Below are 72,089 nucleotides of genomic sequence, written 5' to 3'. Positions count from 1 at the left end.
CGTCTTACCCCTCCTGTTCCTCTTCGTTGTCATTGGTTTAGCTATCACTGTGAGTATCGATATCTACCCTCTGGAGACTGTTGTCTCGCTACTGACTACAGCAAAACTCAGCTTCCGCAAGTTTGCGCTCAGTGGCGTGACGTCACACATTTTGAATACGCGTGCGAAATTGGCCATTGTCGACTGCCGTCGTCCGCTGTTGCTGTCATATTGCAGTGGTAGGCTCGTACAGAACTTCTTCAGCACCGGAATCCAAGTATTATTCAAGTTCACGCCCTTCTCAGCCCTATTGAAATTCCTGGGGTGTTTTGCAATCTCTATGGCCTCTCTGTATAGCCTTTCATGGCAGCCGCTTGTGTTTGCCAGTACTTGAGTCCTATCAAAATGATTGTGGTGGTCTCCTGATCGTAAGTCATGTTCCACAAAAGCTGATTTGTCAGTCTGCCCTCTCCTACAATTTCCCTTGGCCTCTTCGAGTTACTTTTTGACAGTTCTTTTTGTAGTACCCACGTACACATCACCACAACTACACGTAATCCTATAAATTCCTGCTTTTTCCAGCGCTTGCTGAGCATCCTAGGCCGATTTATGTGATTTTGTATCTTTCGTGTTGGTATGTTGATTACCGAGATGTTCCGATTACTCAGGATTTTTCCTATGCGGTCAGTCACGTCCTTAACGAATGGCAGGAAAACATTACATTTCCCCGGCGTTTCAGCATCGTTATAGTTTTTACGCTGTGGTCTTCACACTCTTTTCACCTCACTGAACATGTAACCATTCCTGAGCGATGCGTTGGTGAGATGTTTAATTCTGCGTAAAGCAGTTGTGTTTCGCAGGTTTTCCTTGCTCTATCCGCCAACTTTTTTATGATGCCTCGCATTTGTTGTGTTTGTTGTGGGCGGTGGTTCGAATCCCGGTGTAGGTAACGGTCTGTGTGGGTGCGTTTTGGGTAAACCGTGTGGCCCAAGCTACCACCTTATTTCTTGAAAACTAGTACCTCAAGAAAATATAATCTTCCGCCTGTCTACTTCTCCTTGGTAAACTGAATTTTCGGATTGCTTTTGCTGCACATAGTGGGCAAAATATGAATTACGACGACTTTATTACTGCCAGCATTCGTGTAGCATGCGGGAGAAAACATATCACCGAATGGAAAAGCTGCGCATAGTCCTTAACGTCTTCCCGCTATTCCAGCGTTTGATGTTCCTCCACTTGGTTACGCTGGGGACGCAAGAGACATTTATGACGACGAGTTTGTGATTAGTGACTACCCAGATCTGTGAAAGACGATTTGACATTTCTGCATACGGAAGAAATCAATATATCTTTCCGTGTCGGCGAAAATAAATGAAATTTTTCATTTCTAGAAACAGCTAGGAAAAGAAAGATTCTATATATGTTGAATTTTGCATTGTTATTATTATCACTATTATTGCAGTGTTCCTAGATTGGTTGTATCTATTCTTCAAGTAATTTTAATTTTGTAAGCAATGCCAGCGTCTGTAGAACAAACAATCAATTATTCAGTTTCAGAGCTAACATATTCAGTCTTCGCTAAACAGCATATGTAATCTCGTGGAAGCTCTACTACCGAAGAACTGAATTCCTGAGGCCAGGTGCCGCGTCGTCTCTTCCGCTCCGTTGATAAACAAGAGGAGGAATGGAAAGAATACCGGATAGAGCTCGAGCAGAACTTCACCGTCTACAAAGTCGTAAGATACTCACCACATTCTTTCTTTTTTTCTTGGCTAGTAGTGTCAGTATTTTTGTTGTACGGAAAAATTGTTCCCCCAAAAAGGACCCGAAACCTGCCCTATTAGAAAGTTTTTAGCAAACTTGATGAATTTTTTAAAGAGCGGATCGTGTAGTAGCTGCTAATTTTAAATTTTCTCTCTCGCGTCGTCGAGCTCAAGGGCCTGACTCGGAACAGTAAATTCAACAGCACTTGTTGAATTTCCTATCAAGAGGAAACGCTATGCAGTGCAATTATTTAGAACCTTGCAGACAACAGAATATGGGGTGCTATCCTACAGCACCAAAATCCTTGTCTCAATGATATACCTAAATTAATCGACAAGAAGGTAGTATAAGAATTGGCGGAAATAGACTTACATGGTACTATAGTCACAGAGATTCGTTCTAAATGCTCTCCACACCGTGTGGCTTTTGTTCACAACAGCTCAAGCCAAGCGAGTTCTTATGGCATGAGGCGCGTCACCAATTAAACTGATAAATTCACGGACTCTGAATTCTTGTGTCAAGTGTTATGTCATTCATGATCACAATCACAGTTTTGATCACAAACACTGTCCAAAATTAGGACAAATGTAGGAAGTTGTATCTGCAGAAGAAGCACAAAGCAAACTCTATTAAATTCCATCTACAATGGTGTCCAAAATTAAGGCAAAAAACCGTTATTTCCCTGTCCGGTGGCTAATTCGCGATATAATCAAACAAACTGTCAACCAGATGTGCGTACGAGATTGTTCCGCACAATGGAATTCCGATCAACGGACAACCATGCCAACGATGACGTCAGGACATTATGAAATGAGGAAGTGTTTTCCGGGTAGTCCCACATCCACAATCGCTATGTACAGTCACAGACGGTGTAGTATGGCACAGTAAATATGCTTACCATACTCTCCACGGTGGAGGACCATACAAAGAACGGAAGCAGGTCAGTCGCATACTCATGTGGCCCGATTGCTTAGTGTGATTCGTTCTGTTCTTTGTCGGATGTGGCGACAATTTATAAAGACCGAAAATGTATCCCGACGACCAGGGCAGGGCCGACCTAGTGTGACTTCGGAAGAGACGACCGTCATTCGGATGTAAGGGCACGACAGTACCGCCTTAGTACTACGGCAAACGGTGTGCATAAGGCTTCGGCAGAGTGGCCTTTATTGCCAGAGACCTGCTGTGTCTACCTCTGCTTCGTCTTCACGGAAGCGACCATCTAGAGAGGAGTCATCAACATGCCACCTGGACGGTTGAACACTGGGCCAATGTTGTTTCACAGATGTGTCCCGGTTTGGTCTGGTGAGTGATTCTCGATGGATTCGCATTGGGGGGGAACGTGGAACACTATTTCGGGACCAAAACATTGTGAAAAGAGACCAGAATCGAGGAGGATCTCTAGCAGTGTGGGCAGAGATTATATATTACCGTTATAACTCCTTTTCATGAAATCGTACTGGTGAATCGTCTAGGTTTAACAGCCGTCAGGTATCGTGAAGAGATCTTAGACCTGATCTGCGGTTGTTGCGAGGTGCTGTGGGCTCAGACATTGTATTGATGGGCGATAATGTTCGCTCACATATAGCACGGGTGGTTGAGGTTTTACAGGAAACGGAAGATATTGCACGCATGACGTGGCCTGCTTGCCCTCCCGATTTGAATTCCATAGAGCATGTCTGGGATGCACTAGGGAGGTGGCTATCTTCACGTCTGCATCAACCCCTGCTCTCCAAGACTGCAACCAGCTATGTAGCCAGAATGGGCGTTATTCCCTTAACGTGAGACTGATGACATCATTCGCAACATGCCCCGTCATTGTGAGGCCTGTATTACTGCCACATGCGGTCACACCCCATACTGAGAACATTAAGTAGTTGTAAATATGTATGTGCAAATCCGTTAAGCTGGAAAAAAGGAAGAGCGTTTTTGTCTATCGTTATGCATATTGCAGTTGTTTATGTTCTGAATTCTTTGCTTTATTTCTACTTTATTGACACCCGTTTATACTTTTTTGTGACAAAATAAAAACAAATTTGCAAAATACCCGTCTTTCTCTAATTTTGAACACCAGTGTAGGTTTGCGCAAATGGAGGGTACTATTATCTTACATTCTGAGTCTTTACCCCTCATTCCACCTTTCTTGCGGTTTCTTCAGTTTTAAAAGTGGGAATTTAAGGAGATGGGACCTAGATAAACTGATTAAACCAGAGGTTGTACAGTGTTTCAGGGAGAGCTTAAGGGAACAATTGGCAGGAATGGGGGAAAGAAATACGGTAGAAGAAGTATGCGTAGCTCTGAGGGATGAAATAGTGAAGGCAGCAGAGGATCAAATAGGTAAAAACACGAGGGCTAGTAGAAACCCTTGGGTAATAGAAGAAATATTGCATTTAATTGATGAAAGGAGAAAATATAAAAATGCAGCAAATGAAGCAGGCAAAAAGGAATACAAACGTCTCGAAAATGAGATCGACAGGACGTACAAAATGGCTAAGCACGGATGGCTAGAGGACAAATGTTAGGATGTAGAGGCTTATCTCACTGGGGTAAGATAGATACTGCCTACAGGAAAATTAAAGAGACCTTTGGAGAAAAGAGAACGACTTGCATGAATATCAAGAGCTCAGATGGAAAACCAGTTCTAAGTAAAGAAGGGAAAGCAGAAAGGTGGAAGGAGTATATAGAGGGGCTATACAAGGGCGATGTACTTGAGGGCAATATTATGGAAATGGAAGAGGATGTAGATGAATGTGAAATGGGAGATCTGATACTGCGTGAAGAGTGTGACAGAGCACTGAAAGACCTAAGTCAAAACAAGGCCCCCGGAGAAGACAACATTCCATTAGAACTACTGACAGCCTTGGGAGAGCCAGTCCTGACAAAACTCTACCATCTGGTAAGCAAGATGTATGAGACAGGCGAAATACCGTCAGACTTCAAGAAGAATATAATAATTCCAACCCCAAAGAAGGCAGGTGTTGACAGATGTGAAAATTACCGAACTATCAGTTTAATAAGTCACAGCTGCAAAATACTAACGCGAATTCTTTACAGACGAATGGAAAAACTGTTGTAAGCCGACCTCGGGGAAGATCAGTTTCGATTCCGTAGAAATGTTGCAACTCGAGAGGCAATACTGACTCTACAACTTTACTTAGAAGAAAGTTATGGAAAGGCAATCCTACATTTCTAGCATTTGTAGACTTAGAGAAAGCTTTTGATAATGTTGTCTGGAATATTCTCTTTTAAATTCTAAAGGTGGCAGGGGTAAAATACAAGGAGCGAAAGGCTATTTATAATTTGTACAGAAACCCGATGGCATTTATAAGAGTCGAGGGGCATGAAAGGGAAGCAATGGTTGGGAAGGGAGTCAGACAGGGTTGTAGACTATCCCCGATGCTATTCAATCTGTATATTGAGCAAGCCATATTGGAGACAAAAGAAAAGTCCGTAGTAGGTATTAAAATCCATGGAGAAGAAATAAAAACTCTGAGGTTCGCCGATGACATTGTAATTCTGTCAGAGACAGCAATGGACTTGGCGGAGCAGTGGAAGGGAATGGACAGTGTCTTGAAAGGAGGGTATAAGATGAACATCAACAAAAGCAAAACGAGGATAATGGAATGTACTTGAATGACGTCGGGTGATGCCCAGGGAATTAGATTAGGAAATGAGACACTTAAAGTAGTAAAGGAGTTTTGCTATTTGGGGAGCAAAATAACTGATGATGATCGAAGTAGAGAGGATGTGAAACGTAGACTGGCAATGGCAAGGAAAGCGTTTCTGAAGAAGAAAAATTTATTAACATCGAGTATAGATTTAAAAGTCAGGAAGTCGTTTCTGAAAGTATTTGTATGGAGTGTAACCATGTATGGAAGTGAAACGTGGACGATATATACTTTAGACAAAAAGAGAATAGAAGCTTTCCAAATGTGGTGCTACAGAAGAATGCTGAAGATTATATGGGTAGATCACATAACTAATGAGGAGGTATTGAATAGAATTGGGGGAAGAGAAGCTTGTGGCACAACTTTACTAGAAGAAGGGATCGGTTGGTAGGACATGTTCTGAGACATCGAGGAATCACCAATTTAGTATTGGAGGGCAGCGTGGAGGGTAAAAATCGTAGAGGGAGACCAAGAGATGAATACACTAAGCAGATTCAGAAGGATGTAGGCTGCAGTAGGTACTGGGAGATGAAGAAGCTTTCACAGGATAGAGTAGCATGGAGAGCTGCATCAAACCAGTCTCAAGACTGAAGACCACAACAACAACCCCCTCATCCTGGCTATACTCACATGAACTGTAAAGAAATCCGTAAAACGCAAAACTTGTGTAATTCAGATCAGTTTTTCTCACATGGACAAACAACAGAGGCTCTGTGCCTCACAAAAAGATTAAAGCAGTCTTACAAAAGTGAGAACTGGCAAGTACACTCAGACAACAATCCGCAAACTATTCTTATCATTACCGCTTTGCTATCAATCTGTACCATTTCTGACAGATGCTGGTGCTTCAGTCACTCTGATTAATGAAACTGCTTACGAGCTACAGGGACACTCTCACAATAAAAAAATTACTTTTCGCCTTACAGCCTACAACGGCGACAGTTTCTCTGTTCTTGGAAAGTGAAATTTGTCGGCGAATAGGCGAAATATCGAAGTGTGACAGTACCAGTGCTATTCACAGTAGTTCGATCACCATCGAGTACCAACATCTTTGGCAAGGATACATTTGGTTGGTTAGCATTAGATATTTAGGACAAAGTGCATTCTGTTGGTACTCAAATATCGAATGCTAAAATTCAGCAGTTGTGTGAAAAATATGTAGATTCATTCAATGGTACATTGGTATATGCAAAGAGTTTTCAAGTGTACATTATGCTCAAAGACAATGTTCAACCTAACTTTCACAGCGCACTGCCGTGGCCTCACGCCATTCACAATGAAGTACCTTCTGAACTCAGCAGAACATACTGGTCTCTTGAATCCTATTTTTGCTAGTACAAAAATCGAATGGAAAAATTATCCTTTGTACTGACATTAACGCTGAGTGGTTATGGTTCTTTTCCGCTTACACGTTTTGAAGACCTAATGGATCACCTAGAAGGTGGACGATTCTTTCTAAAATTGGTTTAGCCAGTGCTTCTAAGCCTCCCTTGGATGCGGAAACAAAGTAATTTATGGAGGTCAACAAACACGTCGACTTGTATCAGTACCAGTGCCTTCCCTTCGGAAGCACATCCGCTCCTAAGTTATTTAGCGCTTTCTTGAACAAGTGATGTTGAAAGTTCCGTCATGTTAAAATTATATGGATGTCACCATTGCTTCCGAAAAAAATACCGGAACAGCAAATCAAATACCTGGAACATCTTTTCCAGGTATTAACCAATGCAGGGCTTGAGTGTAATTTACAGGAGTGGTTCTTTGGGACCTCTTAAAAACGTAGAATACAGGCAGTTCTGGCCAAACTGACCTACCATATGAAATTTATTCCGAGAGAGAGCTGCACAAATTGCTACTCCTTGTATGATCTTCAGCGTAAGGTGGGGGGGGGGGGGAGGGGGGGAGGAGTGTTGTACCGACGGTACCTTCGTCTACTGCCCTCGGCACATCACGCACTGACCTCATCTACGTTGTCAGCTGCTAGACTGGAGAATGCGAACATACATTTCAGAAGTTTAAAGATGCATTGCTTAGTCACCCATGCCTTAACTCGATCGGTATCACTATCTCCTCAATCTATCTGCGAAACCAAACGTTTTGTTTGCACTTTCACGCTCAGATTTCCAAAACTCGTGCTTCGCACACGAGGGAAACTGCTTTGTAGTTGTTCCTGAAGGCCTATCGTACTCTGCCTTTTCCTGATACCTCACCGGCAGAGTTATTACATGGTCGTCGTAACTGCTCTGCATCAATTTCAACCTCAATAGCCTAGTTCAGACACGAACTTCGCAACGAAGTTCTTCACGAAGGACAAAGTTTTCTATCGTCTTTTTAACAAGCATCAAAACTGTAAATCAGCCATCGAAACTCAGGCGACTGGTAGGGCTCATTATACCATTTGAGGCAAATCAGATACCAATCGACAACACCATAATTACCTTTTGGTGATTTTTTGATCCTGCGAAAAACGTTCACATTTCAGAAACGCTACCTGCACCACAGACTGCTGCCCCGAGGAGATGTTGCTGGTGCATGACGTTTAGATCCTTGGGTCGTCAGACGACTCTACCACGGGACTCGGCCACTGCCTGCCCACGCAGCCGCCGCCACATCCACAGCCACTGGAACAGCATCCACCGCAACTTCCAGCGACGCAAGAGAAAGATCTAGAGTGTGCATGAACTCCCAAGCCCTCTGCTTTCACTGCAGCACCGATTGTCGACCAGATTCTTGCCGCTGCATTGACGTCCTCCAGATTTTTTGAACGTTATTTGGGACGTATTCAGTTTCATCAGCAGCACGATAACACAAAACTAACCCCGTTCGTCGTCCGTACCCCCGTTATGTAAAGAGAGTTAGCAATGCTTTCGTTTTTTGAGGGGGGGGAGGGGGGGAGGAGTGCTGTACCGACGGTACCTTCGTCTACTGCCCTCGGCACATCACGCACTGACCTCATCTACGCTGTCAGCTGCTAGAGAGGTCTCGTCAGACTCCATCAGGTGGCGTCACACATGCAGCCAGAAAACGCCGAAATAACGTCACCCTACGGTCCGAAATTGTGATTGGTCTACTTGTCTCTATAAGCCGACAGACTCAGAGCTTGGCTTTATGCTATGCTAAGATTATCTTCATATTATCATATCGAACGGACAACAGTGCTATGAGAAATTTCCGCCCCGAAAAGGACTGCTGCGATTGCCAGTTACTATTGTAAATCCAATACTAGTGGAATAGAGGGAGATACAGCAGAGAGACTACAGAATACAATGTTATGTATGCTTTCTAGCATATATATTGTAAATAAATACATTTATATTTTAGTCCTTCTACCGTGTTTGATGAATTCTGAAAGGTTAATTCATCTCGTTACACTGGAGGAACGACAGTGAGTAAACTGTGGGCACTTTCATTTTTCTAGGTAACATCAGTCATGTTCACAAGTAGTAGGACCAAGAGAGAACGAGGTCAGTCTGCAATGTTGGCAGATTCCCCCTCCCACAACCCCTCTGATGTAGCTCAATTGACTTACATATAATATGATGGAAAATTAGAAGAAATATTGGGAAATTGAAAATAGACAAACAGTGCCACATATTTTTCCCACCACTCTAATATCACTGTGGAAGTAGCCCAGTAAACGTGAGTGTCAAATGGTCGCAATTTTAAAACTACTATGAAAAATAGTCTTAATGATGCGCAGTTTAAATAACCAAGGTGTTGACCTGGAGACATGAGGACAGCCTGTAAGACATCAGAATCGTATATAGGTCATCTGGCATTATGAGGACACTCTGCATGGTTGTCAGGCCATTTACGTCGAAGGTGGTGGACCAAGGGATACACATCATTTTCCGATATCGTAGGTCGTGAGTTTACGATCATATCCTAATGGTAAAATGGTGGGAAATTCAGAAATCCTTGGATTCCACCACTCCTGTGATACTACAGCTCAGAGTCTACTTGTCGCAAGTGTAAGTCCACTTGTGTTAGGCTCATATTTAACGTGTAAACAATTTTCTCCACCTTTCTAACATTGTAAAGTGACACTCTAACCTTAACGTTTGCGACAGAACAAGGACAGCAACAACTGCATCTTTGTTTAAACAAAAAACGTAAGGTAGAGCTCTCTTCTGTGATCAGAGGGTCAATGTGGCCAGTCTTCTCTGGTAACGTATTCATAAACGCGAGCACCATCCGCCACTGCAGATGGCTGCCGTAATGTCTCCAGATAACTCAGCACACCAACTGACTCGCATGTTGTGCTGCGGAAATGGAAGCTAAAAATAGTACCATCTCGAAGAAACCTCGGCAACATTATGAAACTTTCCAGCATATATGGCTGACAAGCCGGAGCCTGCCTGTGCTGACATGTCTGTACCTACATTTTGGAAATGTTGACTAAAGTATGTTGTTTATTATGGCTCTACTGTCATCCCCACAGCCCCTCTGGTGACAGAAGCCAAGAGACGTAAGTTAAAAAAGCGGAGAAATTTGAAATGGTTAAAAGCATACCTATGAAAGTTTTGCTACTATAATGTCAAAATCCAGTCTGCGGTTACACAAGGGTAACTGAACCAGCGATCCTTTATTACAACAGGTCAGTTCTTCGCATGCCTAAAAAAGATGGATCCATACACTGGTTCTTGACTCACAGCAAATCAATACAATAACAGAAACCGGGACGGACTCATCAGAGACACGCGTTTTCACGATAAAGGACGCTCACATCAGTGAAACTCCAAACAAGCTATTGGAACATCGAGTTCCACCCACCATGACGAAAACACATGGTTTTTCTCTGGTTTGGTCACAGTTATCAGTTCCTAAAACTGCTTTCAGGGTGACTATGTCATCTTCATCCTTCGTATGAGGGTTCAATACCGTAATCCCAGAGAGTTTAATAAAAAACGTTACGCTTTACGTAGATTTTGTATTGATAGGGAAAATTCGTGGGAAGTGCATAATGAGGCCCTTGACTAATTATTAGAGTACTCAAGAAGTGAAATTTTTGGGGCATGTAGGCCTCAGTGCCGAGAAATTACAAGCCATTCCACATTATGCGGTATCCGCCTCAAGACATGGAGGTCACACATTTATTGAATTAACTAAGTCCATAAGAGATTTATCAAGAACACCATAAAGCACCCCAACCTTGATCTAACTAACTGTCAAAGATGTAAACTTGTACTGGAATGAAGAGACGCAAAGAGAGTTTAAAGCACTGAAGTAGGCACTAATAAACTGACCGGTCTTAGTCCACCCGGGGTAGGAACTGAAAGAGTTATTCAGCACCAGGAGGAATACCGATGTGGCGTAGTTGGAGCCTCTCGCAAATGTCTAAGGATTTACTAAGTAGTGGTATTTTCTGTTTGGTACATCTACTAACGTATATTGCAGTCTTAAGGCTCTGCAATGCAATGAAGTTTATACTTCGGCTCTGACCCACTGGTGAGAGTAGGACTAAAATGAGGAACTGCCAACAACTTATCTAAAAGCTGTCTTGATTTGTTTGCATACCATTTGGGAACCACAATGGTGTAACTGCAACGAATGTGCCCATTAATACGATAAAGACCCCGTACTTAACGAAGTGAAGAAAAAATGAAACGATGGAAACCAAGCGAATATTCAGCATTTGTCTATTGTTAAAAACGGAGTTTTCATCTGAAAACTAAGTCAGGTAGATGATAATTGCATGCTGTGTAACCTAAAGGAATTAACAAACAATTAGAAGTGGAACACACACTTGAGTTGGATACACTTTAATACGTGGAAGTGCTACAGCAAAATGTGAGAATCTGCATATTCAGTGAGATGGAAAAGAGATATAGAAGGTTTCTGCGTCCTGAAATTCCTGCCAAGAGACAAAACTGCCAATTGTTTCAATCAACAGTTAATTTTTTCCGATTGTGGTGGTGAGATTGTGCGAAAATGCTACAGCCGGCTTGTCTGGACCTTTACCTTGAACACAACATGGATTTCGGCACGTGTTGATGGACTTCCAATTTGGCGACTTTTGTCCCTTTGAGTAGTGGCATACCAAGGCCTTGGACCACGGCGCTTAAGGATAAATTCCTAACAGAAATAGAGAAAGTGGAAAAGGTCTTTTTCAACAGTAGTGCTGTGCTGTTAAATTCTGGTCTCATAGATGACTGAATATATTGCTGTGGAGGAAGATTAAGGCCGTCTGTTCATCTCGGTATCATATGGCTACCAATGTAGCACAAAGAGTTATGAACTTCTAAGAAAGCTATTCTGACTCTGTTGCTAAAGACAACGTGGAGTCTGGAATATCTTCCTCAAAGGTATTCAAAATAAGATCAATGAACTGCCTCACGATGCTGTGGGGTGGGTCCCATTCTTTATAGGAAAAAAAAGTGATCAGCTGATAAGATTAGAGAATCAATTCAATCTCACTGTGTGGAGAAACTGGCATTCAAGATTGTAAGATTGGTAATAGAGAAAAATATTGTTGCTCACAAAAGCAGAAAGATCATCAAAGGAGTGTCATGTCAGATGGATCTTAAGGGTAGACAGAAGATGTTAGTCAAATCACACGAATTGTTGAAGAGACAGAAGCTTCCTTGCAGTATGTTCTTTAATGTGTTTTGCCGCTCATTTCGAGAATGAAGGATATTACATCCAAAAGTCGTCGAAGTGGAAATATCAAATATGAAAAGGTTGCAAGTGGCTCTACATCTATCGAAGCTCCAAGAGTTTTAGAGAGGGATGTGAGTGGGAATTTGGCAGACAAAGGGTGAGAAAACTTGCCAGGATATTATAATAACAAAGTATGTTCTTTTGCTATGATGAGGAGCAGGATTTCCAATAGGAATTACTTGACATTTTGTGTTGTCATGTGAGGTGAGCTGTGCAGATTTAATTTCCTCCTGGAGTTCTTGTTGGTGAAATAGAGTTGGCCAAGTCACATGTGAAGATTCTTGACTGAAACCATCAGCAGAAATTCTGTAGGGTTGCTATATTATAATAGGTTTTTCATTAAAATGGCTGCTACGGAAGTTGCGTTGTGCATATGAGCTACCAGATGCACAAGTTGTGTGGAGACCATGTATGGATTGCCAGATGCGGAATTTGCGCTTTGCTTATGTATTTATTAGCAGATGCAGAAGTTGAGGTGTGCTGCAGAACTGGCCTGAGAGAGCAGGGAGATCAATGAATCGTAGGGAACTAGGCTGCATTACAATCTGTGGTGAAGTTACTTTTTTTCAGAAAGGAATGGTTCGTTCAGAGTTTTTAAGGAGTATGTCATGGAGAAACTACAAATCTGTGATGCATGATGGCCAAAGATGCCAGAGGTTAGATCGAACAACAGAGAAAGAAAAAGAGAGAGGTATGGACACAAAATGAGATCATCTTGCCCCATCAGAAGATATTTATTAAAGAAGTACTTAAATGAAGGATCGGTCAGGTAAGATATGTATTTTGACACAATGTTTTAAGGCAATCTGAAGTGAAATTCTTATTATAATGTTTTATTCTAACTGTGAAAACTCTACTGATTGTTTTTGTAATATTTCGAATCGTGTTTCCTTTGATTAAGTGTAATGAAAAAGTGAATTCATTTGCCTGACTTTTCTTTGATCGAGATGATGATTTTTTTTTTTTTTAGGGTGGCCAACAGAAAAGGTAAAAGGTCTACTGCCATCTCTGCAAAAGGGTTAGTTTTTACTAGAATGAGGTCTCGCAGGATGTGGATACAGCGATGTTTGCACACGTCTGGTTAAGGTTAATCATTAATACGTGCTGATCTGGAGACTGATTGGGTCGAAAGTTGAACGAGGGGTAGCGTTTTGAAGGGCGCAGAGGGAAAACTGCCAAGGCAAGACCCAAGGGAAAAAACCTCTTCGACTTGGGTCGGGTTGTAAGAGCAGCACCGGGTTTCTTGCTGCCTGCGACAGGTCACGGAAGAGTGGGCTTTGTTAGTAGTGGGTATCATGCTGAACCTTTGACGTTGTGCGGTGCTCTTACTCGGAGACTGCCGCTCGGTGCCGGTGTTGATTTCTCGGTCAGCGTCAGCATACTTGTAAAAGTTAGGTTCATAAACGTTTTGTGTCCGGAAAGGTCATATATCAGATTCACAATGTAGGGCGACGTTGGCGATTATTTTGTGCGTCGGTCTCCCTGGTCGGCTTTAATAGCAGCTGGCATATCCAGTAAACGTTACTGATATCCAGGGGCTTGCCGACGTTTGTCGCTTGTGGGTTTTTGTTAGCGTGCTATAGTTGGAAATGCCCTACCTAGTAATGTATAGCCAACTATGGAAAGCTAACATACATCCACAAGAGAGAAATATAAATGAAATATCCTCTGGGTGCAGACTTGTTGTCGAGGTTGTAAAGGTGCTTATGCATGACTTGATTTCCTATGGAGCAGGATGGAGGACACTTGATGAGGAAGAGGAGAGTTACAATCACAAGGAGTGAGTATTGAAATAGTAGTTGAAGTGGATAGGTTTTCTCTTTGTGTATAGTAGTTAACATGTGGAAGAGTAGTGAAGCTGGCAGGGGATAACACGATACAGTGTAACTTAAATGTTTGTGGTAACATAGTTTTTACTTATTATGTTGGGCGATTAATATCTGTTTGGCGGGTATCATACCATCTAATACTGGAATTGGGAGGTTTGTGAATCCATTTCCTGACCCTATCATAGGATGTCTTATTTTCCTAAACCTCCATGAGATTATCCTACGAAAAATTTTTTTTTATCCAGAATCGGTTTTGAGGTATCTCAAATATGTTGTACATTTTCTCTAGGTAGCAAACTGTACATCTCATACAAGTGATGGAACATTATAAGGCTCTGCCAAATGCGCTTCCAAATTTTGTGTACCCTTTAGTGTTTTTATACTATGACGTGACAATCCTAATGTAAAATTCGATTTCATTTCATTTGTTCTTGTTGTATATCTTGTATTTCACTCTACGTTTTGTGTGTGACTGGGGTTATGTCAAAGGACTCTCGTGTCAGGCACGCCTTGAAAGTCACTCTTGTTACTGTTATGAGGCTTTGTAGGTCGAATTCGAAAGATACGGTCTGACTTACGGCTTAGTTGAAATCATTGTTCTCAGATGACCTTGTTTCCATTCCCCTTCCGGCCACACGGTGGAGGTTGCTGCTACTACTGATGTACACGCGAGGAGGTCCTTCCTCGGCCCTAGCTGCTTGAGGCTCCATGTAAAAAGTACCAGCATAGCGATTGCCGAGGCGAACGGTGGTTCAAAACATGATAATCCGTCTCCTCACTCGGCCATATGTAAACACGCTGACAGAGCAGCGACGAGATGGTCTACCCGAGGTTATGTGGCCAGCGGTTGTATGAACAGTTGGAGCTGATCGACTTCCTGATGTCATTTGAACAGTTGCGTGGGGGCATGAGCTATTGTCAAAAGTTCCGAACAAGTTCATCGCAGAGAAGGACTCGAAAACCGCTTAGTCAACGGGACTTACTGTGAGAGGGAAAAAAGAGAGACATGCCAGTTAGCTATCTGCGGAGAGATGGAAAACGGAAGGGCAAATTGTTCTTGGTATATATACATATACGGTGCAGCGTTATCTTAACAACAAAATGCTTCAATGCCGTTACGGTCGCCGTTACGCAAATGCTGCAGTAACCGCAACCTACGGAGCTTTATGCACACACGTCGTTTCCAAACACAACGGACCGTTCTTTGAGGAGGCTGAAGTATCCGGCCTTCCCGTCTTGTAGACTTCAGAGTCATATTTCCGGACTAATCGACGTTTCCTCTATCGGGTGAAGGAAACCGCCATACTGTAAAAATTTAGAGGTCGCTAAATGCTGGTGCCGTAGTCGAACATGAAAGAGATTCAACGGAACTGTATGTGTTTTGTGCTTTTTCTGTTCACACAGTTTATGGACCTTTCTGTGGCAGGAATGTCATACCTGGACATGCCTCATGCGTGAAGAGTGAGCTCATGACGACCATTTTCTGCCTACAGTCAGCTTGTGCGCCACACTTGAGTGTTAATGATTCTTAGATGAACTCAGTCACAAGAGTAGATGATACTGAGTCAAACTGGAGCTCATATTATGTGACCGTAAGGAAACGTATTCAGATAATGTCATCCCTGCTGACTCAACTCATCCAAAAGCTCATAAACTGGCGTTTTTTCATTCTGCCATTCACCGAATGGTAACTACTCCTTTATCACCTGCTGATCAACAAAAGGAATTGAATGTCATCAAAGCGATTGCGGCTAGTAATGGGTACAATCAGAATATGATCGATTACTTGTTCAATAAGAAAATTTCCCAAAACTGTTCGACTTGGAGCAACAACCTCCCCACTGATAACAAAGAAGCTAAAAAATTTATTTTCATTCCTTTCTTGGGTAATATATCGTATAGGATTAAACGTCTGCTAAAGAAAAAATACAACTGTAACGTCTCCTTCCTTACAGATAACAGTTTAAAAAGAAATCTTGTACATTCAGTAGAGATTGCCAGCGATTGGTTTTCCAATTCAGGTGTTTACAAACAAACCTGCAATAACTGCCCGTCATATTATGTTAGTCAAACAGGTAGAGCTGTGAAAACAAGATATAAAGAACACCTATTAGGTAAAAAAGGAGCGCATATACACAGCTCAACTTATGCTGAACACCTCTAGATAGCCGGCCATACGCCTAAACAGTTAGAAGACACGGTTATCCTACACAGACAAATCAATGGGCGTAGACTAGATCTGTGGGAAGAGTTACAAATTTTTAAACATCTAGAGCTCAAAGACGGTAATATACTGAACGACCAGTTGAACCTTGCTTGAAGACAATTTTTCGAAGGCTTTAAACCTGTACTGTTTATGGTATAACATTAATGCTGGTAACCTCAGTGGTCTATTTTCTCAGGAAGCTATGATGCACTTTCAAATCTTTAAGTTCACTACCCTTTATGTAATGTGGTTTTCTGACGATGTATGGCTGCCACTACATCGGCCCTTATGTGATTTTGTCTGGCTCTAAAAGGTTGGTTCCCTGCGAATGTGTATTAACTGGATTGTGGACCAGGGTTCGTAATTCTGTCTTAAGAGCCATTATTATCAATTTTAAAGTTCTGACATATATACCGTGTGTGGGCTTCACTAATATAGTAATGTAATTTTTATATTCTCGTTGTATATGCCACTGTACGTAACTCTCTCTGCGTAAGCGCCACCTGCCTTTTTGATGTATAACTACATTAATTGTACCAAGGCTCCCATAATGTTATAACGGGAGTGTTAAACGCTTCCCTTCTTTTTATTGTTACTTTATCTAAGGAAGTTATTAATACTGATAATTTACACGTTGCTTTTGTACGCCAATCGGCACATGGTTCGCGCCATGAGCGCCACCTGCCCTGGCCGCAGAGTAACTACGATGACCGATTACACTCAGTCGGTTGTGAGCTCTGCAACATCCATGTACTGATTTATATTTACGTGACAAACCCTATTTTTGGGGCTGTATTTTAATTTTGACAAATGGATCTATGCAGACATTTGTAAAAACGGCGATGATACATCAGTCCATACTAATGTAAAATTGTAAGTACCAGTCGTCGTTCTCATATTTTTGTAATGCAAGAGCTCTCTAATTTGTGTTAAAATCTATTCTCGACTTAAGTTTCATACGTTGGATCCCCTCATTCGAAGGCGTCAGATTGCAAAGCCTGGGCTACTCTCAGGTTGGAATCTCCGTCTTGGAAGATTGTGTCCGTCTGTCTGTCTGCCCATCTGCCCGCCGCTTACTGCTGTAGCTGTTCGTTCGTTCGTCCGTCCGTCCGTCCGCCTGCCTGCTCGCTGTCCGTCTCCGCTGCTGCCTGCTGTCCGTCCGTCCGTCTGTTCGCCGTCACCGCCGTCGCCGCCAGCCGGTGCTCGTCGCCGCCAGCCGGTGCTCGTCGCCGCCGCCGCCGCCGCCGCCGCCTGGTCGCAGCCGCCGCCGCCTGGTCGCCGCCGCCGCCGCCTGGTCGCCGCCGCCATCGCCGTCCGACCCTGGTCTTCGGCCGTCCTCGTCTACCTCCGTCTTTGTCTTCGTCTGTCCCCGGTTTGTGTCCTTCCCTTTTCGTTCTGTGCGTTATTGTTTCACCCTGTCGTCATGTCCGCCCCCACCACCACCGCCACCATTACCACCACCGCCATAGTTTACACTTCCCCTTCCGCCGCCTCCACCACTATAACGTGGTGTGCCCAGTCCCACCTCCCTCCTTCCATCCCACCTCTTCTCACTCTCCCTTCGCCCTCACTCTTTGTCGCCCCCTCTCCAGCTTCTTCCTCCCGCTCCTCTCGATCTGATCCATTCCCCCCAGTCCCCCAGCCTGTCACTGCAGCTCCGGCTAGGGTGGTGGCCCGTCGGGCCACTGTCCATGCCCAGCTCTCCTCGTCGCCTTCGCCATCACCGCCGCCACCGTCATCGTCGCCGTCGTCTTTGCCGTCACCGTCACCGTCACCGTCACAATCACCATCTCCGGCACCAACTCCAGCCCCGGGACCTGCCACTCCCCGCCACATTCCTGTTGTTCCCATCCCCCACACCTCCTCCGCCGCCGTCAAGCGCCCCAGTGGCACCCCTGCCTCGTCTGCTCCCAAATAGGCCCCGCCTCGTCCCCCTTCCCCCACCCCTGATGCCATGGATGTCTCCCCGCCCGTCCCTGCCCCCTCCTCCTCCACATCTACCCCCTCCTCCTACCGCTACCTCCTCTCCCGTCCGGATCCCTCCCTCCTTGAAGCCCGGAACCTCACCCTCTTCCTTCGCCAGAATTGTACTGGTGCCCCCATCTCCCTTTTCACTCCTTGCCGTGATTCGGTACTCATCTCCTCCCCCAGCCCTACCCTCCACACAGACCTCCTTTCCCACATCCCTGTCACCCGCTTTGGCCCTCATGCCTCTCTCACCCCTGCTCCCTCGCCACCACCCTCCCGCCAACCCCAACCTCCGCGTCGACCGCCGACCCTCACCGCCGTGATCACTCGGCTCAGTCCAGTGATCACAGAGGAGGAGGTGTTGACGGAGCTTCAGGCCCATCCCCATCTGGAGGTGTGTGCGGTTCGCTGGATCCATAAAGCTGCTGGCCCCACCCGCCTTATGCGGGTTTTTTCTGAGCACGCCCCCTCCATAGACCATCTCCTGAAGGAGGGTGCCCTCCTTTTTCACCAGCGTTATAAGGTTGACCCCTCCCATTCCCCTCCTCAATCCCTGCGCTGCCAGGGGTGTCTGTGCTATAACGCGCACCCCACAGCTTAATGCCGCGAGGGCCCCACCAGCCCGCATTGTAGGCAAGCGCACCTCCTCAGGCAGTGCCCTAACCTCCAATCCCCTCCTTCCTGCAATACCTGCAATCTCCCCCATCCCACCTACTCCCAAAAGTGTAAACCCCGACCCCCTCCGACCACTCCTGAACTCACCGTACCTGTCCGTCCCCTGGATGCCCCCAACCCTCCTGGAAATTCCCTTCGTCCCCCTCCCCCGCCGCTGAGGACATCATCAGGTTCATCACCATCGTCCTTCACAATGTTCACCCCTTTCAGCGCCCCCACACCCTCCAGCAGATCTCCCTTGCCGCCCGTTCCATATTCCAACTCAAGATGTACGCCACCTACTCCAACAACCAGGCCCATTTCACCTTCTCCTGTCTTGACACCCTCATCTAAATCCCTGTCATGGCGCGACAGCAATGTATCCTTTTCAACAATATCCGCTCCCTCTCCGCCAACAAGAACCTCTTCCTGCACACCCTTGCGACCCGCCGTGTGGATGCCTTCCTCCTCAATGAAACCTTCCTCCAACCCCACCACTCCATCCACACCTCACCCTATCTCCTCCACCGCTCCGATAACCCCCTCCCAATTGCGCGTGGCGGAGTTGCCATTGGTCACCACCGCCAGATCCCCGTTTGGCTCCAACCTCTCCTTCCTGACCCCACCGAACACCTGATCCTTAGTCTCTTCTTCCCCGGCCTTACCGTTACCTGCGCCACCATCTATGTCCGCCCTAACGCCCCTATTCCCTTCGACTTCCTCTCCCACATTAACTGTACCTTCTCCTCCTACATGATCGCCGCCGACCTCAACATCCATAGTCGTTCCGCCGCCCAGTTACGGCGGTGGCATCGGTTCCTCTCCTCCCTTCAAGGCGACCTCATCCCCATCCCCCAGCACACCCGTCCCGAATCCAACTCCACTCCTGATGTTATCCTCTCCTCCCCCAACCTCCTTGGCCGCATAACGGTGGATGTCCTGGAGCCTATTGGTAGCGACCATCTCCCTGTCCTCCTCACCATTTCAGACGGTCGTCGCCCTCACCCCGACCCTCGTACTGACCCTCCCCCTAAGTATGTCCTCGACTATTCCCGTGCCGACTGGAATGCCTACCGGGATACCCTTTCCACCCAGGTCGATAGCCACCCTTTCACCTACCACCACCCTGACGATGTCACCCATGCTGCCTCCTTTCTCCAGCAGACCTGGTCTGAGGCCATGACGGCCCACGTCCCTACTGTCGCCATCCACCCCTACCGTCCTACATTACCCCCACAGGCCATACTCCTCCTCCGTGAATCCCGTCGCTCTACCGTGCCTTCCTCCGCACGTGTGACCCGGACACACTACGATGCCACCGGCAACTCCAGCAACACATTCGTAATTTGCTCGCGGCTAGAAACGCCGGGACTGGCGACAGACATGCACCCATTTAAATGCTACCCTACCAATCAACTCATCCTAGTTCTGGTCGGCCTTCCGTTGCCTTACCGGAACTAAACCCTCCCCTTATTCTCCTCTTCTCCATGATGATCACCCTTTCCCTGACACCCTTAGTAAGGCCAATCACTTTGCCTCCTACCTCTCTGATGTATTTTCCATCCCCAATGATCCCCAGTTCGATTACTCCCTCTTCCAGGATGTCCGCGATCGAACTGGCACATCCGTCCCTCCTCTCGCTCCTGGTTTCCAGTACTTGGACAACATTGCACACACGGAACTCAATGTCCCTATCACTACACAGGATCTCATTGCTACACTCCGCACAAAACGCAACACTGCTCCTGGTCACGATCGTGTCACCTACCGTCACATTCGTGAAGCTCCTGGTTCTTTCCTCTCCACTCTGGCCGGGCTCTACAATGTAGTCCTGTCCACCGGTTACTACCATGACCTGTGGAAAACCTCCCGTATCCCCATGTTCCTTAAACCTGGCAAACCGCCGTCCGCCATCTCCTCCTACCCTCCCATCAGCCTTACCTCGGTCTTATGGAAGGTCCTGGAATCTATTCTCACCCGACGCATCCACCAACATCTCCGCCAGCACCGCCTCCTTCCCGTTACCCAGTGTGGCTCTCGGCCGTCCTTCTCTTCCGACGATCTTCTCCTTCACCTCACTCATCTCCTTTCCGAACAGCTTAATTCCCGTCGCTCCGCAATCTTCCTCTCCCTGGACCTCGAACGTGCATATGACCGCGTATGGCATTCCGGTCTCCTCTTCAAGCTCCAAACCTTCGCCCTTCCCATTAACTACGTCCGTCTGATCGGCTCCTTTCTCTCCCGCCGTCCTTCCTATGTCACCATCCATAACACAGATTCCTACACCTTTTTCCCCTCTGCCGGTGTGCCCCAAGGCTCCGTCCTCTCCCCCCTACTGTACCTTTTGTACACGGCGGACATGCCGCCGCCGTCAGCCCCTGTCCACCTTCTCCAGTTTGCCGATGACACCGCCTTCCTTGCCCTTGCCCCCACCCTACAGCGCTCCCAACACCTTCTCCAATCCCATCTTGACCGGTTCACCGCTTGGTGCAACCAGTGGTTGCTCAAGGTCAATCCCTCCAAAACCCAGGCGATCATTGTAGGCAAAACCACCCCTTCCTTCCGCCTCCTTGATTTCTATCTCACCATCTATGGCCGTCCTATCGCCCTCACTCCCACCCTTAAGTACCTTGGCGTCACCCTCGACCGTCGCATCTCCTGGACTCCCCATCTCCGGACAATGCAAGCCAAGGCACGCTCCCGCCTCAGTCTCCTCAAGCTCCTCTCTGGCCGTACGTGGGGTCTGGACCCCTCCAGCATTCTCCACACCTATAAGTCCCTCATCCGCCCTATCCTTTGTTATGCCCATCTGGCTTGGATCTCCGCCCCCCCCCTACCTTTTATAAATCCCTCCAAATCCTTGAACGTCATGCTCTCCGCCTCACCTATCGCATCCGTCTCCCCTCCCCCATGCGGATCCTGTACAATCTCATCCCCTTCCCCCACCTCCTCCTTTTCCTTGAAAGGATACAGATCCTGTACAACTCCCGCAAACGCGATCCACCTCAACCGCTCGTGTCCCCGATCCTATCCCCCCCCCGCCCGCTGCCCCGCCTGTATTCCCACATCCCACCTGGTCTCCATCTCTCCATCCTTCTTACCCTCTCCCAAGGTGGCTTCCGCCAGCTCCCCCTCCCTGATGATGTCCTCGTCCCCTCCATCTACCCCTCCTATCAACTTTGACCCTGCCCCACCCCCCACTTCCGGTGTCCTTTCCTTTCGACACCCTCCCTCCCTTCTCTTCTCTTCCCTTCTTTTCCCTTTTCCCCCGCCCCCTCCCTCCACCCCTCTTCCCCCGGGCTTCCCCTCCCCCTTCCTCCCTCCCCACCTCTCTCCCATGCCCGTGGCATCTCTGTTCTCCACTCTCGCTCTCCCACTCCCCTTCCTCCTCCTCCTCTCTTGGCAGGTCCCCGGACTTGTACACGCTCAGTGGACTTTCGCGCGCCGGCGATCGTCGCCATCTGTGTGTCGTGTGTGCGCCTCGATTTGTGTTTAGTGTTCTGTCACCGTCACGCATCAACTGTTCACGTGTGCCTTCGCCGTCATCCGTGTTCTGTGCGCCATGTCACCAAGTGTTTCCTGTTTTTTCGAGTCCAGCGTGAACAGCTTCACGTTTATTGTTTTTTAAATCTCCTTTTTTTGCCCGCCGTTTTTACTGTAGTGTCTGTATCACCTATATGTCTTGTTATTGTTCCACTTAAGGCTGAAGAGCAGCGTACTATGCTGCTGCCAGCCCGCCTGTATCAGGTGATGAAAATTACAATAAAGGAAAAAAAATAAGTTTCATACCTTTCTAATGTAAGCTATGATGTTCATTGTCCTTAGGTCACCTTCTGAAGAAGACAAATTTAAATTTTTTGGAACCTAGGTAAAGAATTCTTTATCCATTGCAACTGGTCGGCTGTTTATAATTTTATTATGTGGAACCGTTGCTGTTGTGCAGCTATGTTTAAAATACTGATAGTTTAATTATTTTCTTTGCGTGTTTTTGGTACTTGCATTGATTAATTCATAAATTTCGGGCGTATTATAGTATCTGAGAGTTGGGCATCTCATTTTAGTACCTGAATAGTGTAAATTCGCGTAGTCGTCTGTCTTCTGTTTTTGTTTTGAACGGCCAGTGTTGGTTGGTCACAGCCAGTGTGTTCCCTGCCGCCGTTAGATGAGCAGCTGCCAGCAGAAAGTCGTATACTCCTAGCTCAGTTATTTGTTACATAGTTTAATTCTTCATTTCTTTGCGTGTTTTTGGTACTTGCATTGTATATTTTATAACTTTCGGGCGTATTATAGTATTTGAGATCTGTAGCATCGCATTTTAGTACCTAAATAGTGTAAAATCGCGTAGTCTCCTTCCGCCGCCGAGCAATGTATCAGCAGTGCGCAAGTAGCAGCATTACTGCGTATACTAGGCAATCTTGTATTTTAATAACCGTTTAAATTTTGTGTCGATCTGTTTGTGCTCTCTGTACATTAGTTCAGACGTTCTTTGCACAACAGTTATTAGCATGGAAAGGGACCTCAACTGCTGTGTTCGGATGCAGTCTGAGTTGGCATCCCTTCGCTCCCAGCTTCAGGCAGTGTTGGCTTCGGTCACACAGTTTGAGGCTGTTGCCCATGGGCATCACTGTGGGGTTCCGGATGGGGGTTTGTCGGGGACGGCCAGCTAGTCCCAAGCATCCCCCGATCGGGCTACGACTGTGGCTGCCCAGGGTACTGCCCGCATTGAGGATGATCCCTCACCTGTGGTAGAGTGGGAGGTCGTCTCGAGGTGTGGCAGGGGGCGAAAGACATTCCGGAGGGCTGAACGGAAGGCCTCTCCAGTTTTTCTGACGAACCGGCTTCAGGCGCTGTCTCAGGCTGATGCTGATCTTTGGCCGGACGTGCCTGCTTGTCCTGTTCCAGAGGTTGCCTCTCAGTCTGCAAGATCCGGGCGGTCGCAAAGGGTGGGCTTATTGGTACTTGGGGCTCCAACGTCAGGCACGTAATGGAGCCCGTTAGGGATATGGCAGCAAGAGAGGGGAAGAAAACCAATGTGCACTCCATGTGCATAGTGGGGGGAGTCATTCCAGATGTGGAAAGGGTCCTTCCGGATGCCATGAAGAGTACAGGGTGCACTCATCTACAGGTGGTCGCTCATGTCAGCACCAATTATGTGTGTCGCTATGGATCGGAGGAAATCCTCTCTGGTTTCCGGCGGCTATTTGATTTGGTGAAGACTGCTAGTCTCGCTTGCGGGATGAAAGCAGAGCTCACCATCTGCAGCATTGTCGACAGGACTGACTGCGGACCTTTGGTACAGAGCCGAGTGGAGGGTCTGAATCAGATACTGAGGCGGTTCTGCGACCGTGTGGGCTGCAGATTACTCGACTTGCGCCGTAGGGTGGTGGGGTTTCGGGTTCCGCTGGACACGTCAGGAGTCCACTACACGCAGCAAGCGGCTACACGGGCAGCAGGGGTTGTGAGTCGTGGACTGGGCGGATTTTTAGGTTAGATGGCCTCCGGCAAGTACAGAAAGGGCAACAGCCTCCAACTGTGCTGGGCAAAGTCAGGACATGTGGGGACCAAGCAGCAATCGGTATTGTAATTGTAAACTGTCGAAGCTACATTGGTAAAGTAACGGAACCTCAAGCGCTGATAGAAAGCACCGAAGCTGAAATCGTTATAGGTACAGAAAGCTGTTTGAAGCCAGAGATAAATTCTGCCGAAATTTTTACAAAGGCACAGGCGGTGTTTAGGAAGGATAGATTGCATGCGACCGGTGGTGGCGTGGTTGTCGCTGTTAGTAGTAGTTTATCCTGTAGTGAAGTAGAAGTGGAGAGTTCCTGTGAATTATTATGGGTGGAGGTTACACTCAACAACAACGCTAGGTTAATAGTTGGCTCCATTTACCGACCTTCCGACTCAGCAGCATTAGTGTCAGAACAACTGAGAGAAAATTTGGAATACATTTCACATAAATTTTCTCAGCACGTCATAGTCTTAGGTGGAGATTTCAATTTACCAGATATAGACTGGCACACTCAGATGTTTAGGACGGGTGGTAGGGAGCAATTAAACAGAGAACCGAGTCGTGGAGATAACATCTTGGACCTACTGATAACAAACAGACCCGAAATTTTCGACTCTGTAAGTGCAGAACAGTGAATCAGTGATCATAAGGCCGTTGCAGCATCTCTGAATATGCAAGTTAATAGGAATATAAAAAAAGGGAGGAAGGTTTATCTGTTTAGCAAGAGTAATAGAAGGCAGATTTCAAATTATCTAACAGATTAAAACGAAAATTTCTGTTCCGTCACTGACAATGTTGAGTGTTTATGGAAAAAGTTCAAGGCAATCGTAAAATGCGCTTTAGAAAGGTACGTGCCGAGTAAAACTGGGAGGGACTGGAAAAACCCACCGTGGTTCAACAACAAAGTTAGGAAACTACTGCGAAAGCAAAGAGAGCTTCACTGCAAGTGTAAACGCAGCCAAAACCTCTCAGACAAAAAGAAGCTAAACGATGTCAAAGTTAGCGTAAGGAGGGCTATGCGTGAAGCGTTCAGTGAATTCGAAAGTATAATTCTATGTACCGACTTGACAGAAAATCCTAGGAAGTTCTGGTCTTACGTTAATTCAGTAAGTATCTCGTTGGTTGGTTGGTTGTGTTGGGGAAGGAGACCAGACAGCGAGGTCATCGGTCTCATCGGATAAGGGAAGGACGCGGAAGGAAGTCGGCCGTGCCCTTTGAAAGGAACCATCCCGGCATTTGCCTCGAGCGATTTAGGGAAATCACGGAAAACCTAAATCAGGATGGCCGGACGCGGGATTGAACCGTCGTCCTCCCGAATGCGAGTCCAGTGTCTAACCACTGCGCCACCTCGCTCTGTAAGTGGCTCGAAACAGCATATCCAGACACTCCGGGAGGATGATGGCATTGAAACAGGGGATGACACGCGTAAAGCTGAAATACTAAACACCTTCTTCCAAAGCTGTTTCACAGAGGAAGACCGCACTGCAGTTCCTTCTCTAAATCCTCGCACAAACGAAAAAATGGCTGACATCGAAATAAGTGTCCAAGGAATAGAAAAGCAACTGGAATCACTCAACAGAGGAAAGTCCACTGGACCTGACGGGATACCAATTCGATTCTACACAGAGTACGCAAAAGAACTTGCCCCCCTTCTAACAGCCGTGTACCGCTATTCTTTAGAGGAGCGGAAGGTTCCAAATGATTGGAAAAGAGCACAGGTAGTCCCAGTCTTCAAGAAGGGTCGTCGAGCAGATGCGAAAAACTATAGACCTATATCTCTGACATCAATCTGTTGCAGAATTTTAGAACGTGTTTTTTGCTCGAGTATCATGTCGTTTTTGGAAACCCAGAATCTACTCTGTAGGAATCAACATGGATTCCGGAAACAGCGATCGTGTGAGACCCAACTCGCTTTATTTGTTCATGAGACCCAGAAAATATTAGATACAGGCTCCCAGGTAGATGTTATTTTCCTTGACTTCCGGAAGGCGTTCGATACAGTTCCGCACTGTCGCCTGATAAACAAAGTAAGAGCCTTCGGAATATCAGACCAGCTGTGTGGCTGGATTGAAGAATTTTTGGCAAACAGAACACAGCATGTTGTTATCAATGGAGAGACGTCTACAGACGTTAAAGTAACCTCTGGCGTGCCATAGGGGAGTGTTATGGGACCATTACTTTGCACAATATACATGAATGACCTAGTAGATAGTGTCGGAAGTTCCATGCGGCTTTTCGCGGATGATGCTGTAGTATACAGAGAAGTTGCAGCATTAGAAAATTGTAGTGAAATGCAGGAAGATCTGCAGCGGATAAGCACTTGGTTCAGGGAGTGGCAACTGACCCTTAACATAGAGAAATGTAATGTATTGCGAATACATAGGAAGAAGAATCCTTTATTGTATGGTTACGTGATAGCGGAACAAACACTGGTAGCAGTTACTTCTGTAAAATATCTGGGAGTATGCGTGCGGAACGATTTGAAGTGGAATGATCATATAAAATTAATTGTTGGTAAGGCGGGTACCAGGTTGAGATTCATTGGGAGAGTCCTTAGAAAATGTAGTCCATCAACAAAGGAGGTGGCTTACAAAACATTCGTTCGACCTATACTTGAGTATTGCTCATCAGTGTGGGATCCGTACCAGATCGGGTTGACGGAAGAGATAGAGAAGATCTAAAGAAGAGCGGCGCGTTTCGTCACAGGGTTATTTGGTAACCGTGATAGCGTTACGGAGATGTTTAGCAAACTCAAGTGGCAGACTTTGCAATAGAGGCGCTCTGCATTGCGGTGTAGCTTGCTCGCCAGGTTTCGAGAGGGTACGTTTCTGGATGAGGTATCGAATACTTATACCTCCCGAGGAGATCACGATTGTAAATTTAGAGAGATTCGAGCGCGCACGGAGGCTTTCAGACAGTCGTTCTACCCGCGAACTATAAGCGACTGGAACAGAAAATTGAGGTAATGACAGTGGCACGTAAAGTGCCCTCCACCACACACCGTTGGGTGGCTTGCGGAGTATAAATGTAGATGTAGATGTAGAATGTGTATTGGATAGAGGAAGGTTCAAAGTTTTTCCACAGCTGCGTTGTTGCTTGTTTAATTTACACTACGACTTCACTACAAGCGAATTCATTTTATGTGTTATAATTCGCGCTCATTCAATCCATTGTTCAAGCGCAATGTGCATTCCTCTGTAGATTCAGCCTCAGCTCAAGCAGATTTATGACTTGCACACAAAACTCTCGGAAGTTGATTACGTATGCTAAGGAGAGAGCGCTTGTCGCCCACGCACGTCTGATAAAAATGTCGTGGTTGTCAGAGATGCGTTCACACGGAGCACTCTGAAGTCCACAAGACGGGCAGGCGGGAAACTTCAGCCTCCTCAAACAACGGTCCGGTGTGTTCGGAAACGACGCTTGTTCTCGAAGCCCCATAACTTGCAGTTACTGCATCATTTACGTACCGGCAACCGTAAGAGAATGTACTAGTTTAGCATTTCAGTCTCCAGGATATGGCAGGGGATACTTTTTCCGAACGATTCATATTTCCGGACGAATCGACGTTTCATCAATTGGATGGAGTAACCCGCCATACTTTAAAAATTTATAGGTCACAAAATGCTGGTGTCGCAGTCGAACATGAAAGAGACTCACCAGAATAGTCTGTGTTTGGTGTCATTTCTATTCACAAAGTTTATAGACCTTTCTGTGGCAAGAATGTCATATCTGGACATGTTTCAAAATTAGATATTGCGTCAACTTCACGAAGATTCCAATCATTTGACTGTTACGCAAGACAGAGTCTAGCTTTACTATCACCATGAGGTGCAGAGTTATCTTAACACCAAAATGATATAACCTTCGATTCGAAGAGCTGGACAACAAGACCTTTTTCATTGTTTTTGGCCTTCTAGGCCAGTAGCACTTACACCATGTGATATTTGTCTGTGAGGATGTGTAGAAGACAGAGACTTTGTCGTACCTGTGGCAGCTACTCTTCAATAACTGAGAAATCAAACTGCTGAATCAGTCGATTCAGTAAATAGGAACCTGTTGATTCCTATGTAAAATGAAAGAGACTAGCGTATATACGTTTGTCGAGCAACGCATGACGCTCTGGTTGAGTGTATGGTATAGTTTCTGTGCGAAAATAAAACTCTGAGCCTTTCACTGTCCAGTGAGAACAATGTGTATCATAGTTTCTCGACACTAAATATCTGAAATCTGTTCGTCCTCTTTGAATAAAGATTTACATTGTCTTCGTAGAATCGTGTCAACTAAGCTTACTTCCATGCCCTCAATCCAAGATATTGTAACAGAGAATTTCACTTCAGTGTCTACTCTATCTTCGAACCAGTTTGTGTTTCAGTTATACCCAGTGTAGTGCAATGATAAAACAAGCGTATTATTTGTGTCTCAATAATAGTGCCATCAGTGTTTCTGTGATTAGATACTTCTGTAGACAATTACATTCAAATGTTTATTTTCAAATGTTTATTCAAATGTATTTAGCATTTCTTCCTTTTCATTGACGTTGTCCTATTGTCTACGCCTCTTCTTATTTGTGAGGTCTTTTTTTTATACTAATACCTGGTGTTACGTTTTGTGTGTCCGTCTCTTCTTAAATATTCATTACCTAGATATCCGTTAATGGTATTGTATCAATGTGAGACAGTTGCTAACATTTCTTCTTCCCTTTTCGTTCTCATATGATATGTTTTCAGGTTGGTCTCTATTACGAGAACCATTATTAATTGTATACACTACGTGATCAAAAGTATCCGGACACCCCCAAAAACATACGTTTCGCACATTAGATGCATTGTGCTGCCACCTACATCCAGGTACTCCATATCAGCGACCTCAGTAGTCATCAGACATCGTGAGAGAGCAGAATTGGGCGCTCCGCGAAACTCACGGACTTCGAACGTGGTCAGGTGATTGGGTGTCACTTGTGTCTTACGTCAGTACGCGACATATCCACACTCCTACACATCCCTAGATCCACTGGTTGCGTCGTGATAGTGATGTGGAAACGTGAAGGGACACGAACAGCACAGAAGCGTACAGGGTGACCTCGTCTGTTGACTGAAACAGACCGCCGACGGTTGAAGACGGTCGTAATGTGTAAAAAGGCAGACGTCTATCCAGACCATCACACAGAAATTCCAAACTGCATCAGGATCCACTGAAAGTAATACAACAATTAGGTGAGAGGTGAGAAAACTTGAATTTCATGTTCGAGCGGCTGTTCGGAAGCCATACATCATATCAGTAAATGCCAAACGACGCCTCACTTGGTCGACCGGGGTGGCAGAACGGTTCTAGGCGCTTCAGTCTGGAACCGCGCGACCACTACGGTCGCAGGTTCGAATCCTGCCTCGGGCATGGATGTGTGTGATGTCCTTAGGTTGGTTAGGTTTAAGCAGTTCTAAGTTCTAGGGGAATGATGACCTCCGATGCTAAGTCCCATAGTGCTCAGAGCCATTTGAACCGTTTGAACGCCTCGCTTGGTGTAAGGAGCGTTATCATTGGACGATTGAACAGTGGAAAAACGTTGTGTGGAATGGAGTGACGTATCGCGGTACACAATGTGTCAATCCGATGGCAGGGTGTGGGTATGGTGAACGCCCGGTGCACGTCATCTGCCAGCGTGTGTAGCGTCAATAGTAAAATTCGCAGGCGGTGGTGTGAAGGTGTGGTGATGTTTTTCATCGAGGGGGCTGGCACACCTTGTTGTTTTGTGTGACACTATCACAACACCGTTCTACGTTAATGTTTTAATCACCTTCTTGCTTCCACTGTTGAAGAGCAATTCGGGGATGGCGATTGTATCTTTCAACACGATCGAGCATTTGTACATAATATATGGACTGTGGCGGCGTGGATACACAACAGTCACATCCCTGTAATGGACTGGCCTGCACAGAGTCCTGACCTGAATCCTACAGAACACCTTTGGGGTGTTTTGGAACGCCGACTTCGTGCCACGCCACACCGACCGATATCGATACCTCTCCTCAGTGCAGCACTCCAACAAGAATTGGCTGCCATTCCCCAAGAAACTTTCCAGCACCTTATTGAGAACGTATGCCTGAGAGAGTGGAGGCTGTCATCAAGCCTATGGGTGGGCCAACACCATATTGAATTCCAGCATTACCGATGGAGGGCGCCGCGAACTTGTAAGTTATTTTCAGCCAGGTGTCCGGATACTGTTTATCACACAGTGTAAATTCAATGTGTTTGTAATCCTACTCTCGTGTTAAGAAAAAACAGAACATTTTCAACGACTAGAGACAGGACGTTGATATTCAGAGGAAAAATATAGTAGTATGTTCTACAAATATTATTAGCATTTCAGTCACCTCGGTTCATTATGTGTCCTGTTGCCTAGTAGGCACAGGGTCCTCCATGGTCCCTGATAACTTGTTCCTTGCGTGATGGCATCGACGCATAAAGGGCGGAAATGGCGTCCTGTGGTATAGCTATTGATGCTGCATTCACCTGATTCTAAAGTTCATCTGTGGTGATTGGCATTGTATCATAGCACTGTACCTATCGTTTCACCATATTCCACTAATTTTTGATGGGCAAAAAGCAAGAGGCTGACATACTGTGACACCAAGAAAGTATTTGTTCGTGCAGCAACACGTGGTCGTGCATTGTCTTACTGAAAAATGGCGTCTCATGTGTTGCGAGGAAAGGGAATGGCTGCAGGTCTCAGGATAACATTCACATAGGTCACACTGGTCATATTGCCCTCAACACTCATCAACTTTGATTTGTGATTATACCCAACAGCACCCTTTACCATAAGGCCTGCAGTTGGTATTCTGTGTCTTGTGCGAATGCAGTCACTGTGATGTCGCTCCACCTGTCTGCACCGAACCAAAATGCGACTATCACTTTCAAGGAAACAGAATACGGATTCGCCGAAAACACTAACTGATGGCATTCCTGTTCCCAGTGACGTCGTTCCACACACCGCTTAGCATGTTTATGCACATTCGTTAAAGGTAGACGGAGGAGTGGAAGACGCGCACCTAACGCATGCCGACGGACTGTCACCTCTGGTAGCTTACGATGTGTTCCACTGTTCCACTGTTGCGACACAGCCGACTACGCACGTCTGGGTTGTGCAACATGATCCATCTCGTCGTGTTCTGCCTTCCGTGAAACATTCTTCATACACCCGTTGCATTGCCGAAACACTGCGTCCCACAAGAGCAGTCATTTCCCGAATGGCTGCATTACACTCTCTCACGCCCAATAATGCGCCCTCTTTCAAATTCACTGATTTGACGGTAAGGTTCGTGCATACTTCTGCGAGATATCCTGCACGTCTGCTCAAGTCACACTGATTAATTACCTTCAGATTATAGCGACAACGAGAGCCGCAGACATATTTTACCGGTAGGTGGTGTTGCGCCATGGTATCGATGTTGACCTTAACCCACAGGCCGACATGGTTTAAATGCTAATCATTTCTACCGAACATACTAATGTACATGTCTTGTGAAAATGGGCGTCGTATCTTGAGTGGTTGAAGGTTTTCTGTTTTTTTTCTGAATTTGAGTATATCTCTCTGTTTATAATTCGTAATGATCGGCTATGACCTGTCAGCCTATGCTCGTACTTTGGAATTAATGCATAATTAATATTTGTAGACACGCTTCAGAAAATCTCAGATAACCATTTTGGTTGATAGTATTAGTATTTTCTCCTATGTTTTAATACTTGTTTTAACGTTTTTGCCTGTGTGATTAGTAATGATCAGTTACTCGTTGTATATTTTTGTGATTAGTGTTTTGCTTCTTATAATGTCAGTTTAATTGTAAACTTGATGTTATTAAGATATCCATTATATGATCACACAACCTGTAATTTTATAAAACTTTTAATAGTTTGTTCTTTAAAGATTTGACACAACTGTAACTTTGCATTTAATGTTTTATTCCTGACGCAATTACCCAAACGATAATCTTGCTTTTAATATAGTTTTCTTTACACAATAAACATGTAGACCAACTGGGTGAAGATTAGTTTTCTTTATTTAATCTTTTCAAGATACTGGAAATATATCAGTGGTGTTCTTTCTTTTTTTCGTCAGAAGAGAAATTTCCTTGTTCCTAATTCTATACGGCAAACTTAAAAAGAAACTGTTACGGTGTAAAATTTTCCCAAGCAGAAGTGGGATGAAAGTGGTATTACTTTTGCCTCCTTTCATAACTTAACACTTCATGGACTACTAATGTCGAAAGTTTTTTGTGCTTCTGAGGCTGTTCAGATACTTGAGAAAGGGGCAGAAGAAAGCCGTTCTGTTTTCATCTCATTTGAGATCAATAAACCAGTTCCTTGTCCCCTACCATACACGGGATGTCGGTTTGTACAATATGGATGGACAAGTGAGTGCTTCTCAAATGTAGCGAGATATGTAAAAGCAGTTTGGAGAATAGCAATACTAACCTAAACGTTTCTGTTCCGAAGACGTCCTCTAACACAGTGTGCTACAAACATAATCTTGACGCTTTTCTGTGTCGATTCTATCGGCTAACAGAATGACATCGTCCTCCCCCATACAAACAAACAACGGACACCGTGAGGCTCGTTTTTTTAGTTATTCTTGTGCCCATCATCTTAGCGTGAGTATGCTTCTTCCTCTGGCATACGACCTTCCTAATTCAGGTTGGTTTGTGTGGGTTTACTTGTCAACAGATGTGACTGAAGAGCGTTTTCATGAAGTAACTAATAATTAATGCTTATGGCGTAACGCACATGCATTCAAAAAAATTAAATTCGTGTATTAGGTGAAATCTTGCAGATATGTCTTTTCCTTAGTCCATTACTAACCATGCACTATGTTAGTTGTTGCAAAGCTTAGTATTTCATGTTTGGATATAACTTTTCAATGCTAGTGTGTTCACTGAGTATTAATTTGTCACGGCATGCAACGTCAATGAATTTTTTTCATTGTAGCAGATTTTTTGTGCATTATGTGTAATGGTTTACTGTACTATCCCCTTGCAGTCCCAAAGTCCACTTACTGTTCTTTCATGTAATCACTTTCGGCAATCTTTCGTCTTTATATTCAAGAACGGTCCTGTTGGTTTCCAGTTTGTACACGATATGCCCTGTAGTTCGAGCCCATCCTGTGTGTGGCACTGTCCACCATGTGCTTTCGTACTTGGGCTTTACAGTAAAAGATCCTTTCTATTAGAAGCCGTGCAACTCATTAAATCTAACAAACACTGTTGCATACTTATAATTCTCAGTGCGTCGAATCTATTGGAAGAAAAGTGCTTTTCTTCGCTGAGTGACTCTGTCCTTCCCTTGATTTTCGTAGCATGCCTCTTTAACTACGTGATAATAACTACATTCAGTACTACTTATCCCAATATGCACGATAAACACATCCGGCACGATTTCTTTCATTAACGTCCAAACCACCAAATTCCATTGTCCTTGCTGATCATGTAATTAATTACATACTTACTTATTGAAGTCGTAGTTGTTTGTGACGAATTGAATATATCGGATTTCGAGAGGTTGCCCTTATGTAATAAATGTTCAATTGATTAACTGGTTCCTCCTTGATTCCCTGTTCTCCGCTCTGTAGTCCTCTCAGTACTCTCATATGTGTTAAATTGGTGTGAAATTACATTCCCCAAGAGATATTTCTGACAGTGGGAGTAACCGAGTAATATAGTTGCACACAGTATGAGAAATGAAACCTTATGCCTGACTTAAAGTCTTTTTTACCAAATTAAGTCGTGGTTTATTTATCATTTAATGTTGGTTCGGTACTGCTCTTGCACATACAGTGAGTGAGACAGTGTCTGTATTGGAGTAACAGAAATGAAACATTTTATCACGAATGCCTGAGGAACTTCGATAATCAAACAAAATTAATTCACTATGGTGATAGAGGCAGCTCCTTCAGCGGGCTGGTCGAATGCTACGAAGACAAGAAGTCAATCTTTGCGGCCCCCAAGCTGTGTTTGAGCAAGTGGTAACAAATAGTCGGCCAGAGTGGCCGAGCAATTCTAGGCGCCACAGTCTGGAACCGCGCGACCGCTACGGTCGCAGGTTCGAATCCTGCCTCGGGCATGGATGTGTGTGATGTCCTTAGGTTAGTCAGGTTTAAGTAGTTCTAAGTTATGGGGGACTGATGACCTTAGAAGTTAAGTCCCATAGTGCTCAGAGCCATTTTGTAACAAATAGGAATCTTTTTCTCTTTCACCGTTATTTACAATACCCGCTTCGAAAATTGGCGGCTGTTTCTTAACCTAACACATTTATTTAAAGAATATTCGTAAAGATATTCTACAGTGGTGCAGAAGGAATTTCCTAACAGAAAATTCTTTGATTCACCCTGAAACACTCTTATACAATAGAGGAAAATATGCAACTCTCTCATGGACTAAGTCATTTTCATATTCAAGTGAAGTGTCAGGTAGTTCATTATTGTTGGAATATATGATAGCAAATTACGACGAAATGAAACTCACATAACATAGTAAAGCGTGCCAAAACAGCCTCAGCGTAACCCCCTCTAGCAAAAATGCAAGCGTCTATTCTCACATGCTAAAGATCATAAAGATTCAGAATGGTATCCAGCGATAAATTGTCCACAAACATATAGCGCCTTTTGTCTTATTTCGGCAGTGGTTCTTGCAGTCCCTGGAGAACGAGTAAGTTCCCGCTTAATCATGTCCACTTACGTTCAATTGGAGAGTTATCTGCTGGTCTGGATGACCATAGCAGTTGTCGTACACGACGAAGAGCATGTAAGTCTCAACAGCCGTAGTTAGATATGCATTATCCTACTGAAAAAGCACATTACTTTCCTGTCGAAAAATGGTACTAGCACGGGGATAAAAACGCGAGTAGTATAGCGGGTATTGGTTACTTTATCCTATAGAAACAAAAAATGTGAATATGAACTGTAATTGATCCTCCCCTGCCCCTCACACCATGAATCCAGGGCTGGGACCCATGTGTCATCGGCGAATGCACTCAGGATAAGGCAGCTGAACAGATCTGCTCCTTACACGCGAACGTCCATTGCACGCATACGTACAGATCCTACTCTCGTCAACACTCCGACGACACCAGAGTACCCATGATCGGCGGTGTTGTGGCGTCTGTTGTAGGCTAGCCAGATTCATGTATGTTCTTTGTCCCGCTGCTAGCAGATAGTCCCTAATGATCCCTGGTGACACAGCTGGTGCGACATGTGCCCAGATGTCGCACCTGGAAAACGTTGGGTTGGCCACCGCCGCTATCGCTCGCACAACTCATCGATCTAAAAGTGCGTCTGTACAACGCAGATGTCCAGAATATGGTCTACAGGTATGGGAATATTTCAGAGCCCACTGTTGAAAGTACCAACACACCACTGATAGACTGTGACATACATGTGCAACAGTCGGTCGATACATCTACCCGGCTTGTTTAAATGGCTGAAGTTGTGGGACAGTCGCCAGTGGGGTGTGTTAGTGCTGAAAAATGACTGCTGCCAACGCTGTTTGCCATTAAGCTCAGTTCAATTACTGACTGTAGACTCAAACCTGAAGGTGCACAAATAAACTCCTGAGCCCTATACGATCGCCGACGACCGTGACAAATGATTAAATAAAACTATAGCCTCACAGTATGCAAATAATGTATATAGCCGTATCTGACTTATTTCAGTGCTAATGTCATACCTTAGAAGCCATTACTGAGGCTGCTTTTGATCCTTGTATTATACACAGGGTTTTCACCATGTTTTGAGAGATGATAATTCCAAAGAACATTAATGAATTCATTCACTGTCACACAGATGTCTGAGTACCACGTTTTATGATCAGAACGCTACAGAATGTTCTAGAGGTAACACCAGCAATAATTTTGTCATATGCTCCTGTATTCTGCCACTATTATCCATGTAAATTGTGTTTGCCTACTAACTAACTATCGTTTTCTGCTATATTAAGAGTAGCACAATTGTCCTGTCGTTGATCAGCAGTAACTTAGGTTTGAAGATAACTGCTAATAAATCAGTGCAGGTGCGTGAGTGAACTGTTCACACTGATCGACAAAGGCTGAAATCCTACCTTTTCTTGCTCATTATTAAGGTTTGTATAAAGGAGAAAATTTTCGTGGTGTTTTTTATTATCAACAATTATTTCACTAAAATTTCCATTTCACAGTTTACTGTTTAATTTTTCTGTTAATGTTTTACATGTTCTGAAATATTTTACATTATGCATGTGTGCAGCGCAATGAAAATAAAATTACTTTCATTGCGATAGGATCCGCAGCTGCGATAAAATTTTTGGAAGATTTCTTGATGCTTTCAGTTGCCACTCTCTTTATTTTATGTACGATTATAGAATTTCGGCCTGAGACTATTATCAAGTATTTTATAGGTGAATTTTTTAGTAGTAAATTATGTCATGTATGTAAAATGGCCGAAGGCCGAAACTGTACAATCGTACATGAAATAAACAGAATGGGAGCTCAAGGCATCAAGATATCTTTCAACAAAATAAAATATGCAAAACGAAAACATGATTTACAAAGGGGATGTGGTATTATCAAGGAAAAAACCGAGGAACATATCATACTTTTTGAGCAAACTGAGATTAATAAGGTACAAAGTGAAACACATTTTCTCTCTCTTTCTCCATTCAGTTTTTATTTAAAGTCATCAAATACGTACATTATGACTGTATTTGTGTTTAAAAAACAGAGCAAATGAATGAAACCTTAGTAACAGTGGCTTGCTAGAATTGTTATGAAGTTCTAGAGTAACCAAACCGACTGCAGAATCGTCAGCTGGAATTAATCATCAGTATTTTTAATGGATTAATATTTATTCCTGTCGATAACGGCCAATCTCATTTTCCCAACTGTGTACACTCTGTCAATAAATCCAAAGTAGAATGTGGTGTGTGTTTATATGTGCTCAGCACCATATATTGTATGCAAAAGATGAGAGACTGCTCGGATTTATTAATCATTCTCAATATCTGCACCATAACACCAATCCTTTAAATAAAAAATCAAGTACGTTATTGATATGGCCGCATCATACACAAAAGCAATTCCTAGGAAAAAGAAACAAATTACTATGTATGTATGTACATGCAAATACGTTGTACCATCAGTTTCACCAGACGGAGAGGTAATCTTCGAAGGTTTCTGAGTAGTAACCCGAAAAAACTCAACCTCTTCAGATGTGGAACCAGTTGACTTGCATCATGGTGGTGGCAGGGAACAGTCACTCTTCTGCAAAACATCTGACCCATCGACAGGTTCACTGAACGTCGGTTCCAGTGTGTTCCTTGCAGTGGTTTCATCTGACGTGGATACATATCTGAATCATAAGCACATAAATATATTAATATTTGCTATCAATGTGACAGTGAGTATGCATCTTATTTATAGAATTCAGGGGGATTGGGTTATCATTAAACTTCCACTACTTGGGTCAGAGTGAACAGAAAATCATTTACTGTGTGGTTACCAAACTTTATAGGAATGATGTTCAGAATGTGCTCAGCAGCATTTGCGTTGTTAGTAGTGTTAGTGTCACGTCCTGCCGTTTGGCGTCTTTACCGATGCGGCAGTATAAATTTGAAACACAAGCATCAGTGTGCGTTACAGTTGCGGACAGTCAATATGAGCCTGGACAAGGTGACCAGGGCTTTGCTCGTACGGCTGTTTTATCAAAACAACAGTAACAGCGCTGCTGCTCTTCACAAGTGTCGAAGTGTTGAAGCAATACTGAGGGGTCATCTCTCCGCACAGGGGTTGAAGAACATGATTCGGAAGTTCGAACTATTTGGCGTTTTCAGAATTGTTCTTGGGAGAGGTCGACGGCCATTTGCGCAACAAACTGCCGAAAGAGTTCCTGTTGCCATGAGTGAGAATGCAGTGCACAATGTGCGATATACAAGCATTGCACTAGCGGTGTTCTGAGAGTTGTACATTATATGTTCCACCGTTAGAAAAGTGCTGCGAAAAATTATGAAATGGTATCTGTAGTGCGGCTCCAGGCTGTCGTTGACGCAGATTGTCATAACACTGAGCACTGTTTGCAACCTGTAACGTTTTCATGGTAAGCAATTGACAAATGTTACCATCTAATGTGAATATTAAAATCTGTTGTTCTCAATAGTTTACTCATTATTTCTCTTCTGCGTGTCCTGATAAATGTTTCCTCGAAGTTTCAATCTCCTACGATCACTTGTTTGTCCCAGGGAACATAACAAAAAGTGAATGCTTCGTTACAACCACTAACTGCTTTCCAGCCATGGCAGTCACTACTTAGTGGAAAGTGGACGATGATCTACATTCCAGTTACCACTTCCCGGTCTGAATAAATTACCAAAAGAAAGTCGCCAAAGCAGGGGCAATATTGGGCCCGCGAGTTCGTAGTGAATTCCACTTTTGTAAGTAATTAAATAAATAAGATTTTAGGAACAAGTTTTAAGCGTTTGTTGTTGTTATAAGTATTATTGGAGTGTAGTTACGTAAGTGTAAGTGTTATTGGCGTCGCAGATAAGTTAAAACTGTGTGAAAAGTACTTTTTCTTCTTACGCTTATATTCCTAACATTAAGTCTGACTTTGCACACAGGAAACATATGAAAATAGTAATATAAATTCGTATTTCATTACATCTATTACACTACATCCAGGTAACAGAAAGCTTACACCATTGCGTAAGGAAATAACCTGGTAAAAAGCGGAAAATTCATAGTAGAGGTGACCGAGAAAAAATCGAAGCAGCTGCTGTGGACAGAAATACGTCTTTTGTGGAAGTTTTGCGGTACCACGATGAGTTCCGTGTTTTCTCTACTCTCACGTGACGAAACACGGTGCTGAGGATGCTCCTTTAGACGGATGTCGAGTATCATATTAGTGCTGTTCCAGTAGTTGCTGTGGGAAGATGTGGGACACCAGGCTTAGGTCAACATCAGCGTTAATACAGACAGTAATTACCTAAATTAAATCGATAGAAACTGTCAGTTAATATTATAAAAATAGAGTGAAAGGTAAAATCAGTCTGTATCATCAGAATACATGGGGGTGAAAAACAGAGAAAACTATTTTTTACGATATATGGATGGTCCTATTACTTGGAAAGAAATTGTTGTCATTCGTCTCTAAACTATAGAATGAGAAGGACAGAGAATTTATATGTAAGTAGTTATGAATTAGCTGCACACTTATGTAGATACAGTATCGGTAGAGGAAGAGCTGTCACATTCATTAAGCAGGAATATAAATAAAAGGATATAGAAATAAATGAATTACATATAGATCAGTGTACAGAAATATGTTCTTGTGAGTTAATGTTGGGAAATGATATATTTGTGTTTGTCTGCGTAACTGTGAATTATCGATAAAAGTTTTTGATTGCTCATTGTGATACTTGTCACACAGAATGACGGTATTATTGATTTGTTGTGACTTTAAAGTCGATTTCTCGAGGGAATCTGACATGAAAAGTGATCTAGTGGTGCTTACAGCTACTTGTATTATTAGTCATAAACTTCCCTGCTCTACTTGTAGAAGATAATAGTACCGTTACAGATAATGTATTCATACAACAAGTGGAATTTAAGTGGTAAGTGGATAATGAGATCACGATGTACAGTGAATCACATTACATAACATACTCCATCTACAATTAAGAAACAGGATGATATATGAAAAAACGAGTAAATACTCTAAAGAAAGCATAAAAATATTACCTGGAGTGATGTCTGCAATGAACCTAATGCTAGATTTAAATATAAAATATTTCTTAATAAATCTGTATCCAACTCTGAATGTACGAGTTTTCGTGGAAAGATAATTAAATGCAATATCGGGAAGTCATTAAAAAGACCTCAGTGTATTACAGGTATCATAGTATGTTCCAAATGAAAAAATAGGAAGAACTGATCGTGTTCCTAAAAGAGATTGATGTTTTGATGTTATAAACAGTACTGTAACATTTTAAGAAAAGTTGTAGTAAAACCCTGGAGCATGTGCCTGCTGTCTGATGTTGACTGACGAGACAATTAAATCAAATCTGTATGGAATATTGTTAAAAGAGACATGGAAGAAACCCATGGAACATGACACCATTTTCCTGAAAAGACAGATCTTGTGTAGTAGAAATTTTTAATCATAACTTTTGAGCTACTCGTGGAAACAGTTCAGAAGAGAAAGCTAGTTAAAGAAACGATACAGAAGGTATTTAGTGAAATAACAAGTGATCCTACTCTCTCCTCTGTATTCTGGAATATTATTATGATCTTAAAAGAGTCAGGTCTCAAATTATGAGTGTCATTCCGCATCAATTGTAGAATACTTCAGAAGAAATGGAAATTTATGCCAGACCGGGACTCCAACCCGTATTCCCCGCTTGTCACCAGCATTTGTCTTAGCTGCTTTGGCTAACGCCTGCAAGAGAGGCCGAAATCTCCATTTATCCTGGTGTCCTGGTTTCTTCAATCCCTGCTCGAGGCCTAGTCTGGCACAAATTTTTATTTCTTCTAAAATATGCTGCAACAGTTACAGATCCTTACACGCAGTTTTCGATTTCATTCTTAATCGAATACCGCTTTTGTTCGTCAACGCAGTGTTTGAGACTGCACTACAACATGTTTCTGAAAAGTAAAGTCTCCTGTTGGATGATTAAGTTCACCTACAAAACAATACGAATTCGTGGGCCAGTAACACGTATTATGTTACTATGGAATGCGTAATTAATTCAAGATGTTTTCCAAGATGTGTTGAAATATGTCGCTGTTAGGCCTCTCTTTGCGAAGAGTGGCACCACAAATGTCAATAAACATCGTGCAGTGACCTTCCTTATAGCATACTCTACAATTCTGTTGAAGGTGACGTTCTCTTTTTGCTGGCATCCCTTTAAGCAGCTGCTAATACTAACCACAAGCTCATTCTACTTTCATTAATTATGTAACTTATCAACAGTCCACATAAATTTGAGAGTGACAGAGACATTCATAACTACAACACTAGAAGAACAATACTGATCTGCACAATCTGCACAGTTTGTGACTTGGGCGCTGGACGGGGGGAGATATAGAGCTACAAAACTCTTTGTTGGTACATCAATAGAAATATGGTGTTTCACAGACAGAAAATGTCAATAATTAGTAATTTATGCGTAAAATACCTGTAAACGACCAGCATGTAATCAAATACGTTCTTTACTACATGCTCAGTTTACACATTCCACATCATAACGTTTATCATGAATATGACTTAATGCATTTATGCTAATGTATTCTAGATAACTGTGAAGAGCACCAATTCATTTATTTCCTGTTGAGAACTGCGGAAAGCTAGTCATAAAATTCTAGAACGAACTTTAAGTAATTAGACAATAATAGACCAATGACCCAACGTAAAGAAACGTTTAAGTAATCATTCTTCCCATACGTGAATAGAATGAGAGGATGTCTTAATAACTGATACAATGGACGTACCATCTGCCACGCACTTCACAGGGATTTGCAGAGTAATGATGTCCCAGAAATATTGCGACAGACTTCGAAGGGTAGTAGAGGCTGCCCCGAGGAACAAATCGAGAACAGGAACCCGTGTCCGTAAACGTCGTCCAACGGTGCTACAGGGCATCGAAGTTACATGCACCGGAACCTGCTGCTGGGCCTCCCGTTTGGCAGCAGACGCCATGTACGCTGACGGACTGTAGGCTTAACATCTCGCAATGTCCTTTGACTGTCACGATGAATATTGTACAAGGCATAGCTAGCTGCTGCGTAGAAAGGCCTTATCTCCAACTGATGGAATGCTGTGTTGCTCTCGTAGATAACGGTTTTGTACACGGGTTTCCATCCGTAGTTAATTTTTCTCCTAGAACCCTATAAAACCTCAAATGTTTTTCGGTATACAGTGGAGAAATAAGTTCAGATGAAAATCAGTATCAGAAACTGTCGTCTACCAAGGCAGAAGACAATCGCATTCACAGGAAATAAGTCCTGTCTTCGCAGTAGCTAGATCCATCTTCTCCACAGGTCATAGTGACAATGAGCCGCGATAACTGAATTGCCAACAAAATTGCGAGACACTCCGACTACTGTCCGTCAGCGTACAAAGTCACATTTGCTGGCGAAGTATGGTCTAGTAGCAGGCGCCGGCACCTTTAACTTCGACGCTCTGTAGCGTCGTTGAACGACTTTCCTGACACGAGTGCCCATCATCAACTTGTTCCTCAAGACACTCTCTACAACCATTCGAAATTTGTCGCAACGTTTTTAGGACACCATATATATGTAGATCGACACTGCGAGTTTTTGTGCAGGGCAGAATGTTGTGTGATACGATACTACAGACGTGTACCTAATTCATTTTATAATTGTTGCACATGGTTGAGGAGTTATATGACATTGAATATTGTCCTTAATTGTTGGACAAACTCTTTAGTTCCTATTAGTTGCACGGATTCTACCAAATCGCTAAAACAGACAAATGTCTTTTCGTTAACATGTGCTGCTGAAAGTTTATAGTACCATCTAGGAACTCAATAGAACAGCCCAGTACCTCGCCTGTGTCCATGGCTACATACTGTCATAGAACATATGACGGCACTTTGAATACACGGCTTGCTGGTACCTAATCAGAACTGTGCCACCGATGAGTGCTACCATGAGGATACTCACAAGGGAACTGCATCTGTGGACTCGCCACCTGGGAAGTCATCAAAATATGGAGCAGTATCGTCAATGATAGGGAGCTGTTCTGCACCATGGAGTGCTGGAAACAAAACAAAACAATTCTCTTCAGCCATTTATAGCACTGTTATAGCACTGTTATAATATCACACGTTAATAGAGCTACATTTGTAAAAAGTAATTTGGCTTTACCCGATATTTCTCCGATTTTATACTTACCTAGTGAAATCAATCGTGTTTGTTAAGTGGAAAGTCATTTAATGCCAAATAAATCACCTATAACTCTATGTAAAAAAGAACAGTGGGCATCATATTAAGAATCTGAAAAAAGACATACTGACACAAACATTTTAGGAAGATGGCATAGCATCTATTGATATGTGGTTGAATTCTTTACTTTCAATATCCACTGTGGAGAAAACTGCTACTGTTCTCTCCATAATCGCACTCTGCGCTCTAGCTGTCTGCTAGATGTACTAAGTACAATCGTTAACAGTCATGTTTAGTATTTTGGCGTCTTAAGCCAATTTCTCTATATGGGGTCACTGAGAGTGACAATGCGACAGCGAGTGACAATGAGGGCAACTTCAGGAAAGCATCGTAAAAACCAAATTTTTAAATTATGTGACATTGTCATGTCCGAAGATCCTTGGATGCATTTTAACAGGTGGAGGACTTTGTAATATTTTTTTGTCATTGACCGTTACTGCTCAACATGTCTAGTGGTTTAGTGGTCACTGTATTGTTCGAACAAAGTAAAATCTGTTGTACTGTTTCTTCGGCACGTTTTTATATCTAGCTTCTAAAGCACCATTTCTTGTCGTAATTTTATACTTATCACTCATGTTAATGTGAGCATAATCTCCCGAAAGTTTCTACACGTGTTTCAAATGTACTCCTACGTTGTCATGTTGGAAGTCATATGAGACGTAAGTCATGTAGTACCCACTGTGTAAAACAGTGACTTTATATAGCATCATATTAACAAGTGAGAAGAAGGTCTAAGTATTAAATCTTCCTTGAAACGCTGAACTAAAAGTTGTAACACTTATATCGATTAGAAGTAGATTTATATTACGTAACTTTGTATCTGTAATTATTAAGTGTTTATTCTTTGTTAGTTAATGTCATTGATTCGTGACAGGCTATTCAAAGCTGTCAGGTATGTATGGAAAAAGGTAAATGATATTTAAAATAATCACATTTTATAATATGTGTATATTCAAAAGAAAAAAATGTTACTGGAAAGTGGTTTAAGCTTAGGCACTTCTATTGTAAAATATAAAAGACGTAGGGAAGTCCCTCCGCAACGGAAGTGGCTTGGCGCGATGTACAAGACGGTTTTGGCGGTCAACCTGGGCAGCTCCTTGGTGTGAACGGTACGCAGTCAATGGATAGGGAGGCAATTGGAATCCGCTTTGCAAGGAACTTCGCCTCGGTTATGGATTTCGCTGTTGCATGGTACTCTCATCAATAAGGAATGGCTCTTATACGTTAAAAATCCGTCGCTAAGAAGAAATCTTACAGAGCATTCACACATCAAGTGCCGTGAGTACAGTTAGAGGCCATGTCGTTTGCCACTACCACTACGCCACAGCTCCACCAACTTCATACATACAGATATTATCAGAGCATGGACCAGTTAATTTGTGTGAGTGATTTTAATAATAATCCAAGTGCTATAAGCCTGTGTTTACAGCCATATCTTCCATTCTCATCATGAGCCTATGCAGGGCGCTCTCGTAAGTGTTTAGATAACCGAGTATCACGTTTCAAATGAACTAGTGATTTATTCATGTTTGTCAAACGTGCAAGAATTAGCAAAAGTTTAAGTTAGTTAGAATTTGGCAAAGGAGCTCTCAATTTATTGCAAAGTAGAGTTTTGCAATAATTCAGTGCCAGACTGTGTACATGTTCTGTCTAAATTACCTACTTCACAGATAATGAAAACAGTACATCAGTTAAATTTATTTGAAACATAATTAAGGTTGATTACTGTCCTGAACGATTTTTTTAAGTCAATTGAGCTTATTGTTGAATAATTTGACTTGAAAAGTCAAAAAGTAAAAATATAAACTATTCCAAGTTAAGTTGAGAGTTAATTTTCTTTAATTTAGTCTTTGCTGCTGAAGTAATCTTAGAGCTTGAATAGTCACACCATACTTGTTTATAGAGCTCATCATATTCTTCACATATTCAAAAGATTAATGGACTATTATTACCGCTAAGGAAATCTTATATATTTCTATAAATGGGAGTATAAACAGTGTGATTGTAGTATTATTTATTTCAATTGTGGTATTTATATGTCAGTTAAGTCAGAAGTCCCTCCTGGCCAATTTAAGTTATCCACTTCTGGCACGAACATTTCAGTACTGATCCATGTAACAACATTTGAGTGTTGCTCTTATAGTGTGAGTTTGGTACGAGTTTGCTTTCTATGATTACTAGTATGTGCATTATTGGTAACTACTGCTGCTCGCAGCTCAGAGTGCCCTGTGTACTTTTGTATCCTGTGTGCTATTCAAACGGAATATTAATAAAAGTAGCTTCAATAAGTGACAGTCAGTTTTCTTAAACTTACATTTCCAAATTAATGAGCCTAATTAGGCTGGCCACCATGCGTTTTTTATTCAAATATGTATTGTAATGCTTTCATTAAACCCCAGACTTAGAGCCTGTTTTCTTTTTCTCTTAACTGCAATATATTCAAAATTACAGTCCAATACCTTTATCTGTTAGACACACCCGCGGTCAATATTTCAAAATCCTCTCAAAGGGTAACATTAGCTCGAGTAGCTGCAGGATAGTGTTATAAAGTATCCATATGACTTTCGAATATTTTAAGTGACCTCAGAGCAGTTAATGAAATAAAAAAGCTTTATTCTTAATTTCGTTGAAATTTATGGACTCTCGTGATAATTTAGATATATAAGGTGCAGTAAAAGAAAAGGCATGTAAGAAAACTGTGAGCACGGCTTCATGTTGCCATGGCTATATCACGTACGCTGCATATGTTTGGTTGGGAAGCTCTTGCACATCCTCCACACAGTCCCCATTTCCCCTCATGCAATTTACATTTTTTTGGAGCGTGAAAAATGACAGTCGTGGCCGTCGATATGCTTCGGACGACGAGGTGCACACTTGGGTACAGTCATGCATCCGTAGGCAACCGCAATCATTTTTCCATGAAGGCACTGAACATTTTGTCTCACTTTGGGATATATATATTAACATCTATGGCAATTACTTTTGAAATAACAAAAAATTTCTTTACTTTTTCTTATCTGTATGTGTGTCGTTTATATATTATATTAGAGTGAACGATTTATAATTGTTTTTATCATCTTTGTCTTACACATTTACAGTTTGCCTTTTCACGAATTTCATTGGCTACTGTGGCCAATATTATTTTGGTAACTATCTGCTCTACAAGGTTGTATGTGGTTTTACATGCTCTGTAGCGAACGGCCGATTTGATCTCTGATCTTGTTTCTGAGACGGTTGCAAAGTGTTTTGTAAATAACCACAGTTTTCGTTGTTTTGGTTGGCGTAACAAAGAAACATTTGGATTTCCTTCCTGAAGTATAATGAAATTAGAAGAACTGTTTAACAAGAATGTAAACAAAGGTAATACATTTGTACAGTAAATATATTATTGATTTTAAAGACGTGTGTGTGGGTACAACACAAAAAATGCGTGTTGTAACTACGACAAATTCAGTACAGTGAGAATGACATGACAACTGCAATGATTTGCACAATATGATGAAAGTAGTGTGGGCTATGGATTTTCACACAATATCTACTGACGGTTACAAGGTCACTGCTGAGACGTGGTACATATATAGAAATGAGGATGCCAAAATGAAACAGGAAGTGTTTAAGTATGAATGCATTGTCCCTCTAGCAGTAATGGAAGCTGTAGACGTTGTACTTATGAAATCTGGCCCATACAACTCTTTCGGAAAGGTTTTTACATGAAAAACGCAGTACCGGTTTATCGAAGGAGCAATCAATAATCTTCTATGTAATTTTTCAACCAAGGTATGTGTTTCTTCGGATAAATATATTAATATATCTCAATGGGAAAATTAAATTTTCTTGCGATGTTTCTTATAACTTTCAGTAGTCTGCCTTGACATTTGTACATATTGCGAAAAACAATGCTCTTATAAAAATGTTGTAACGTTTCCTGCGAGTCTTTTGTGCTGACCTTTTATAAGATTAGAAATCTGTTCTAAGATTGATGTGAGTCAACATGCGTTCGTCATCTAGGTTGCTAAATATTATGACGATGTTGAAACGTAACTTGTTGTCCCGTTCCAGATTTTTCTCAATAAATTCCGGTACAGGGGAATTATAGCAAGAATGTTTTTACTCTGCAGAAGTAAATCCGTGGGTAAATAGCAGCAGAGAATGGACCAAGCGGTGTTTATTTATTTATTCATTGATTTTTTATTTCCTGTGTGCCACGTTTGCTTGAATCCTTTCCCTTATGCGACCTTGGACTGTATGAATGAGATATTATGTAAAGTAGCAGAAAGCGTTCGTAAGAGGTCGTAGCATTGCATGAGTAGAGTGGTTATGTGTTAGGATAGTACCAACCCCCAAAACACGAACAAGTTTGACAAAGATAGTGTACAAATCAGGTCAGAGAGGTCACGAATGCACGAGTATTGCCTGTGTTAGGTTGGCGAACCATCCCCTCCACCACCTTTTGAAGGAACAATGTTTAGGCGAGGTGTCTCAAAGTCCACTTGCTCCTAGGTAGCGGTGCTGGACAGACGTGGAAACGCAGTTCTCGATTTTGGTAATGTTAACAAAGGTATTAGAGTGTCTCATACCTGCTTGTTAATATGGTCCAGATGTTGAAATCAGGTGTGATATACCACGAAACCTCCATAAGGGAGTTTGTTTTCATAATTTAGTCAAATTTCACTAGAACTTTGCGTTTGTAAATTGGTTGGGCCACGCACCATGGGCCTTAAGCTCACAGTCGTATTATTGCTCTGTGCTTAACAGACGTTCACTCATATAATGTATTTTAATGTGATCTTTGTTTTACAGTACTATTTAGGGGGATTTCCATTTATTTGCCATATGTTTTCTTTGCCCCCCAGGAACCATGTACCCAGCCGTTGGTGGGGAGGCTAGCGTGCCTCAGCGATACAGATAGCCGTACCGCGGGTGCAACCACAACGAAGGGGTATCTGTTGAGAGGCCCGACAAACGTGAGGTTCCTGAAGAGGGGCAGCAGCCTTTTCAATAGTTTCAGGGGCAATAGTCTGGATGATTGACTGATCTGGCCTTGTAACACTAACCAAAACGGCCTTGCTGTACTGGTACTGCGAAGGGGAAACTACAGCCGTAATTTTTCCCGAGGGCATGCAGCTTTACTGTATGGTTAAATGATGATGGCGTCCTCTTGGGCAAAATTTTCCGGAGGTAAAATAGTCCCAAATTCGGATCTCCGGGCGGGGACTACTCAGGAGGATGTCGTTATCAGGAGAAAGAAAACTGGCGTTCTACGGATCGGAGCGAGGAATGTCAGATCCCGTAATCGAGCAGATAGGTTAGAAAATTTAAAAAGGGAAATGAATAGGTTAAAGTTAGATATAGTAGGAATTAGTGATCTTCGGTGGCAGGGGGACCAGGACATTTAGTCAGGCGAATACCGGGTTATAAATACAAAATCAAATAGGGGTAATGCTGGAGTCAGTTTAACAATGAATAAAAAAATAGGAGTGCGGGTAAGCTACTACAAACAGCATAGTGAACGCCTTATTGTGGCCAAGATAGACACGCAGCCGACGCCTACTACTGCAGTACAAGTTTATATACCAACTAGCTCTGCAGATGACGAAGAAATTGAAGAAATGAATGATGAAATAAAAGACCATTCATATGGTGAAGAAAGACGAAAACTTAATAGTCATGGGTGATTGGAATTCGGTAGTAGGAAAAGGGAGAGAAGGAAACATAGTAGGTGAATATGAAATGGGAGTAAGGAATGAAAGAGGAAGCCGCCAGGTAGAATTTTACACACAGCATAACTTAACCATAGCTGAAGGTTGTATACATGAAAGAAGCATGGAGACACTAACAGGTTTCAGATGGATTATATAATGGTAAGACAGAGGTATAGGAACCAGGTTTGAAGTTGTAAGTCATATCCAGGGGCAGATGTAGACTCTGACCACAATCTATAGGTTATGACCCGTAGATAAAAACTGAAGAAACAGCAAAAAGGTGGGAATTTAAGGAGATGGGACCTGGATAAACTGACTAAACCAGAGGTTGTACAGAGATTCAGGGACATCATAAGGGAACAATAGACAGCAATGGGGGAAAGAAATACAGTAGAAGAAGAATGGGTTACTTTGAGAGATGATGTAGTGAAGGCAGCAGAGGATCAAGGAGGTAAAAAGACGAGGGCTAGTAGAAATCCTTGGGTAACAGAAGAAATATTGAATTTCATTGATGAAAGGAGGAAATATAAAAATGGAGTAAATGGAGCAGGCATAAAGGAATACAAACGTCTCAAAAATGAGATCGACAGGAAGTGCAAAATGGTTAAGCAGGGATGGCTAGAGGACAAATGTAAGGATGCAGAGGCTTATCTCACTACGGGTAAGATAGATACTGCCTACAGGAAAATAAAGAGACCTTTGGAGAAAAGAGAACCACTTGTATGTATATCAGTTGCTCAGTTGGGAACCCAGTTCTGAGCAAAGAAGGGAAAGCAGGAAGGTGGAAGGAGTAAATACAGGGTTTATACAAGGGCGATACACTTGAGGACAATATAAAGGAAATGGAAGAGGATGAGGATGAAGATGAAATGGGAGATACCACAGATCGTGAAGAGTTTGACAGAGCACTGAAAGACCTGAGTCGAAACGAGGTCCCGGGAGTAGACAACATTCCATTAGAACTACTGACGGCGTTGGGAGAGCCAGTCCTGACAAAACTCTACCATCTCGTCAGCTAGATGTATGAGGCAGACGAAATACCCTCGGACTTCAAGAAGAATATAATAATTCGAATCCCAAAGAAAGCTGGTTCTGACAGATGCGAAAATTACCGAACTATCAGTTTAATAAGTGACGGATGCAAAAAAAAATAACGCGAATTATTTACAGACTAATGGAAAAACTGGTAGAAGCCGACCTCGGGGAAGATCAGTTTGGATTCCGCAGAAGTATTGGAACACGTGAGGCAATACTGACCCTACGACTTATCTTAGAAAAAAGAATAAGGAAAAGTAAACCTACGTTTATAACATTCGCAGACCTGGAGAAAGCTTTTGACAATGTTCACTGGAATACACTCTTTAAAATTCTGAAGGTGGCAGCGGTAAAATACAGAGAGCGAAAGGCTATTTACTATTTGTACAGAAACCAGATCTCAGTTATAAGAGTCGAGGGACATGAAAGGGAAGCAGTGGTTGGGAAGGGAGTGAGACAGGGTTGTGGCCTCTCCCCGATGTTATTCAATCTGTATTTTATGCAAGCAGTGAAGGAAACAAAAGAAAAATTCAGAGTAGGTACTAAAATCCATGGGGAAGAAATAAAAACTTTGAGGTTCGCCGATGACATTGTAATTCTGTCAGAGACAGCAATGGACTTAGAAGAGCAGTTGAACGGAATCGATGGTGTCTTGAAACGAGGATATGAGATGAATATCAAGAAAAGCAAAACGAGGATAATGGAATCTAGTCGAATTAAGTCGGGTGATGCTGAGGGAGTTAGATTAGGAAATGAGACACTTAAAGTAGTAAAGGAGTTTTGCTATTTGTGGAGCAAAATAACTGATGATGGTCGAAGTAGAGAGGATAGAAAATGTAGACTGGCAATGGGTACGAAAGCGCTTTTGAAAAAGAGAAATATGTTAACATCGAGTATAGATTTAAGTGTCGAGAAGTATTTGTATGGAGGGTAGCTATGTATGGAAGTGAAACATGGACGATAACTTGTTTGGACAAGAAGAGAATTGAAGCTTTCGAAATGTGCTGCTACAGAAGAATGCTGAAGATTAGATGGGTAGATCATATAACTAATGAGGAGTTACTGAATAGGATTGGGGAGTAGAGAAATTTGTGGCACAACTTGACTAGAAGAAAGGAGCCGTTGGTAGGACAAGTTCTGAGGCATCAAGGGATCACCAGTTTAGTATTGGAGGGCAGCCTGGAGGGTAACAATCGTAGAGGAAGACCAAGAGATGAATACATGAAATAGATACAGAAGGATGTGTGTTGCAGTAGGTACTGGGAGATGAAGAAGCTTGCACAGGATAGAGTAGCATTGAGAGCTGCATCAAACCAGTCTTAGGACTGAAGACCACAACAAACAACATGTTTCCTTTGTGTACTTGCTTTCCCGTCACGTGCTCGATTGTAGCAACCGCCACATTGGTAGACTGCAGTTTCGGTCTGAAAATGTATAGTAGTCGAGTAAATAACCATATGGCAGTAGGTCAGTGTGAGCAGAGAACGAATAAATTTGTGTCCGTATTTTTTGCATTTCTGTTGGCTCCTGCTACTTGGCCACGTGTGAGGAATAGTACTGATGTATTTAATGTTTCTTGTGCCCCCATAACTATTTGCTTCGCCTACAATGAAGTGCGTTAGGTAAAAAACACGGTTTTAACTCTTGTATCTAAGAAAGTTGTGGTTTTAATGGACGTTGATGGAATAAAGATTTGCAAAATTTTCCCGCCATATGGTAGTAAATGTTCTTCCACCCAGCTCAGTAACGTGGAGTTGTTTCTGTAAGCAAGATTAAACCAAAATTGGCAGTCATAGTTCAGTGCACCACTTGCTACCCTTTCTTCAGCGTACGTTATAACGAAAATTTAAATATTTAGGTTAATACTCTTCTGTCCTGACCGAGTTCTCTTGTAGTGTCTTTGCTGAGCTTTTTCTGCGTGACCTAAAGCAAATGATAGTAATAAGCATGTGTTTAGGTATAATTGTGTGCCTGCATAAAATTACATTGAAACCAGGTCCGCGCTCCCCTCACCCATTCCGTAATTATGTGGCGAAGTGAATAATGTTAACTAGAGAGACCAGTTGTGATGATGTATAATCCAACAGACACACGGTTAATTATTGAAAGGCAATCGGTATTGAATAAACATCAATTGTTTCCTCCCTTCATCATAAAGAATAGGAAAAAGTCAGTACCGCAGTTGAATGCTTGGTTATGAAAGTAATTTATGGCTCTATGCTCCCGATAAAGGCCTGCATAAGTGCCTTCTGTAGTATTAAAAAAAATATATTACGTTATCCGTTGCCTTCAAATTTTTACCGATTGGTTAAACCCTCCGGCCAGAATTTATTAATACCCGGCAATAATTCTCAGGTGCCCGTAATTTCGCTGACCACACGAATTTGTTAAACCATTACTACAGAGGATAGCTTGCAGGAGCTGTAGGACATGACAAGCGACGCTAATATTCCCACCAGGTGGAGTTATAACATTAACTATACCACCAACAGTAGGAAGGCTACGTAGCAATGGAACATGGTGACAGCCAGAACGAAATTAGATTGTTACAATTTGGTGACTGAAGATAGTTTCACCAACTATATTTTGTAGGCAAGAGGAAGAGTTATACTGACACACAACTCCTGTTCATCATATTGCTCATCAGCATCCTCAATTAAATTTTTTGAGACAAACCCTTAGTGACATATGGGTTGAGGAAATCATATATTTTTAGGATTATTTGACGTTAAGTGCTACTGCATCTTAGGTGCCTTGGGAAAGTAGTAAAGTATGTGTAAGCACGGTAACTTATCTTCTTCCTTCATTCCAATAGCATTCCATAACGTCAAAAACACATCACTTAACTACACAAGATCAACACCGTCCAGCATATGACAAACTTAGATATATAACACATTATAAACAAATTGGACGATAGGACTGAGCTACCTTCGCTAATATTTTGCCCTCAGTGGGTACCTTTTACATAATCCCAAATAGCCAACATGCTCAATTATTGAACAGGTTGAGTTGTAAGACATATTGCAGATGTGACGCTACAAACCTCAACTATAATGTGTTAACGTATGTGTCGTATTATTTATTATCTTCTCTGTTGTAGTAGTGCACTATTACTGTGAAGAACACTCGCAGAATATCATAAAACTCTGGCTGCAATTTAGAAACGGCATCTACTTTTTATCTAACAGGCTGGTTTATTTCTGTGTGCAGGCTCCGCTGTACACCAATTTTAGTGCTTAAAAACATGGTGTTTCTAAGTGATGTGAATAGGGTTTGAAACGTCACAGGTTTATACTTCATTTAACTGACTGATTAATTTCTACATGTTTAATAATTCATTTTACGCAGAGAGCGTCCTTTCAACGTTTCGTCTAGCTAATTCACCCCTGGATTCAAGAATGCTTCCGTGTATATTTTTCTTCTGTTGGTGTCACACCTCCTCTCTCATTCTTTGATCCCATGATGTATGTGGATGAACAAACGTAATTATGTATGGAATATATAATAATCTGGGTTAGTCAAAGATGGTAGCAGTAGGGTAGTTTAGCACCAACATAACTACGTGAGCAGATTCGGCAGAGAGTTCGTGATTCCTAAGATAGTGGGGATGAGCAGGGCAGAGTTTGTGAGGTTGATTCTCACTAAGGTCGTACCCCCACCACCAGTTTTTTTGAACGGTTGGCGGTTGGTCCTGGAAGGCGCCATCTTAGGACACTCTGGGACCGCCGATTGAACGAGACGGACGCAGGTGTGCGGCGCTCGTCATTGATGGTGAGAAAGGTTGTTCATAACGTAGGTTTTTTGGGATAACATTAATTATGAAGCATGTTCGGGTGTGAATTAATACCGGGAAACTTTCAGTGATAATTTATTTTTTAGAAATTTTTCAGATTAATGTGTTTTAACTAGCGGACTTAGGCGCGAGGTGATTGAGGGCATGAACCAACTGTTCTTGTTCTTACTTCAATAGCGGATAGGTTCATTAATGTTTAATTTGTTGCATAGTTTCGTTCTGGATACAAGCAATGTAAATTTTTCATAATTGAACGGTTTATTTTACTCGTTTCTTTGTTGTCAAACTTGGCCACGTGGTGCCATCATTCATAACGGCAGTCACTGGATTTGCCATTCGTTAATCATAGTATGAATAATATGGAGTCATGAAGCCTGGGATGGTTTGCTCACGTTGCATTGCAGTTGCATAATACGTGGTTTCAACATGAACTTATCCGCATGGTACTGTATGTGTAGTAACACAAGTAATGTTTGAGAGAGTGAAGGGTAATATCCTTCCCTACTCCGTGCGTTAAATAGGTGTGACAATAACTGAGTGGTGTTAAGAGGCCACCATTCAGTAACTTTCATTTAACCCATTTTAATTTTTAGTAGATGTAACTGGCGACGAAGTGTTGTCCATGTTTCCGGAATGACGAGATGCAAGAGATAATGAGTGCTTCATGTAGGTTTTGTCACTAAGAGTGGTAGTTTTCTTAAATATAATAGATTTCATGAATGTTTTGTCACAAGGAATAATAGTTTCCTTAAATGTGTTGGCGCAGAGAGTAATAGTTTTCTTAAATGTTTTGTCACAGAGAGTAATAGATTTCTTAAATATTATCGAAATAAATCAGAATGATAATTGAAATTCTCTCTTAGCGTTATTTAGTATCCTTCATCCATACCACTGAGAAAATGACTATATTCTATGAATTTTCAATCCAGGCATATCTACTATATGCATTATGCACTTCATGCGACTAACTGAATTCATAGTACCATAAAAAGAAAGTCTTACCGTCCCTAATGTGCACGTATTGTTCCACGGCCATTCACCGATGTTGCTTTATCCGCTGCTTCATTTTAAAATTAGATTACTATCTTTTCTAGCGGGTTTGATTACCCATATCTCAATTTATCGGGCCTAATTGAAAGAATTAGACACATAGCGGTAGGAATGGGAACCATGGAGCACTGCGTCCGCTTATATTAAACGGAGATACTTCTAACTGAAAATTAATCAGCTTAACAAACAAGGGGTAGACTTTCAAGTTCTATAGTCTATGTCACGAGAGAGTAAATCCAAGGTCGTGGTTACGGACGACGAGGGAACAGTGAAGGTCATGAGTAAATTTTGGCTTCTCCAAGTAAATGGACAGATGGAGTAAAAGATACATAAAGAAATTTGGTTATTGCATAACGAGTGTGTGGAGCCCGTAAGTCGCTTGTATTGAAACACTCAGCAAGTATCTATGAAAAATGCTCAGGAGTATGTCAGTAGGACCCACGGGAGGCCTATATACTGCCAGGAGGTAAACGTGTTTCCTGAAGGAAGTGAGCTTTTGGGTATGAACTTCTTGAGACAAACAAATGATTTAGATAATTTCTAATAATTAATTGCCCAACACCAGTACTTCCTTTGTTTCCTGTTAGTTATCACGGAACCGTCCAGTAACGAGTCAACATAGGGGCTCATTTCCATAGGTTGAGTATTAGGCGTTTACAACAGTGGCACATCAAACCTGGACTCGGAACGACATAACATTACAAACAGCTAAGGAACAACAACCGCAGTATGATGCACCTATATTATTTTATAAAAAATATACGAATTAGTGGATATAGTACGCGGTGTGTCCACCCTTCATCTTTATGACTGCTTTATGTCCGCTGGGGACACCTTCAGTGAGGTGACTAAGTGTATGTGGGGGAATGGCAGTCCATTCATCCTGAAGAGACGAAACCAGAGAACATGGCTATACGGGACACTAGGGTCTGGAGAGAAGTCGACATTATAGCTCATACCAAAAGTCTTCCATTGGGTTCTGGATGAGTTTCTTGAAGAGCCAGTCTATTTCAGGAACGTCATTGTCCAGAAACCATATCCCCCCAGCTGCTTCTTTATGACAGCTTACAGTGTCATGCGGCTACAAACGGTTACTGTCCCAAGTTGTTCCCCTGCTTTACGTAATATACAACGTTGTAAGTGGTGTTAAACTGCATCTGAATTCAGAATTTTCTTAAGTCCAAAAATAGGGCAACAACCTAATCGTATAAAAAAAAAGCACAACACTGGCACACCACATCCTTTTTACCTCACTTTTGGCACTGTTCTTGATGGATGGTAACGTTCGTCTGACATTAGCCAAACCCAAACCCTTGTGTCGTACTGCCACAAAGCATATCGTCATTTATTACTTCAGATAATTCGTTTCAGTCGTCAACTGTCCAGTGGCATCGCTCATAACACCACCTCAAGCGTCGCTTAGCTCTGACTACATAAATTTGTGAAACGGGAATGAAATCGAGACCCAAAGCCATCGACAGGCGATATACATCAACGGGGACAGTTGAAAATGTGTGCCTCGACCGGGACTCGAACCCAGGATCTCCTGCTTACATGTCAGACGCTCTATCCAACTGAGTCACCGAGGACACAGAGAATACTGCGATTGCAGGGATTTATCCCTTTCAAGCTCCTTGTGAGACCCACATTCCCAACTTAACGTCCACACCACACACTACATTCGTAATGCCCCTGCCAATTACACTCATTACTCGAGGCAGACAATCTTACCGAGTCCCGTAAGAGTTCGAGCAAGGCGTGCGCATCCAGCACAGAAGAAGAAGGTTAATGGCCAGTTAGCCTTAACTATATGAAGACGGTATCTGTTTTTTTGGACATGTGCGAAAGAACATATATCATCTTCATATACTTAAGGCTAACTGGCCACTAAACTTCTTCTTCTGTGATGGATGCACACGCCTTGCCCGAACGCTTACCGGGCTCGGTAAGATTGTCTGCCGCGAGTAATGAGTGTAATGGGAAGGGACACTACGAGTGTAGTGTGTGGACACTAGGCTCGGAATGTGGATCTCACGGGGATCGTACAAGGGCTAAAACCCTGCAGTTCCACTATCCTCTGTGCCTTCGGTGGCTTAGATGGATAGAGCGTCTGCCATGTAAGCAGGCGGTCCCGGGTTCGAGTCCCGATCAAGGTACACATTTTGAACTGTCCTCGTTGTTGTATATCTACGCCTGTCGACAGCTCAGGGTCTTGATTTAATTATCATTTCATTCTAAGAGAGCTGCATGGTCACCGATGCTATCTGTTCTTTCGGACATGTCCGAAAGAATAGATACCATCTTCATACAGAAATGTGTGGCTTGTGAGAGGTACCTCGACCAATTTGTTAACTCTCTGCTCACAATCACTGCGCTACACGGATTGCTAAAATCACTTCCGCTGATTTCAGGCGATTTCTCACAACCACTATCCACAAACGTCGACATATACGGTCTACCCCAGATTGATTTATCTGCGACTGTTTCTTCGTGTTTCCACTTCAAAGTCATAGCATAAGCAGTAGACTTGGGCAGCTTTAGAACTTTTGGTATGTGACTGATGGATCTGTAGCTCAGATTATATCCAATGACTAGTCCAGTTTCAAAGTCACTAAGCTATCGGACCGACTTATTCTGCTGTTACTGCTGCTGTACTGAAAACACAATACTCACGCCTCCTTTCGTACTGGCGGCTCAGCCTCTCGTGATAACTAGTGATCAGTTCCGTATTATATGGGGTTGCCCGTATGGTTTTGATCAGAAAGTTAATGAATACAGGATGAGTCGTCAGAGCAATTGTGCGTAAGTAGGACTAGCATCTTACAAATCTGCAATAGTATACTCAGCCTTCCCGTAGAAATAGTAGACGAGTGAGTGGAAGAAGAGGACAAGTTCTGACTGAAGTGTAGTAACAGCCAACAAGATTATCGGGAATAGTGAAAATTATCGTCAGATCTAAAGGAGTTCCCTTCATTTCAAAACTTTTACTGGTAAGAATGATCGTAATTTAGTAGAGATTTCAACACGTAAACATGTGTAGCACTTGTTTAGGTAGGGTATATAAGGTCATTAACAGCCTCAGACGTTGAGTGATCACTGTGAAGGATACGGAGGTGCCGCGTAGCCATTGATGCGGCATTATCAGCATCTGACAGAGTTTAAAAGTGGTCACATGTTGAGCCCTCATTCGTATCGTGCAACATCCATCAAGATTTGTGGAGTTTTCGGATGTGGCAGTGGCTAGATGTTGAGCTGTATGGCTACGGGATGGGACGCATACTTGTCATGTTTCTGGTTGACGACGTCTGACCAGTACAATGAAAGCACACCGCGCTGCACGTCAAGCACATCCAACCCCTTCACATCTGTGCCTACCATCCGAGAGCAAGTAACGTACTCCTTGCATCATTCTGTTGCATACCGGACCATTACATGTAATCTAGCTGCAAATGGACAAGGGAGTTACTGTCTAATGCGTGAGTTGCTGTAAACTACACAACACATACAGCTGCTTTTCAAGTGGTGCCTTAGCCGGGAATCATTAAGAGCTGTTGAATGGCATTTCTCTGTAACCAGCGATGAATCATGTTGTCAGCTTCCCAAGATGTCGATCTTAATTATGACGGTGACCTAATTCTTTCAGTGTTTTTCAGAGGCACAGAGGTGTTATTCCTGGCGTCATGGTGTGGGGGAGCCGTCGGGTACATCTTTATGTCACGGCTGGTAGAATTGTAGTGACTGGACGAACTCTGACGGCGCAACGGTACGACACGTGCATCCTGCGTTCTAATGTGTTACCGCTCATGAGACGGTATCGTGGTGTCATTTTTGAACACTCACCTTCACTTGTCACCTATCTCTATGAACAGTTTGCAAGATGTGGAGGTACTCCCACAGCCAACAAGATCCTTACGTCAGTCAGCGATGAAAAATTTGGGGACCCAGCTCAGATGTCAACTCCTTCTCAGAGCCAATATCCACGAAATCAAGTACCAGTTACAACAGTTGAGGGCCATATTGCCTCAGGAGAAGATGGAACTCGTCTCAGTCGAATTAGTGCACGCATACAGGCCAGAGACGTTCCAGCAACTTACCGATATGTGGCCTCATACTGCCAAGTTTTCTAAATTTGACTCAATTTTGAAATCGCTGAAGTAAAATATCCTCTCAACCCATTAAGTTTAATTACCTTTGCTCTTCGTCTTCTGTGCCGTTAACTTCTTTTGTCAGGCTGTGTATTTCTATTTCCCTCTACAGCAAGGCCTGACTGATTCGCATGCGTGTCCTGCAACTATCGTATCGTACATGCAAGATGAATTCATACGAGTGGCAGTGAAAACGTATTGATGGGTAGTTGAAATCAAATACCCGTCCGCTCATGCGTGTTTATGGTTCCCATGGTATCCGCAAAATGTTACAGAGAACTGGTAGGATAGTTTCTTTGAAAAGGCCACACAATGTTCCTTTCCGCTGCCATGCCCAATCCTACTTTGTGCCCCGTATAATTATTTCGTTGTAGATTGGGAAGTGAGTTCTGAACTTACTTTCCGGAAATGATCGCATCGTAGAATGATAAAGTTATATGTCTCGTGAATATATCGAATGTATGAAAACAGTGAAATGAAAACTGGACTATAGTGACACACCGTTACTGAACAGTTGTTCTCTCAGATTTAATATCAACATCTAAATATGATGGCCAGTACCTTAATCCAATAGGGATGGAAGAAACGAAACATCTAGTGCCACACAATGTAATCAGGTTAAAAGGATACCTTGTAATGTATTTCATTTATGTCGCCAGAAAGACAATTGTACAGAAAGAGACGGTTGGTACGTAAATAGTTGTTCAAGCTGAAGCATTCATGTACCTCGTTACAAGTTACTATCGCTTCTTATAGTATTAATCTAGTGAGAGACATGCTCCGGTGATTTGGTTGGCAATGACTTCAAATTCCTCATCATTTCTGGAAGCTACGAATAAGTTAGACAATTTAACATGCCATCGATGTCAAATTTATATGTGTTATACCACTAACTACTGTAGATATCAATGTGGAAGGAAATCTGTTCGAGCCTCAGTAATTGAAGAATCTCAGCTTTAGCCAAATATATATTGAGTGATGATAAGTATCCGTATCAGCAATGAAACACTTTATAACATACCTGATCAAACGGGAATAGAAAAATTATAGCTGTAATGTTGTAAAGAGACTTACTGTTGACAAGAAGAAAGGCGACGATCCAAACGAAAGATTTCATTTTAGCTGAGAACTCCTTCGCTGCGATGATGTACGCACTGCAGGGCAACTGACAACCGAATAAGCCTTACTCTCTGCACTCACTGCTGAATGGTCGCCAGCTGACTCACTGGCGATGTGTCACAACTGCGTAGTGGAGGGCAGTATTACTCGTTCCCAAGTTTATCACGGACATCCCCGCTAGTGCGATCATGAGTCACGAAGTGAAGTCCACAGAACTGTTAATCAAGTACATAAGAACTCAGTTGAATTTATTTTAAGTTATAGTTATCTTTTAGTATACTGAATCTAAAAAAGTCAGAGTGACTAGATAAATTTTCCATTTGAGCTGGTCCCATTTTTTTCCACATTCAATCAATAAATATTTACTTTTACACATATCTACGTTTACGGGTATTACATCCATAGCCGTATGTGTAAATTCTCAACACTTCGTAACGAGTCGCTACATAGTGACGCATACTGATTATAACACCTTTCGAATGGCTTAAGCAACGATCGATTGAGAGTTTGGCATGTACTTCAGCAGCATTGACTTCAGGAAACCAAAGAGGTAATAAATCCTTAATAATAATAATCTAAACTTCGCCAGAACAGGTCATGAAGGCTCAACGGTGCCAACCGACCGCCGTGTCATCCTCATCCACAGGCGTCACTTGATGCGGGAATGGAGGACATGTGGCCAATAGACCGCTCTCCTGGCCATATGTCAGTTTACGAAACAGGATAATCCTGAAATAAATAGTGAATATTATTTACCATTCGTCCGCAATATTACCATTTAGCAGTCTTCGGGAAAAAAAAGACACAAAGCTAGCAACAACTCATGTGATGTAAGGCCACAGTAATTTATAGCTGTAAGTTTTACGCTTTGCAGAGTTTTGAGACTGCTTTATCGGTGGATGCATTTCCACACTAAAATCGCATTATATAGCAGTGAACAGTGCAAATGAATTGCAAACAAAAAAAACTTTTAACAGAGTAACAACTTACTTCTGTAGTAAGGCAGATCGAGGTGGTGTTAAAACTGAAGGAGGAGATTTTCAAAATCAAACATACATCTTGTACCATATTACATCATCTAACTGCCTAATTTCATATCAAATAGCGAGAAATTATAAGAATCACAGAGATAGAAAGTTTCTTCCAAACCTGAAATAATATAGGACAAATACTACCATATATATAGCTGATACATAAAATAAATAGAAGAAAACTCCTTCCACAAAATACAGTGCATCAAATATGTATGGCAAGCATCAGACTAAAAGAAAAAAGGAAACACAAAAACAACAGCAGAGTAATCCAGGTCATGCTGCGCCTTTCGGCTGTGTTGATGATGGTTGAAATAACGCGCCCACGTGGCGTGGACGTTATAAATGCATGAAACCCTTACCAGAAGTTTTAGGAATTTCTATGGGTTCGTTGGTTCTTTAGTTTGTCCAGAAACAGGTACTTCCCCATATTCGACTGTGCTTTACCCAAAATGATACCTAAGTCCATATAAATTGAACAGTTAAAAGAAACGTATCTTACAGTCAGAGAGTCTGTATTTTCTTAGTTTTGGATAACCGTTACTCTCATTCGGGCTTCGATGAAAGTAAATGCATTATTAAATTCCTCAACATAAGAACAAAACATACTTCACTCTAATTCCGCAGATTTTTCCTCACAAACAACTGTCATGAGTGTACAACACACGAAGTAAAAAGCTAATATCTGCGGAAGAGAGTTAGTTTCAAGCGAATTGTTAAAATAGCCCAAATGTCGTAAATGTGTTAAGTGTAAACTGGTGTGAAATTTAAAAAAAAAATGAGCTTCTGTCCTATGAGTGCCAATTAAAAGTAGATCAATTGCTCGAAGTATAGGATCCTAGATGATGCACCATTAGATATGGAAGTAGACTGCAGCACCGAATACGTGCTGCCAACTCCACTACAAGAATTGAAATAGAGACCGCAATCAGTGATCTCCCACATTACAACACAGCACATCCGGCCTAGGTTAAAGGTTGTGAGAAATTTGACATCCAAGATAGTACTTCAGATTTCCAGTACTGGTTGGTTGTTTGAGAAGACCCTGCAGTCACCAGGTACATTATACAATATCAATACCTCCAGCAATATCTGAAGGTTGAGTCTGCAACTGGACAGAGTCACCCGCATTAAATCCGCCAACAGCGTTCCGGATCGAAGGAATACATTGTTCTAAATACCGAAATGTGACTCCTGTCATTTATGAATTTCAAAAGGATTTTATGAAGTTATGAATAACGCAAACATATGGAAACACATGGAAAATATAGATATGATACTGCGTGAAAGGTTTGACAAAGCATTGAAAGACCTAAGCCGATACAAGACCCGGGGAGTAGACAACATTCCATTAGAACTACTGATAGCCTTGGGAGAGCCAGCCCTGACAAAACTCTATCATCTGGTGAGCAAGCTGTATGAGACAGGCAAAATCCCCTCAGACTTCAAGAAGAATGTAGTAAATCCAATCCCAAAGAAAGCAGTTGTTGACAGATGTGAAAATTACCGAACTATCAGTTTAATAAGCCACGGGTGCCAAATATTAACATGAATTCTTTACTGACGAATGGAAAAGCTCGTAGAAGCTGACCTCGGGGAAGATCAGTTTGGTTTCCGTAGAAATGCTGGAATACGTGAGGCACTACTGACCCTACAACTTATCTTAGAAAAGAGATTAAGGAAAAGCAAACCTACGTTTATAGCATTTGTAAGCGTAGAGAAAGCTTTTGACAATATTAACAGGAATACTCTTTTCAAATTCTGAATGTGGCAGGGATGAAATACAGGGAGCGGAAGGCCATTTACAATTTGTACAGAAACGAGATGGCAGTTATAAGAGTCGAGGGACATGAAAGGGAAGCAGTGGTTGGGAAGGGAGTTAGATAGGGTTGTAGCGACTCCCCGATGTTATTCAATCTGTATATTGTGCAAGCAGTAAAGGAAAGAAAAGAAAAATTTGGAGTGGGATTTAAAATCCATGGAAAAGAAAGAATAACTTTGCGGTTCGCCGATGACATTGTAATTCTATCAGAGACCGCAAAGTTCCTGGAAGAACAGCTGAACGGAACGGACAGTGTCTTCAATGGAGGATATAAGATGAACATCAGTAAAAACAAAACGATGATAATGGAATGTATTCGAATTAAATCGGGTGATGCCGAGGGAATTAGATTAGGAAATGAGGCGCTTAAAGTAGTAAAGGAGTTTTGCTATTTGGGGAGCAAAATAACTGATGATGGTCGAAGTAGAGAGGATATAAAATGTAGATTGGCAATGGCAATGGCGAGGAATGCGTTCCTGAAGAAGATAAATTTGTTATCATCGAGTATAGATTTAAGTGTCAGGAAGTCGTTTCTGAAAGTATTTGTATGGAGAGTAGCCATGTATGGACGTGAAACGTAGACGACAAATAGTTTGGACAAGAAGAGAATAGAAGCTTTCGAAAGTGGTGCCATACAAGAATGCTGAAAATTAGATGCGTAGATCACATAACTAATGAGGAGGTATTGAATAGAATTGGGGAGAAGAGAAATTTGTGGCACAACTTGACTAGAGGAAGCGATCGGTTGGTAGGACATGTTCTGAGGTATCAAGGAATCACCAATTTAGTATTGGAGGGCAGCATGGAGGGTAAAAATCGTAGTGGGAGATCAAGAGATAAATACACTAAACAGATTCAGAACGATGTATTTTGCAGTAGGTACTGGGAGATGAAGAAGCTTGCACGGGATAGGGTAGCATGGAGAGCTGCATCAAATCAGTCTGTGGACTGAAGACCACAACAACATGGAATATCAGAGAACACTGTGAAATTAGCTTAGTCACCCATTCGAATGGTCATTACGGAGCAAGAGTCTATATCACCATGTGAAATTTTAAACTGACCATCATCTTCAGTAAAGAATTCATCACTCTCACGATGGCAATAATTTCGATAGAGTACATGAACCTTGTTTATGTAGTGTATGTGTATTAAATCAACCGAAACTCCACATGTAGCAGTATCATTACGTATTTAAAAAACGTATTTTTTTGTACACAATTAATGTTCATGCGAAATATATTATTTTGTATAAAGTTAATCAGACTTCATATTAAGATGCAGGTTCCACTTTCAAAAAGTGAAGTAAACATGGACAGAACGCTTATGGCGCTTGATCGTTCCATAACCAAGCTAGTCACTTCCAGCCAGAAGTTACTCGCATTATATAATTAAAACAGGAAATCTGCGAGGTAGATCATTTTGGAAAATAAAACCCAGTTTAAAATACGGTGGTCCAGTTAATAATGACAAAATATACAATGAATTCACTTATATCTGTATAGTGCCGCTGCCATAAAGCGAATAAGGAAACATTGTAATGTCGCTATCTTTACAAATATAGTAATTAAAACTTGGCAGAACCAAGTTTGATATCATATAAGGGATTTACAAACGTTATCCATTCCAAAGAGTATGCCTTTTTTATAATCCATTTAAAAGAAGTAGTTCCTTACTGTCCATTCGATTCAACTGCCATAATTTTGTAACATTTTTCTTAAATAACATCAGGGGTTATTACATGAGTCCATAAACAGGAATGTTACATAGTTGTTTGAGGTATGTTATACAGCATCCTCTATTGGTTAGGGCAGTGTTCATTACTGTAACCTGTGTATCAGCATTGAACTGGATAATATTCGCTTCAAGTTTTACGAAAATGTTTGGAACGGCACAGAAAATATTAGTCTCTTAGCTACTGTAATTGATTAGTGTTCGTGGTAAGAGAATGATTTTCCTGGACAATACTGGCTGTCGTCAGAATGTCGCTTTGCTAAACAGACTTTATTATTACAGTCCTTCCACGGCATAGTATTCACCTCATTAGATAGTTATAGATCTGATCAGGTTTACGCTGGATAATTACAGATCATAGAGAATGGTTAGAATATATGTTACTTTACCAATGCTTACAATCATATTTTACATGTTTATCCCTATATTCAGGCGAAGAAACCAGAGCTAAAATGCGGGACAGGGCCTTCTGACAATAGCGTAGTTCATGATAACAAATAGTATGGATTAGAAGGTGCTTGTCACAGAACGTTTGGAATTTACTTGTAGTACACCGAATTTCAGATCTTTGAAAAATGGTTTAAGTGTATGGATTTTAGACGTACTTCATGTAATTCAAACAGGATTAGTAAAAGTGAAGGTATTCTGGCGTATACAACATCCAACAAAACTTAAATTTTCTCCCTAAGCAGTATACACACTGCTGAGCCCAACGTGTTATGTCTGGAATAAAATAAATAAATTTCAAGGAATTTACTGTGTCATGAGAGCCTTTCCAAAAGCATCTCGCGTACACATGGTGTGAAGGGAAAATTTTTTTCTTGGCCGATAGAAAAGATGAGTTGGATTTTTACAAGAATCATGGACTTATGTCAACGTTTGTAAAAGAGACACACAGGTTAATATGTGGTTTATAACAGTGGTTTTGAAAAGTTTGGACTTTTGGGACTGTAATTGTCGACGTGATCTTCCTTGCTGAGACGGGATTAACTGGATCCCCGGTAGAAAAGAAATGTCGATCGTTGACGCAGAATCAATTGTAGAGAGGAAGCGATACGGTAAGCCAAACCAGTGATGTGGTAGAATGTTACGGAACTCAAGATAGGTTGCTGTCATTTCAAGGAGACAGCTCATCAGATATGGACGACATGAAACAGTGGTACATTTGTATCAATAACACTTGATGTGACACCTGTGGTAGAGTGTTTAGTAGTACAAGTCTTATGAACACATACACTGACAGGAAACAATCACAACAGCAAGCAGCAGTTGTCCAACATAGACAAAAGTTGGGACGCGTGTTACCTACATCTAAAAGTTGATGTCCACTCAATTTTGCGCCAGTCGCATAAGAGTGGTGCTAGTAGCGCCACTATAAGAATGCAAATAAGGTTTGATTTAAATCTCAGAACCATTACAGCGTGTAATTTCGAGACCAGACGTGTGAGTTTATGTAAGTCAAAAATGCCTTTAAGGCGACAAAGACGACTTTGTTAACTCCTTATTCACTCTGAATGGGGTCGTGTAATAGGGCTACAAGAAGCTGGAAGTTCCTTCTGCAATACTACAGAAAGAGGAACAGTAATGTAGTCACTGTGCATGATTATTGGCAGTGGTGATCACGGGAATTAACGACCGCAAGGTTGGCTACGGACGACAATGCAGCATGAGGGGAAAGACCAACGTGTTCGGATTATGGCTCTGGCGCATCGTAATATATCTGGGGCAGAAATATAAGCAGCAGCTGGCATCACAGTGACAACGAACAGCTACAAATTGGACACATCGTGGATAGCTCCGAGCGAGACGCCCAGTACCTTACGTTCCACTGACCTTGAAATACCACCATTTGTGACGTCATTGGTGTCAAGCGAGAAGCCATCGGAGGGCAGAGTGGAAGTCTGTTGTACTTTCTAATGAAAGCTGATTCCACCACTGTACCAGTGATGGCCGTATGTTGATCAGAAGGGGGCCACTTGATTACCTGCAACCAACCAGTCTGCCTGCTCGACACCTGGAGTAACGGTATGGGGTGTGGTTTCATATGACTGAAGGCAAATTTGCACGTCAGGCTGGTGATTCGATCTGCTGTGCCGCCATTCATGAAAAGCATTTCAGGGTGTGTTTTCCAACTGGAAAACACTCGCCCACATACCACTGTTGTAACCCAGCATGCTGCACAGAGCGTCGAGATGTTGCCTTGGCCTGCTCGGTCACCAGATCTTTCTCCAATCGTACTCATATGATACATTATTGGACAACAACTCCAGCGCCATTCACAAACAGCATTAACTGTCCATGTATTGACCGAGCAAGAGCCTCATGCATAGAACACCATCAAACTAACTCACGCCTGGTACTTTTACAATACAATGCATGCACGTTTGTATGCTTGCATTCAACATTCAGGTTCTTACACCGGTTATTACTGTACCAGTATTTCACATCTCCAGTGGCTTATCTCGTGCTTACATTATATAGTCATCTTGCAATTGTGTTCCCTTAAATATGTTACCTAGACAAACATATTCCTGAAATTTCATTACTCTACATTAATTACTTTTGGTGTTGTGTTTTTTCCCTCCCTGTGAGTAAGGTACCCTTAAGAACAAAAAGTAATTTTTTGTTACTTGATTATATTAAACAGATAAGTCTTTCGGTTGGGGGCCATTTTTCTCTTTTCTTTAGGCTTAGCGGTCTGTTCACTGTCCATTCAACCGTACACTGAGGAGTCAAAAGCTATAACTACATACACAAATGGCCGTAGTATCGCATAAAGGAACACTAGAAGAGAAGTACATTGGTGGAGTTGTCATTTGTACACGTGTCACTGAAGTGAATTGGTTTCTGACGTGATTAAGACCACACGATCGGAGTTAACATACTTTGAACGTGGAAACGTGGTTGGAGCTAGAGTCATGGGACATTCCATTTCTGAATTCGTTAGGAAACTCAGTATTCCGAGAATCACAGTGTCAAGACTGGTATTCTCGACACAAATTTCAGGCATTATCTCTCACCACTGATAGCTCCCTCTTAACAACCGAGAGCTCCATTTGCTTAGAGATGTCAGTGCTAACATACAAGAAACACTGCGTCAAATAACCATAAAAATCAGAGTGGGACGTACGACGAACGTATCCTTTAGTACAGTGCGACGAAATCTGGCGTTCATGGGCTATGGCAGCAGACTACCGACACCAGTGCTTTCACTAACAGCACGACGTGGCCTGCAGCGTCTCTTCTGGGCTCGTGACCATATCGGTAGAACCATAGATGCTGGAAAACCGTGATCTGGTCAGGCGAGTCCAGATTTCAGTTGGTAAGAGGTGACGATAGGGTTCGAATATGGTGAAGACCCTGCGAAGCCATGGACCTAAGTTATCAACAAGGCACTGTGCAAACTGGTGGTGGCTCCATAACGGTGTTGGCTGTGTTTGCATGGAAAGGGCTTTATCCTGGTTGTGTTCGGCTACTTAGGGATCATTTGCAGCCGTTATTGGACTCAATGCTCCAAACAATGATGAATTTTTTATCAATGACCGTGCGCGGAACAACAATTGCTCGCGTTTTGTTTGAAGAAACTTTTCGGACGAGCCTCGTCGTCAATCTTTTGTGTCTAGGAATTCTGCGCACTCGTTTCGCTAGTCCAACAATCAGACAAGTCGTATTAATGACTTTTATTTCAAGTAATCAAATGCAGTACTTAACTTTGGCAATTACACATATGTGTGGCAAGCAAAGGGCAACTTACTAAATAATAAGTCTTTGCAGAGACTGATGATCTGAAACTTACAAGTCTGTCCTGAACTGCTTTCGAAGTCGCTATCATTGAAGCTGCTATCCAAGTAGCTAATCTTGAATCTGCTATTGAAGTCGCTAACGTTGACGCTTCTATCGAACTGACAGCCACCAGTCGGGCGAAGCGCTTGTCTTCACATAGGGGACGGTGCTGTCTCGTTGTCGTCCTGGAAGGGGGCTGGTCATCGAGCTATTGGCTGCCTTCTTCTAAAATTTTATGACATAGCCAGTCTTTGAATCTGCTAAACGCCATACCGTGTATCCTCGTTTTACTGGCTTGAGAGGCATATACTGCTTGAGCGAAGACCGTCACTAGAAGTATCGACGTCCATGGAGCAAGAATTATTTGCACTATTATTGATATTAGGTTGTGGAACCAAACACGTATCAACGTTGCAAGGTCTCTGCTGCATTCCTTTCATGTTAATTTCTTAAATTTGTTGTCATTTTAGGCATAAATTCCTCTTCTAAATTTACTGTGGCGTTTCTGACTATCTGGGAGGAGACTGAGTAGTGGAAAGTGTTACTTTTACACATAAACAAGAACGATCTGTCACACTACTACACTTTAAAACACAGTTTATATGTAATTCATGTCACACAGTCTCATACGGAATATACATCCGCTTTCCTTTACATACTGTATATGATAAGATACTGTCATCCCCCTTCCCTTCTGTGTGAGAGGATGAATGAGCAAATGTATTTCTAGTCGCATGCTTGAGGGTAGCAGACAAGCCTGTCTGCTAGAGAACAGTAGGACCAACGTCGGAACAGGTAGCTACGCTTTCTAAAAGCAAAGAGGTTTCTATCCTTAGTATGGTCCTGTCCGTCCCTTGTCATGTTGGTATAGGAAGCTGCCCCTCTGGCCCCTTCCGTTTGTATTTGTGAGCCACCCTCAGGAAGGGACCAGGTCAGTCTGTCCGTGGCGAGCGTCTGAAGTGGTAAGATCTCCGGCTAAGGGCGTGTCTGCTAAGTCCGTAGGACAATGCATTTCTTAAGTTCATACTAACTGAAAATTTAATCACCTTTATTTCAGGTTTAGCTCTAAAATATCTAATGTTATCTTAAATTGCAACACAGTGTAATTCGAGCGTGAAGTTCAGAATATATTCCGGTAGTTGCTTTGTCACTACTTCATGAGTAAAGTGGGACCACGTGTTGATCAGTAACTCTAACTAGCATCATCAATCTTCAATGCGAATGTGCGTGAGATTATAACGTCTCGTCTTGACAATATTTTTCAATATAGCAACTTTTCTTTATGTTCAACCCACGTGGGGTGTACTTTGTGAGACCAGTACCATGTGCTTATACAGTGTTTGACCCATCAGGTTAATAGTAAGACGATAGTAACCAGCTCGAGGTTTTTCTTTAGTAAATTGCGTTTCGATGTAATTTATTTTAATTATCAAAATTATTGTGGAGTTACACTCTTTGTGTAAACCACGTTGACCACATGAAGCATGTGGTGTAAGCATCAAATAGCCCTCAGCTATTCTTTTCGGGAAGATTTCGCAGAGAGTTAGTATGAATTTAGTACACCAGTGTGTGGTAATTTCATGATGGACAGGATTGCGCTACGAACATAACTTCCTTGGGTGAAAATTGAATCGGTTGGTAGTGGTTAATTTCCTCTTGCATGTGTTTCAACGTTCTTCGTGTGTTATTTTATGAATGCAGTGTTGTATGCAGTCTCCCAATTTTGGCTCCATATTTGATGTGTTCCATAAGATTACAAACTCACGTTTTCACAGCCCTAAATAAGGCACCAGCTTAGTTATGACTCACGTTTAATATGCTGAAATTTCAATGATCAATGTTAAAATAAATTTCGAAACATAAACTGATTTATTTCTTGTTACTTAAATTCTCTTTTATATATATATATATATATATATATATATATATATATATATATATATATATATATATATATATACCACTGGTTGTCGTAGGACTATTAAAAGATTATAATTAATGTTAGTCTGGTTGGGAATTTGGTTGGCTAGACTGGATACCTGGTGAAACAGTAGCGCAGTATGCAAGGTTAACTGCTCCAGACAGCTCACGGCTTTTAACCCGCTTTTATTGTCTATCAGCACCGCTTTCATTGAAAATTAAAGCAACAACGTCACAACGTCAGGAACAAATTCATCTTTTGATGCTTCATCACTTCCTATTTCAGAATCCTAAAGATCGCTTGGTAGTGAAAATAGCAACTCCAATTCTTCTTCTGGTGTGTATTTCTTAGTATAGGCGTGCTTCTTTGACATTTTTGATACAAAAAGCACAGAAAGATTGTGAGGCGAGCGATAAGTGATAATATGACATTCCAATTATGTTTGCCACCAATATTAAAACTTACTTACCACAATGTGAAAACAGTAAAGCTATGAACTGATGATAGTAACACAGACATATACTTCAGAAGAGAATCAAACTCTTCTGACAACAGTAGTGACCCCACGATACACACAAACTGAACATTAGACGAAAAACTAATCCAGCAGACAAATAAAATCGACAAGTCAATGCAGAGAGTGTCCGATGATATCTCACAAAGAATAAACAATCTGGCAAGTGAAATAAAAAGTGATATTATGGAAGAATTAGAACGTACATTTGAACAAATCAATGACCATCTGCAAGCCTTAGAACAGGGCAAGCAGAGTCGCGATGCGGAATCTAAAGAGAGTGAAGAACAGCTACTTAGGAATTTCCAAGCGCTGAGAGAAGAATGCCAAAGAGAACACCATCTGGTACTCTCGAGGGTCCAAGAGGCGGAAACGCATTGTCCCACGTCCGTTAGCAACACAGTAGTGGACAACAGTCAAGCGATTCACGCGCTGTAACAGCAAGTAGAACAATTGAAGCCGACTGGGGCGGAGGACAACAGACAAATACATGATAAGATTGCGGCAATAGAGGACATCGTAGGCACGATGATGGTGACGGTAAGCGAGAACGATACTAAACCGGTAGCGGCTGCAGAGACTGAAGAAGTGCGTTCACTTCTTAGATTTCAGAAGGGACAGTTCGAAGTGAACAGGCGGCACAAAGCCGTAACAGGCGAATTACAAGAACGCGTGGCGTATCTGGAAAACCGCATGGCGTGTGATTACGAACTCACCAATAGCACTAAAAATAGCCGTACGAACAGTGCAGAGAGGGACTCCGGCCACGAGGGAGATTTTGACGACAGAGAAGAATGTATTTTGAGGGGCAGACATGAGAAAAGTAGAAACATTCAAGGGCCTCACCAGGAGGAAATGCGGGGATTTGATTTCAAACATTTCCTTACGGTGAGAAAGTTTGAGACATTTCGAAATTCGCAAAAAGGAATACATCCACAAGCATGGCTCGAGCAATTTGAGTTCTGTCTTCCCCCCGACTGGGCAAGTTCACATAAGATAGAATATATATGTGGCTATTTGGAAGGCAAACCGGCAATTCGCATGAGGTCGGCAGCACGTCACTGCAACTCCACTCGGGAGTTTCGACAAGCCTTTCTCTCCGCCTATTGGTCGGAAGCGGCACAAGATAGGGTCAAGCATGGCATAATTATGCTTCCAAATTTGAACCAGTCTGGTTTCGGCAGCCCAGCACGCCTATTCGACCACATGCTGCAGGCGAATCAATTTCTAT

The 72,089-nt window shown here is 42.5% G+C and overlaps 1 protein-coding gene across 1 annotated transcript; it reads right to left on the bottom strand.

The window, feature by feature from the left end:
• Window positions 1–37,092: 37,092 nt before the first annotated feature.
• Window positions 37,093–60,225, bottom strand: LOC126470930 (uncharacterized). Its single transcript, XM_050098958.1, has 4 exons — window positions 60,161–60,225; window positions 60,009–60,088; window positions 42,925–43,018; window positions 37,093–37,597 (listed from the first exon to the last, which is right to left on the bottom strand). Exons 1-4 carry the CDS (start codon window positions 60,223–60,225, stop codon window positions 37,480–37,482), a joined length of 357 nt encoding a protein of 118 aa, XP_049954915.1. The 3' UTR covers window positions 37,093–37,479.
• Window positions 60,226–72,089: the final 11,864 nt, after the last annotated feature.

This window comes from Schistocerca serialis, chromosome 3 (assembly GCF_023864345.2).
Source record: "Schistocerca serialis cubense isolate TAMUIC-IGC-003099 chromosome 3, iqSchSeri2.2, whole genome shotgun sequence".
NCBI classification, from domain to species: Eukaryota; Metazoa; Arthropoda; class Insecta; order Orthoptera; family Acrididae; genus Schistocerca; species Schistocerca serialis.
The sequence above is the reverse complement of the archived record's forward strand: the minus strand, read 5'-3'. Positions and strand labels throughout refer to the sequence as shown.

Bases quoted from the DNA above. Each gene is read 5' to 3' on its own strand.
- LOC126470930 (XM_050098958.1), bottom strand. From the start codon at position 60,225: ATGTCCGTGATAAACTTGGGAACGAGTAATACTGCCCTCCACTACGCA. The intron at 60,089-60,160 runs GTGAGTCAGCTG...GTTGCCCTGCAG, and splicing joins GCAGTTGTGACACATCGCCA to TGCGTACATCATCGCAGCGA. The intron at 37,598-42,924 runs GTGAGTATCCTC...CTTATGATTCAG, and splicing joins TCCACAGATGCAGTTCCCTT to ATATGTATCCACGTCAGATG.